A 72,089-nucleotide genomic window follows, 5' to 3' on the forward strand; every position below is an offset into this window, starting at 1 on the left:
GTTGTTAACACTGTTAACAATCAGTCTGAACTAAGTGTCCAGCAGTGATCCCCACATATGCCCTGGGAAAAAAATCCAGGCTCTGGAATTGTAAACAAGGGCCCAGTTTGTGCAGGTGGATTTATGCACTGATTCTGTGTCAGGATCCAGCTATGTAGGATCTGCAACCAGATTGTTTATTCATTATTAAGAATATCATCATGTAATGCCTTTTGACCTCATTATATAGCTTTGGGAGACGTCACTGAGATTATTTGCTCACTCTTGGGGGAAACTGGAGTTTCCTGCTGGTGTCAGTGAGCTGGATATAGGTGTCTCTGACCTTCAAATCAGAGCCAAAAGGAAGCTGGCAGGAAAACAACACTGAGGGTTTTACCACCACTTCTTTTTTTTTTTTTTTTTTTTTTTTTTTTTTTTTTTTTGGTCACTATTGGGCTGTATTTGTTTATTAGTCTTGTGATTCATTCCCATTTCTCTACTATTTCCTTGTACTTTGCTACTTTTTAAGAAGTTACACAACAAATATTTTAGGAACGAGGTCAAGAAAGGAAAACCTGTTCTTCCAGCAAATATGTTAAGAAAACTAAAATATTATTTATCGGGAAACTGAAACAGATCAAGAGTTAGCTCCTATTCCTTAGGTATGTGGCATGGACTTGTACAAGTCCCAGATAACTCAAGCACTAGGAAAAACCACTGCCTATCCTTCAGTGGATAGGCTGAGAGAAACTGAAATGGGAGAAATGAAGGAAGTTAGGTCAGTTAATATAATAAAAGTTGCTTACTGCTAATAATGTGAGACAGGCACAGACCTGCAAACCAGATGTGCAGGACAGGGACAGATGTGTTTGAAAATACTGCTGATGAGCAGGTGGCATTGGAGTCATCTGGCCTTGACACCTGCCACACTTCCAAAAGGAGCCCAGAGGAGAGGCTGGACTGAAAAGGATACATCTGTCCTAAGCTGTGTTAAGGATGATTAATTGCATAAGATCAAGGGGGAACAAGGTGCTCTCCATACCCCAGCTACAGTGGTACCTCCTCCTTACTCCCATTGCAACTCTGAGGCTCAATTTGAGCCTCTCAACATTTCAGTTTGTTCTTCTGAGAGTGAGCAAAGGGAAGTTCAGATAGTTCATGAGAGTCGTGATTTTCAATTAAAACTTAAAAAAACCCCAATGCATTAAAGTCCATTTCTGATAAACCTGATTACACAGGAAAAATGAGCATTGCTTTCTAGAACCTATAATAGGCAGGAAACGACTGCAAAGGTACCTTTTCTAAGGCAGGCTGATGATTTTGGGAAATGACTCATTATTTTGGGAGTGCCAGGGATGGAAAATAGGAATGTCACACATGCTTTTTCCGCCTGGTCAGCTTTTGCTGCTTTCCCAAACAGCAGCCTTGCTCTTTCTGGTGTCTGTAGCAGAACAAGGTGCAGCAGAGGTCCTTGGCTGCCCTGTCACAGACTGGAGAGATGAGCTGCATGCAGAGTATCCCAGCAAACCAGGGTCTCCAACAAAGAACCGAGACTCATACAATCTTTTCACTATTTAAAGGTTTATTCCAGCGCCAATTGACAGTCTGTGCTCCTACAGAACACCCTTATATGGGTATTTATCTTTGCAACTGAAAACCAAGAAAAAACAGATTAAAGGTGTAAAACTTTAATCTTTTCCACAGTTTGACAATCTCTCATAATATTTCATCAAAATCTGGTAATCCAGATCCAAAGAAGATGGTGACATTTGCTCATTTCCCTAAGCAGGTTCACGATCTCCTAGAGACAAGACTTCTGAAGAATTCAATTCTCCTGAATTGGAACATTTAGTTGTATGACGCCCTCTACTGTTCAGAGTGAGAATTACTCTCTATTTATACATAAAAAGTTATTTGTAACACGTCCTATGGAGTATATTCATTCTTATTTTTCAGTTGACACTTGCCTTTAAAAAGTCAGACATAAATAACAAATAAAACTGGTCAAGCCAAAAGACAAAAGCAAAGGTTAAGATTTCAAATATAGTCTCTTAAACTTATAAATACATAAATAGTTGAAAAGTAGGGAAGCAAGATGCAAAAGCATGTGCCTCACCTCATCCCAACAACTTTTCTCAGTCCTGAAAATACACATATGTAGTATGTCATCCTTGTGCAATTTTTTTTTTTTTCTTTTTGAAAATCCCACAATATAAACAGAAGCCTGACCTCTACACCACCCCAAACCTCGGTTTTGGTTTCTCAGCACATGACACACAGTTCTGGCCACATTACTGAAATAAAGCTGTGAATCAACTGGCGACAGGTCACAGGAGAGCACTGAGAAGAATGACAAATGAGTCCTAAAATATGGAAGAGCGACTTAGGGTTGTTTTATTTAGAGGAAAAGAGGAGGGGAAAAAACCAAAACAGAACAAAACAAAACCAAAACCAAACAAAAAAACCCCACAAGAGATTGAGAAGGTTCATGGCAACAGTTTTCAAACACATAATCTGAGAAAATATCCCTGTTCACTTTTGATAGAGTTAATTTGCTGCAGGAAAGATTCAGATGAAACATGAGGGAATACTTTCAACAGTGGCACTGCCAGGCGAACACTCGAACACCTGTGGTCTTTAGGGACAGGTGTGGAAATTACCTAACCACAGGCTGTCCTGTGTGAGGGCAGATGAACAGATCTGATGAACTCTCCCAGTGCATCCTCTGCCTCCCACTTCAGTGTAGTCCCGCCGGAAAAAAACCCCAACAGCCAACAGAGGCCCTCTGGGATGCACCTTGTGTTTTCCAGCTTTCAAGGCAGCAATGCTGCCCATGTCAAGCACTCTCCAAGGGCAACAACTGGGGACTCGTATGAGACTCTTATTTAAACAGGGTGTAAGACTCTAGTACCACCAGATGCCTCCACCTAGGGCTGGGCTTCTCCTCATCACCCTCCCCAGCCCCGGCCCACCGCGGCCCTGGGGGTGCTGGGAGAGCCCTGGGCAGCCAAGGGCACAGGGGCGAGATGCTGAGGGCAGCCCTGATACCGCTGGGGTGTGAGGGGCACAGAGACGCGGAGGGGGGGATCCATGATCCCGGTGTGCTGGATCCGTGATCCCGGAGTGTCGGATCCGTGACCCCGCTGTGAGGGATCCGTGACCCCGCTGTGAGGGATCCGTGACCCCGCTCTGAGGGATCCGTGACCCCGCTCTGAGGGATCCATCCCCTCTCTCCGCTCCCGGCCCCGCAGCCCTCGCGGTGCTCTCTCAAAACCCTCCCCCCCCGGCCATCGCTGCGCCCGGAACCCTTGGGGAGAGGCGCTGTTTCCAGCCGGGCGGGCCGGGTGGTGCCCGGAAGCGGCTCACACTGCCCTTGCCCTCATCCCGGCCGCTTTCCCGCGGCTCCCGGGCCGCTCCCGGCTCTTCCCGGCCCCCAGGATGTGGCGGACGCGGGCAGCGGCGGCTTGGTAAGCGGGACGGGTCAGGGCGGGCGCGGCGGGTTGTCGGGGGCCTGGCCCTCGCGGTCGGGGGTCGCGGAGCGGGCCTGGGGGTGCCCCGGGGCCGGTACCCCGGGCGGGGCATTCCCCACCCTCCAGCTCTCCGAGCACCTGCGGGACACGGTGCCTGTGGGAGGGAGCTGTGTCTCCCACATTCTCGCCCTGGGGAGCTCGGGCCGCTCTTATGTCCGAGCGTTTTTCCGTCCCTGCATCCCGCTTGTTTTCCACCATTCTCCTGCACCTTTCCAGACAGGAACAGGGAAACTCAATGGCCGGCAATAGCACGATTTTCCTTGGTAGGTTTCATAGAATCACAGAATGGGTTGGGTTGGAAGGGGACCTTGGAAAACATCCAGTTCCAGCCCCCATCTGGGAGCAGCAGTAGGAAAATAAACACCTGTCTGGAAGGCTAATATTTGTTGTTGTTAAAAACAGCTTTCCAGAGGCATTAAATTGGAACTCCTTAAGTACTTGATTTAATAGCGTATTATAGCATTGTTTTCAATCTAACTGCACTGTTCAGTGAAAATTTGAAGGTGTTCTCTTTGCTAGTGTTCATGGGGAGTTTTTAGCAATGGGAGGAGAGAAGAAAGAAAGTAGAATTTTGGTATAATGAAAGAGTAGTGGAGGTTTTTAAAATGAATCATAAGATTTCATATTAATTAAAGGAGACTGGGTTTGAAATATGCATAACACTCAAAAGGCAATTGTTGATTGAGTTCTTGCCTTAAGACTATGTAATGGAATTCAATTTTTCCTTCAGTTTAAACATACAGACTGAATGCTGTCAAACAGTGTGTTCTGAAAGAACGGTCGCAGAGAAGAAAGTAACATAATATTACACAAAATGCCTTTAGACCAGGTGAAGACAAGTAACGAGGAGTAGCTTTCACAGAATGTGCTACCATGGGTCTCTGCTGAAAATATTAAATATCTGGGTAGTGGTAATGACTGCAAAACAAAATAAAGAACAGCTCAGTCATTAACTGCTTGGTACTCCCTGATTTAAAAACCTGTCTTCAAAAGTGGGAAATGAAACATTTCCAGTGTGGAGGCATTTTTTTGATTGGTAGTAGCCACTTTTATATTGGCACTATCTGTAGTTTATTTCTGACCTTCTTGTAATTCCATGTCAAAGAAAAGAATTTTGTTACTGATTTAGAGATTGTTCTGCTCCTCCTTATTAACCTCTTTCTAGGTACTAAGTTCCTTCTTGCCAAGGCACAGCCTTCTAGACAGTTTGGTGCAGCAGCAAGAGAGTGCCCTTCACAATCATAGTGACTTAGCACTGAGGACTTACAGAGAAGTCCTTGGAGTTCTTTTTTTAAGCTTTCCATTACATTAAAGGCAATTTCTAAACATAGGTCATTGGCAAAATTGGTCTTTTTTGAGAGAGGAACATAGTTCATATAATTCTGATTTTTAGCCTGTCTTCCGAAAGCTCAATTTCTGGGTCCAAAGCGCTTTTATAACAAAGCCTTACAGTTCTTTGGACGTTAAGAACATGCCTGTCATAGAAAATGTCATCTCTAGTATATTGAAAATCTGAAGGCTAAGAACTGTACAGCATAGAACATGTTATTAGAAGGTTTTGTAATATTTGCCATTTTGTGTGATTCACTTACTCTGTTTAAGATCTGTTAATTTTAAATGTTTCAGGATTGCAGGATGAATAGTTTTCCTTTTCAGTGGTGTAAAGCACTCTTTTATATTTGTCCCATTTGTAAGTAAATGCACTGGATAATATTGGAAACCCTGAAAAAAGCATCAGAGGACAAGCTTTAATTTCAAGACTGTAACTTCACTCATACTTTGCATCCAGTAAATGATTTAATATTAACCATTCTGATATGATGGTGGGACTAAAAATGTTACAGAAGAAATTGTTTTTTCCAGAGCAGTTGTCTTTTCCCTGAACTAACCAAACTACCCCCAGATGTTGAAGTATGCAGATAGTATAGCTGAAAGTACACAAGGAGCTTTACACCAGGCTGAATGTTTAACTTTGGCAGGGCAGGACTGATGCAGGTCCTGTGTTTCAAAATGTGTATTTCATAGCTGAGCTGTTTTCAATCAGATCTTTCAGACTGAAATTTTCCCTTCTGCATAAATCTCAGTTCCTTCATGAAGGCATCAACACACATGGTGCAGCCATCTCCAGAACTAATCTTGTCTATGCGCAATCCAAGACAAAACCGTAGTCCTGTGACCCCAGAACTGCAGTGTGTGTTAGAGTGAAAGGAAATGAAAAATGTCATTGAGTACATGCTTTCAACCCAAAGCAGAATCTACTTTGCCAAAATAAGACAAATATATTCTACAAAGGATTTTTTTCTTTGTATTGTTTCTTTGAAGTTTGAAAACCCTCTACGAACTTAATGTTCTTTAAAAGATCTTTTAGAGAATAAGATAGGCTAAACTGTTTTCTTGTATGTTACAAATCTTCTGTGGGCTTTAATCCTGTTTACCCAAACTGTGTTTTACCATAGACATGTTTCTTGCCTTATTCCAGTGTGGAAGTTAAATTGAATTCGTAGCAGACTGTATAAATGGTTTTTAGGTTTTGTTTCTGTAATCACGAGAAATTCCATACCCATTAACGATGTTTACAGCTTTTTGTTTTCCTAATACATACCAATGAGACTGTACATTTAGAGTGATACAATGAGATTAACTGTAACCAGCTAAAATGTAATGTGAACCACTTCTAAAGAGGCGTTTGAGTTAATGGTGTGTTGAAGAAATCAGTTACTTGGAGCTTTTATTTCTTTCTTTTAGTGTCATCTGCCGGAGTCTGGCAAATAGCAGCTGTGGAATAAAGAGAAAATCGCTGCTTCAGAACCTGCATCTTGTTTCCCGCAGTATACATCATCCCTACTACCCAAGTTCAAAGTTTCAAAGACCTCCTTTAAGGATATCCATTCAGCTGTTCTCTTCTCTTAACCGTCTTCCCCTTCACAAAACAAAACTTTTAAATGTAAAATATGGATACCAGTTCCACAGGAACTTTTGGCTGGCTAGACTGGCGTCAAGGCTTCTCAAAGTTCGCTATCTTATATTAGGCTCTGCTGTGGGAGGTGGTTATACAGCCAAGAAGGTATTTATCTCTGGAAGCTATTTTATGCATTTTTTCTTTCTTATTACATACTTCAAAACAGTAGCTCTTGGTATAGCCACAGAAATACAAAATGTCATTGTTTAGTTTACTAATGACTGTAAAGATGAGTGAATATGGAAAACATTGTTTTGGAGAACTACTGTAGATTTTAAAATATTTAAAGTATTTGAAGTATTAGTCATATCTAAAGATGGTGGGTTAGTATGTTTTATATTTAGGCATAACTTTTCAATGGATTACACATAAACTTCTCTATATACATTTCTTTTTCTATTTCTACCATTATTTTTTTCCTTTTTTGTGTTAGACATATGATCAGTGGAAGGACATGATGCCAGATCTCGATGAATATAAGTGGATTGTTCCTGACTTCATTTGGGAGCTTGATGAACTGATCGACTTAGGTATCACAAAAGCAATGATGTTACTCTGTCTAAAGACTGGCACATGTAAAACTTAAATATAAGATAACAGGTCCTCAGCAGACTCCAAGAGTAACTTTTTAGCTGTAATTTGACCGAACTTGTATGTTTAGACTTTGATGTATGTCTCACCAAGGCATTTGTATGAGTGTGTTTGTAGGAAGAAATTAAGTGTTGTTTAGCATGGATTTTCCATAATTCATCTTTTCTTTTGAGAATGTTCTTGGTCCTTTCACAAGGCCATATAATCCCATTATTGAAAGAAGATTTGCAGCATGATCAAAGGGACTTAGACAGGTTTTGGTAGTATTACGCATGAAGTTCTTTCTTTCTGTATGAATGGCACAAGTGAAGATTTAAATAGATAAGTAAAAAATATGTGTCAGTAAAAGACCAGTTGAAAAGGCAGAATAGTGAACCTTCCTATCTACAAAATTATCTTGAAGATACAGAAGAAAAGAAAATGAAAAATATAGACTCTTGTTTTCCTGAACCTTCAGGTTACAGTTGAGGGTTTTGTGTATTTTCAGATGAAAGAGAAAAGTCTGAAAATCAAGCACTGACTTCTTATATATGCAGGGTAGAAAGGTGGTGGTCTTTTTTTAAAAAATTATTTATGAAGATTTTACTGTATAGAATCATTGTGTTGGAAAGGGACCTTAAAGAATTATCTTATTCCATGCCATGTATGAGCATTGCATAGATAAATGCAGATTGAATAACTGAAACACGTGTTTTCTTGTTCCTATTGCTAGTGGATACTACGATTTTATGGTACTTTAAAGCTAATAACTCCGACTTTTTGAAAGGATTACAAAATTGACTTATTATGAGATTAAAAACTAAACTTTTCTTAAAATGTTCCAGACATGAGCATAGTTAAAGTTCTGTGTAATTTTAAAAGATCCTCTACAAAGTATGTGCGAGAATAATGGGTGAAATGTGGTGAAATGCAGCAAGAATTTTTAGGCAATTATAAAGTACCTGAGGCAACTAACTTATCAGGAAGTTCAAAGTCTAAAAAAGCAATTGGTTTTTCTGATCTGATAATCTTTCCCAACACTAGAGGGGGGAGGTGCATGTGAAAAGAAACTTCTTAGTACTTTTTTTAAAAAAGAAAAACACCACGCTCTGCCACAGTTGCTAGGTTTTACAGCCTAAGCCATTTTTGTTCACGAAAAAAAGTGGGAAAAAAATACCCTACTCACTAGCTGTTGTACTGTTTTCCTAGAAAAATTTATCAAAGCCCTCCCTGATGCAGATGACCTTGCCAAACTTCTGCCTGACTTTGAAAAGATTGGGGAGAGCTTCGCTTCACTGAAAGGATTTCTATCTCCCGGTGAGAACAATTTTTCATCTTAATTTTAATTTTAAAAGCATAACCTGTTCAGGATGAGAGTGCACGTTTGTCCTTAGATAATAAAGAAAGAGGATTCTGAAAATGTATGGTTTCATTGAATATCTCATCTGAAAGTGTTATGGACACAGGTAAGTGTAATGTATTTTTAAAAGCAAGGATTCTAGTAGCAAGTACAGAGAACCAAAATGTGAAATCGAATAAAAAACTAGAATTCTTGTACAACTCTAACAAATTGAAAGCTTGATTCCTTCAGTGAATCAGAAAACCCGGATGTGACCAGCTAGAACTTGGTGGAACTGAGCGTGGCACTGAACAGTAATATTATCACAGCTGTTACAGGAGAAATGGTTTGGATTATTAAGAATGAAGGTTCTTAGTTCTGCAAGCGTGTGAAATAAGAAATTTGTAGTGAAGGTATTTTTTTTGGGTTGAATGATATTCTTAATGATAGTTGTGTTGTTATTGACTGGTATTGTGAGATGTCACCCATTATTTGTTATCTTACTCACACAGGCATAGTGGCCATTTATGATTATGTGATCCTCCAAATGAGACAAAGCTCCCTCATCTTTATTTTGCATTTTGTTTTGTATTTATAATTTTTATTTCCCCTCTTCTGCTGATTTTTCACAGGTTACAATTTGGTTAGTGAAGTCATAGGAGCTTCTGATCTACTTCTGTTGTTAGGTGTGTAAAAGCCCTTTTTCCTGCCCTTAACCTGCCTTTTTAAAGCAAACTTTTAAAGTTTTACTTACTAAGAGGAATGATTATCAACATAGACACAACTATTTACAGCAATTTAATATTGATTTACAAATACTTTCCAGCTAGTTCAAAAATACTTCATAGAATTATAAAATATGCTGAGTTGGAAGGGACCCATCAGGATCACTGAGTCCAACTTGTGGCCCTGCACAGAATACCCCAAGAATCACACCATGTGCATGAAGCATTGTCCAAACACTTCTTGAACCTTGTCAGGTTTGGTGCTCTGACCACTCCCCTGGGGAGCCTGTTCAGTGCCCAACCACTCTCCAGGTGAAAAATCTTTTTCTGATTTAGATCCTCCCCTCTGACAATGAACAGATGAATGATTTATATATCTCTGCCACAGTCCTTAGCAGATGCTTTTTATTTCAGGCTTTTTCCAGAAGCTTCTTTTGAAAACATACGTCATTACAATAGGAAAGTTGCTTTTTTTTTTTTTTTTTTTTTCTCATTACAATAACAGCAGTGGAATTTGTATTATGTTTTGAGAACTTTTAATAGTCTAACTGAAGCTGCCTACTGCATTGTGATGTAACTAGTCTGAGTCACAATCTAGATAAAAAATTTTCGGATTAGTTTTAAACTGATTTTCTTCCTCAGTTTCTTAAGATTAATCTTTTTTTATAGGAACTTCAAAGATTATTGAATTACTCGTTGATAGGGGTTGAAGCATTAATTTTATGATAGGTGTACTTTGAGAATTTTTAAGTACCTTTTGCATCTTATGAGTTTCTGTAATTATGTTTTAGGTGCTCCAGGAGAAACAGCATTCAGGGCTACTGACCAGGGGTATGACAGTGACAAACAGTTCAAGAAGGTAATTACTTATTTGCAAAATTGAACATTTCTTGATAAACGGGTATTTATTTTTGAAACTGCATCAGTAGCTAGTTGCAGATTTTATTTGAAGATGCTTGGAAAGAGTTTATCTTTGAAAATTACTTGAGTATGCATTAGTGCAGTGATAATAAATATTGTGGTGTAAGGAAATTTGAGGCAGTCATAAAAATCTTTTAAGAAAATCAGGGTTTTTTATAAGAATGTGATTTTAGGTATTTTATGTACATTTGTAATTTTTCAGGACATGTTCTCAGTGGCACTTGAGTTTCCAGCTTATTACTGAAGTTGGTTTAGGCTTTTGTAGTTATTTTTAAGCATTTCTACTTGCAACCTCATTTGTATTGACATTTTCTTAGTTGTGATTCGTACTTAATAATTCCTGTCTTAATAAAGAATTTCCATTTCTTAAAGCAGTCTGGTTTTTACTTTCTTTATCTAGATAAAGCATACATGGCATTTTTGTTACTATTCTCTTGAAAAAAAAAGTTACTCTGTTTCGGTAACTTAAAGTTTTAGCATTTAATTTTTTTTTTTTTTTTTTTAGTTTTCATGAACAGTAGGTCTTGCTTCTGTTAAATTCCTAAATTGTCATGTTCCTCATTCTTTAAAAGCTTTTCATTTTTCCTGGTTATTTTTAAAAATTCTTTTAAAATGGAAGGAAACCAACATATATCAGGGAATTTGTAAAAAATCACATAGTTATTTTTGCATCTAAAAGTTTCTGAACTGGGGCTTTTCCATAAATTTTTCTGTATATGCAGGCATGTATACATTTATTCTACATTAATACTGCATGACAGTATATAGTGAAATCTGTACAAAGCTCACATCATACTACCATTTTTTCCCCTGTAGAATAGTGATGGATTTCTACATGAGAATTAACTTTAGCTTTTTGTTTTCCATTTGTCTGCAAACTGTCTATTTATATTGTTTTGTTTTTCCCTAGAGTGATTGCTTAGCACAGGTTTCACTGTATAAAACATAAAATGTAACTTACTATTGATTTGTGAAGAAATGGCCATCTGAGTTTATTGTCTTTAATAACTAAATTAACTGAAATTTTTACTGAATACCAGTGATACCATTAAAACTTGTTTTGTCCTGGCTTTTTTTTTTGATGCAGTGTCATCTGCATTTTAATGTTGCCAACAAAACTTTGGCTGTGGTATGGAAAATACCTGCCCATTTGAAATCAGTATGATTTAGAAAATTTAGTTTGGTCTACTGATTAATTTTTTTTATTCTTTTTTTCCTTTTTTTTTTTTTTTTTTTTTTTTTTTTTTTTTTTTTTTTTTTTTTTTTTTTTTTTTGTTATTCTAATCAAATCTAATATGTTGTGCTTAGAAACTGTTGGTTTGCTAATTAATATGATCAGTTTTGGTCAGAATATTTCAAACAAGGCACATATAAATACCTAACAAAACATTGAGTTTGGTGGGCAGAATTATTATTTTCAAGACAACAGATTAAATGGCCTTTTTACAGCGATGCTTACCACTGTCAACCAAAACTAGTTTAAGACTTGTGATTGTATAGATGTATAAAATGCTGTAGTGTGGTACTAAATGTGTCTGATGAGCTGATTTTTTTTGTTTTGTTGTGATGAGATTAGTAAGTGATAAAGGAATCTAGGAACTGCTCATTAGGAGAAATGTTCTGAAGAATTGTTATTGGGCATGATCCTCAGATGCGTCTCCAAAAACTTTGAGTAGAATGAATGAGAAACCAGTTACTTTGCAAAGTAACTGAGCAATTGAAAGGTGCCCTGAACACCGAATCAGACTGTACTGCTTCCTGTCAGCTAATGTGTTTATCTCATAATCTCTCACTTAATCCAAAAGATACCATATTTTTAGAAGAGAATTAAATTAAAAGTGTGGAGTGTTCAGATGGTAATTTAAATAAATGGAGTTTAAATCTCTTTTTACCTGGATTAAAGAAAAAATTTTGTTCTGGCAGAAAGAAGAGAGAAGACAGTTATAAGAACTGTAGTATAGTAAAAATATCTTACTCTGTTGTAGGTGAGGACTTGTACTTGAAACATCTGTTACCTTCTTAGAGAGTTATCTTGCACTATTGTTTGTCTCCAAGAAAATTTTCCTAAAGAAATAGCTTCCTATTAAAGCAAACAAATTCCAAAGCTTATCCTTCAACATGAAAAAAAGTGTATAGGGGTTATAGCTGTGATAGAGTTGGAGTGAAAAATGTGACTCAGATATCGATTTGAGGCTTAGATAGTCCTTTCTCTGCTTTGGTACTTTGGTAAAATCTCATACCTCAAAGAACCTGCTGCACTCTTGAGGAGCTGACAGCGCGTGGTTGCCTCGCTCAGCCCTCACGGGGTCACCTACATCAGTGTAAGAGGCAGCACGGTATTCCCCAGCCCTTCACTACAGCTACTGCTGGACAGGGGAAAAAGACACTTGAGTAACAAATATCACTTGACTTGGATCTGTTTTATTTTTTTAAAAAACATTCTGTTTGTTTCGTTCTTATTGCAAGTTACACAATAAAGTTTCCCTAATTTTCTCTCTTTTATTAGTAGGGTCATTATATTCCCATCTTAGGTACTCTGGATAAAATTGTGACGTTTATTCAGATTTTTAAAAATTGACCTCTTTACCCTCCTTATCATTTTCATACCTTTACATTGCTTTTAAATTAGAGTCATACTCAGCTGAAGTACATCACATTAACTTTTAATGTCAAATAGTGGAGGGGAATTTAAAGTATATGCAGGAGCAATGTCAGCATTTCTTTTGCCTTTTTTTTTTTTTTTTTATTTATTTTGCACCCAGATTCTCATTGTGACTCTTCAGGGTTTATCCCAATGGATCTGTCAACTACTGTTATTCCCCTTTACATTGTGTCTTTGACAAGGAAAAGAAGTAATATAATGATTGTAAAGAACTTGGTTTTTGAAATCTCATTAATGTATTAAGTGTTGATTTTTCTAGATAAAATTCTTTAAAATAAACCTAGTTTTACACTGGAATCATTGATTTTGGCGAAGGGGACACACAGTGTCCAATAAGAGAGATGTAAATATTTTTGTTTGTGTCTTGATTCTTAGCAGTGTGGGTGTTGTGTGTATGTTTCTGTGCTATTTAAAGTTCTGGGGTTTTAATATTTTTATATTTATTGTATGTTTTTATATTATATATATAATTTTTATTTTTTAATTCAAAGGAAATAATTAAGAAATAGAATATAACGGAAATAATATTAATAAGATTACTGATTGATATATACAAAGAAGAATGTTACAGAGAAGCCTTTTAAATCACTTTATTTTTTATTTGAATATTTTATTAAATGGGGTAACTGTAGTTGAAAAGGGCTTTTCATGCTTTACTATGGAATGAGAGCCACATGTTCCAGATGTCTTAGAAAGTAATTGCTCATTAAATCATTAGATTTGGTGACTTCAAACATTTGTTACATTTCTTGTTCAAATGCTAAAAGACCTTCATGGCAGATTTTGTTCAGTGTTTTTTTCTTGCATTTTTTCACCCATAACAGTGTTTAAACAGAATGTACCAGGTCATATTGAGAGTTTCCCTGTCTGCCAAAATGGCAAATTATTATTGTTCTTCCTCAGATATTAAGTATAGCTCTGAGACTCTCTCTCCTTGCTGCTGTATAGAAATGGCATCTTTTACCTGGTTCCCGGCACTGCTCTGTTGCCTTTGCTAAGCTGGCAATAGAGACATTTGTTAAATCTTAAAATGGTTCCATAAAATACAAATGAGAAAATTTTTCTGTGTTTGAAATGATACAAATCACTATTTAACAAATGTTTATATTTGGTCATTTGGTTGTCCCTCTCCTTTTTCCATTTTCTCCTGTGTTGTTTATCCTTATGTGTACATGCCTGTGTGTGTATTTCATGCAACAAATGTATAACTTGATCATAGATGTTTTGAATTCTTACACCAAAGTTGTTTCAGCGTTTGTTTTCATTCCTGAAGTACATTTTTGAAACATTTTATTTCATTGCATGTTTTCTTAGAAGATGATGTATTATTTTTCAAAGAGCATTATTTAAATAGTTCATTAATCCTTTTGTCTGCATTCTCTGAAATAAATTGTTCATAAAGTTCCAGTAGATACTGACATGACGTTTCTAAAGTAATTTTGAAAGACAGCTTGCCGTTACAGGAATATTTGCTGTGGAGAGAGAAGAGGAAAAAACTAAGCTTTGTGGAAATGCTGAATGAGTAAAGAAATAAGAATCAAGTTTTAGGGATTTTTTGAAGTGATCATGAAGGATTATTACAGCATCAAATTAAGTTGCAGTGTGTTCCAGAAGTAGAGAGGGGGTGCTTTTTGTTTAGGTGGGTTTTTTTGTTTGGTTGGTTGGGTTTTTTTAATACTCTAGAAACTATTCTTCTTCTGCTAGCTTGAGAAAATTAAGTAGCAGGCAAAAATCATCTTTCTATAAACTGTGTTTTGCTGGGTATAAAACCAAAAAAAGAGAACTTTTATGACAAAGCTGAGCCTGTTAGCTGTTGTGCACAGCTGTGTATAGAACATCCAAAACACTGTAGATACATGGATAGTTAGGTTCTGGAAAATTGCTGATACTTAAGAACTTCTGGTATGAATAACTGAAATGAAATTCTGAAAGTTTTGAGAATATCTTAAAGCCAGCATAGTTGAATTTTTAAAATATAAAGTGTAGCTAAATGGTGATTGTTTTGTTCTACCTGGATTTGCAAAATGCATAGTTTTGCTGGCTCTATCCACTCCAGGTAGCAAGAGATCTTGCTAATGAAATTTCACTTTTGTTTGAACTGACCCATTCATACCTGGTTTTCATCTGTCTTTGTTATACCCTTTGGTTTAACTTTGTTCTCCTTACACCCCAAATTTTCCTCTCCTTTTTATTATAAACTCATGGCAGGGCCTGCTTGGGGAACTCATTCTGTTACAACAACAAATCCAGCAGCACGAAGAGGAAGCACGCAGAGCCGCTGGCCAATATAACATGGGCTCATCCCAGCAGAAGCGAAAGGTGATGGCTTAAGGGATGATATGTACTGCATTCACACTAATCAAATACTCCAGCATTTGAGCTAGAAAAATCTAACTAATTAAATCAGGGGCCCAAATTACTACAGCCAACTTCACTACAGTGTAGTGTGTATGTATAGTACTGTTTCAGTTTAACCAAGCTGCATTTAAAGCGTGATGTTAAAAGCAGAACAGGTAATTTGTGTCACATAGAAATTTTTATGTTCTCTGTCTCTATAAAAACTGTTATTTAATGTTCATGCATTAAAAAGGCATTTAAGGAGTATGTGAATCAATGTCAAGTCTGTTTACGGTTGCTTATGGTAGCTTTATCTTGTAACAGTGTAGCTATTTTCAGGCAATACATGTCTGGAAACTTTTTTCCCTGCTTTATACTGTTACCAATCTGTAAATGAGAGGAATTCCTTATAAGCAATTTTGCACAGACAATTAAATACTGCTATTAATAACAGTATCTACTGTATATTAATCAAAGATAGTCCTTTGTTTTCCATCTTAAAACGGAATTTATTCTGATATGTTGTGTTTGGTGAACATCTGCAGTTCACTTTACTGACTCAATTTACCATCAAGTCATTTAATTATTATATGTCTGATATTAATTAAAAATTCTTCATAAATTGGGATAGTTTAATTGTCTGATCTGTTACAACGTGTAATTCTTAACTGCATTGATTTGTTGGCTGCTTCTGTGCCCCCTCAAAAGCTTTCTGCTTATTTGGGCTTTTCAACAGCTTTGGAATTGAGCACTAAATACAGAACTTGATATTCTGTACATCTGAAGATAAATCCCACAGAAAGAGGAATACACTAAATGTGAACTTTTAGGCATAATTGTAGAGCAGTTAATGTAATTGTCATGCTTTTTAGTCAACAGAGGAAAATAATTTTTCTCTGAAAGTATAGCAGCATTTCATACTCAAATGTTTTACTTTCTTGCCATATTATTTTTTATGTTTTAGAGTTACAATCCCTGGCCATTCTAAACTTTTAATGCTCCTTTAATTAAAAAAAAAAATTCCTATTTAATATTCTATTTTTTCGTAATTTAATTTTTCAAATTTATTTAGCTAATATTCTGTCTGGATTTAAAATAATACTGATGTCTTCAGTTATACTGAGTCTAAGCATCATACAATAAAATATAATGTAGATTTAATTATTTGAGATGACTTTATCTGAGTAGGTGTCCTACAGCTGTTCTTGTGTTCATTCCCTTCCAGATATTTTTTTAGTAAGAGTAAAGATATCTTCAGTGGTCTAAATATTCTCTATTCAGTTACTTTTTTTTGAGTAAAGGTAACTTCTTCAGCCTCTATCAGATTGTATACAGTTTACTGAGAGAGCTGGAGTATGGAATAGTAGCCTGAAGTTTATAATAAAATGTATGAATTGTAAAAGTTACTGGAAAGGCAATACAATATTTGATATATAAAAATTTATTAGGCTAATAAACACAATCAAGAAAGAAGATGAGCTTGATATTGCATTTGTTTCTGATTGAAATTCTACTTTGTTACTACTTTGTTGCAACTAATTCCACAATTCCCGAGCTGTGAAGCGATTTCAAGGGTTATCATTTGAAATATTATCCTGCCCTCTGTGGAAGGTACTTTGTGTCTTCTGAGTGTTGAAGGTCAACCTACCTTTGCATATAACAAGTTTTAATTCAGCATTCAGGTGTCCCATTTGGCATACATACCTTATGACAAGGAATGTGTCTTTTTTTTGTCACACTAATCTTTTTGCTTGCATCAAATTAAAAAATATGGTAGACTGTATTTTCTTGAATATCTTAAAATGAACTCAAAGATCCTACTTATTGATCCAGATTCTCCTTTAGAGAAATAAGTTGTTCCTGTCATGGAAATAAATCATTGTAGGTCCTTTTGAAAACTAATAAATAATGTTTATTTTTTAACTGAGTTGGCTTCCTTGCCTCTCTATTAGAGAAGTTTTGTTGCCCAATTTTCTTGCACGTTTTTCCATTTTAGTTTAATTACTCAATATTAAATCTATCACAGTTGTAAATTGAATAATAGTAAGAACCATCTCACAATCAAGAGAGGATACTAAAAACAAAAAGGTGATTTTTCCCTGTTAGGTTTTTTTGTTAACCTTATAGTAAATGTTTAGCAGTATAATTTTTGAGTTTATAGAGCTGCACTGTGCATGGCTGCTTGAATGCATTTGGTCTGAACCTTGATAGTTTCATTTATGTGGAAATCATTGTAGTTTTGTAGATGATCAATTTAAAATTATTTGTAGTATTGTTAGAGAATATACAAGACCAGTAACTGATTTCAAAGGTACTGGATTTTCAGAGGCATGTAGTTATTTTGTACAATATGAGACAAGAGTTGTTGGAAAGCGACATCTCTGCAAAATGTTTGAGGAGCTTTAGGTAATCTTAGTAAACAAGTATCTGCATCTGTATGCAGGAACCCTTGATTAAAAATGGCTCTCCAGTTTTCTTTTCTCATAGCTCTTTATGGCAATGGGGAAAGAAGGAGGAATCTTGATGTACAAACCATGCTGAGCTGGATTAAACAAAAACTGATGTGCCTGTATAGACATATTTTAGTAGTTGACTTTTTATTTTACTTGTTTTTGTGTGTAGAAATCATAGATTAGTCATGTGTGGCTATCGATACTTCATATTGTTAGTTTTAGCTTTTCAATATTTGGCAACATAAACATTTTTCGCACTGTTATGGAGTACGTGTTCAATGCACTGTTTGAACTAACACTGAAATAACACCTACACCAAATGCTGAGGCAAATATGTCATTCTAGAGCTGTTTGTTATTTTTGACAAAACTTACCTAATTGGCCTTGTTAGAATTTATTTATCTAGTGTGAGATAATTCTTCGCTTCCTATCTTGCAGCTTGTAAGCTGTGTGCAGTATTTTGACTCATACAGACACTGCTTAGACTGTGGTCAGAGATGTCTGTAGGGATGGATTTCAGAGGTACATCACAAGTCCTTTGAGAACAGCTTGCTTAAAAGCAGAGGACAGGAAAATACTGACTGTTTTGAAAGTCTGTAGCACATGGAAACACTTTGTTTTCCTTTTCTTTCTTAATTTTCTTGTTTCTTTTGACTCTCCACACCATTCTCTTTGCCCTCCTACTTTTATTTTCCTCTTATGTCTCTGAGGTGTTGAAAGTGTGTGCATATGTAAATATTTGTTTACATATACCACCTTGTGGCTGCACCATCAAGTCCTCTGTGTTAAACTAACCCTGTTTCTGATGTGCTTTTGCTACAGCTGAACTAATTAACAGAAATGAGAAGCTAACTGACAGCACTTCCTCTTTGCTGTTTATGAACCAAGATTGGGCAAAGATGGAAGGGTCAGCTTGGATTTCTTTCTTTAAAGTGCAGACACAATTCTGTACATTACAGGCTTAATAGCCAAATAATATTGATCACTATGAATAATTGTGGATTTTTATCTTGTTTAATCTGTAACAACTTGTGAAATTATAGTACAGAATTAATTTATGTCTAAATGACAGCTGTCCACTGCATAGTAGATAGTATGCTCTTCTACTCTGAAGTAACTTGAGTTGTAAATGTCACATGAGCTTTATTACATGAAGTTTATTTAAATATTAAACCTTCCAGTAATTGTTTAGATTACAGTTTTTTCTAAATTGAATATTTCATCAGTCAGCCATTAGATTTTATGCTGTTTGTAAATATTTACATCATAGCAGTTTGCATTGCACCATGTATACTATTGTCTGTGTGTTATCATAAGGGGATTGTTTTAAACAACTGTTTATTACATCTTGATTAACATATTTTACAAATATTTGTCTAAAAATGGTTCTTAATGCCTGATCCTATTACATTAATGCCTTGAATTTCAAAGTATTTTGTACTATAATATCTTAATTTTTCCAGTTTTTATTGTAATTTAAGTAATTCTGAAATAACCCTTCAAGACTGTCTATCTAACTAACATCTATGAAGTTGTGAGGCATGTTTAGAATTATAATTCTGAAAAACAAGTATGAAATAAAAATCCTCGGGAATAGTCAGAAATAGTGAATACTCACCTGAAAGTAGTTTCTATAGCAATCAGGTGTCTACTGATTGTATCCCATTAAGATCATGCTAATTCAGAGAATTAACATACGAGATCCTGAGGATTTGACCACAAAACTTACATTTAGTTCACTGGCCAGAAAACTCTCTCAACACTGTATAAAGTTCCTTTTCCCTAAGCCCACTTTCCTAGTGTAAAGTCTTGAAGGGTTATTTTTTGCATTTGCATGTACTGAAATTCAGATGATTCTTTGATATGGATTTCCTGTAGCAGGTGAAGTTTTCCATCAGCCTTAAATCTCAAATGCTAATTGAAGAATTTTATTTGCTTTAAAATGCATGTAAAGTCAGTTTTCTTATGTGGAACAAAGCTTTCAGTCTGTGATTTGGTTACTTGCAGTGGTTGAACTAAACAAGTGATAGTAGCCATAATTGTTTTTCTTTGTAGGTTTCTGACAAAGAGAAGATTGATCAACTTCAAGAAGAACTTTTACGCACTCAGGTGATTTTTCTGAGTTACTGATGTCTTAAGTAGTGATTTATGTGCAGCAGTCTCAGATTTATTAGACAAAAGCCCCCATGAAAATATACCAAATATATTTATATTGGGTGAAACTGTGTTGCTTTTTACAATCTCTGAGTTTATCAATACAGAGTTCCTTGTGTTGGCACAGACCAAAAGTTAGTCTAGTCTGTTCTTTCTCTGACAATGACTTACAGAATGCAAGACCTCATTCCAATAAAGTTTTAATCTCCTTGATTAGCAAGGCAGAACTAGTTATTTTGAAGCTAGATTTTTTTCAGGGCTGATGCGTATTAGTCATATTCGTCAATATTTTGCTTTGCTCACTTTTCTTAAGTTAATGTACTTCATCTTTTATCTGTTGGCTTCTGAATTGTTTGGCTTTTTGGCTCAACCACATTGTTTTGATACAAGTTTTCGTAGACTCTTCATATATTGGCTAATTTTGAATGCATTTATTATTTACCTTTTTTTTACTAACAGCTTGAAATTTCTTTTGTTCTTAAAAAATACACTCAGGCCAAATGCATTACTACATCATAGAAAATGGGTTTCAGAGTAGATATCAAATATATATATATATATATGTATCATAGATAATCTTCAGAGTACTATCATAATCTCCTAAACAGGACTGAGCTGGTACAGTTGTGTCTTGAACTGAGGTTGAATGCTAATTCATATTTAAGCTCTGTGACCTTTTTGGTTGAATGGTCAGTTCCCACTGACGCTAATTTCTGTTTGATTCCATATGTGTAGCTTCTTTGAAAATTATGCTTAAGATGCCTAAAGATTGATTTATGTACTCCCATACGTAATCAGTATGGGAACAGTGTTGTCTTATTAAGACTTTGGAAGCAAAGGAGTTGCATTGCAAAAAAAAATTCTAATGGTCTTCTCTTGATGGCCTTGTATTTTTAATAACTGTAATGATCACAAAGGTTTCTATATTTTTGAAGGACTTGCGTGAGGGGTTACACATTTTCCGTAGGTAAAACTTTGCTTATGTGAGTGTACTATTTCCATAATTACACAAGTATGTTTGTGTTACCGTTTTATAGCTCAAATACCAAAGAATGCTTGAGCGACTAGAGAAGGAGAACAAAGAGTTAAGAAAATTGGTACTGCAAAGAGATGACAAGGGAATTCATCAGAGAAAGCTAAAGGTATTTATGTGTTACACAATCACATAGAAATGTAATTATGCCACATTTTCCACTATTTTCACGATGCTGTTGTAAATTATATTTGTTAATTTATATATGAATTTTTAACATTAGCTTTAAAGATACTTCTGCAAATTTTTTTACTTGTCCAGGCTATTATACATACCTTGCTTTTTTTTTTTTTTTAATACATAGCTTTTGGAAGTGGCTTCAGTTGAAGAGCACAAAGGGGTTACCACATCAAACTAAATAACTACTCAAGTGATTGGGAAATGGGAATTGGGTTATTTGATTTAGCTTCACTGTATTTTCTAATAATCTTGCTTCCAAGTCTTACACCTCACCTTCTTACACACACAGTCTGATACCTTTATGCTGTGTCATGGGTCTGACTGAGTTTGGTAGGAATAAGTTATGGGGTCAGGAAACATCATTTAATGGCTCTGTATAAATCCAGGGAGACTGAACTAAGTAGGCTTTTGCCTGCCAACGTCCTGAGGATTCTAAAAATGGATGTTTTCTACCTCCCTCTGCATTACTCACTGGCCAGTATTGGTCTTGCTCTTTTCTCTGAGAAGTGGAAGATAAAGAGTTCTTATTTGTACAGAATGAGATTGATAACTCTATATCTTTGTTAAGGCTTATTGTTCATCAAACTAAAGATGTAAGTTGATGTTTAATGGAAGGAACTCAGTTCAGCTTCTTAACTTGGAAACTGAACTTTGAGCTCTGTTGTTCTTTATGCTGTACGTAAATAACAGCTCTCATTTTCCTCCTTCAGCAAGATGCTGTAGTATTTTCATCTGCAGGAGACAAGGAGTTACTTTACTTGGTATTATACTTCATGAAAAAAAGATCTGAGCTGCAGTGTAGACAGTTGAGATTTCAAACCGTTGTGAGAGAATAAAAACAATTTTACACATGAGTTTACAGATGAAGTAGTCTGAAACACAGTCTTTGTTGTCTTAATTGACTGTGTTTTCTTTCTGTACTTCTTTTTTTTAGAAATCCTTGATTGATATGTATTCTGAAGTACTTGACATACTGTCTGATTATGATGCCAGTTATAACACTCAAGATCACCTACCTAGAGTAAGTACATAACAAATTCAGTGATGTTTTATGAAACACCAGTCTTATAATTGAATAAAGCATTTATTATATTCTCTGTCTAGGTTCAGATACTGCTGTTGTGCTCAGCTTTTAATTTTAAATGGTTTCAATCAGGGCACCCCATCGTCCTCGGCTTCATAAAATGGATGTTGTTTGCCAGTGTGTGTGAGGGGAGCTTAGAGGGTAAGGTGTCCTGGCTGTCTCCCTGCAGCAGTGCTGCTGTTGGAGGGGACTGTGGGAGGGTGTTTCGCTGGCCTGACTGCTGGTGTAGGGGAGAGCCAGGAATGCTTCCTGCTTGCACAACCACCTGTAGCACTGGTAGCTTCTATAGGAAACCACTACAATGGGGAAATGACAGCATCTACTTCAGAATTCAGCTTTCTCCAGGCAGAATAAGCATCTATCACATTTGTAGTGTTTTGCCTGCTGAAAGGATCTTGTACAAGAAGAGAAGAGCTACCTGTCACGATAGCAGCAAGTTCTTTGTCTCTTCATTAGGTGGCTGACAGGATGCTTTGTGGACTGTGCTGTCTTGAGTCAATTTTTTGGCGTAACTACAACTTAGTATTTCTTCAAAGATTCAGTCTTTAAACTAATGCATTTATTGTCAAACAGAATACAGCTCCTCTTGATGCAGATTCATGTATTTCTAGTCAGCCTTGTCTATGCTTCCAAAATGTCCTGCTGAAAGCCAACAGCTGTTTAAACTTTCACCTAAGGTGGTGGTGGTTGGAGATCAAAGCGCAGGAAAAACCAGCGTGTTAGAAATGATCGCCCAAGCCCGCATATTCCCCCGAGGGTCTGGGGAGATGATGACACGCTCCCCTGTTAAGGTAAGAAGCATCATAATCTCTGAATCAGCATTTGCTGTATTGTTCTCTCTCTGATTATGCCATTAATTGAAGTATAAATAAATATATGTTTATAAAATGATGTCTAAGCAAGAGCCAATGATAAAACCTCTACAGGCTAATATATAATCCATATATACTATCTGTGTAGTAGGAATGCCTACCATTAAGTAATTTTGTGCTAAATAAGCATTACATATAGTTGTATTACTACAGTGAGAAGTGCACATACTTCTCGTGTTTCTTTGTGTTAGATTTGCTGTGCTTTCTCATTAGGCTTTTACCATTTAGGTAACCCTTAGTGAAGGCCCACACCATGTGGCTTTATTCAAAGACAGCTCTCGAGAGTTTGATCTGACCAAAGAGGAGGATGTAAGTATAAAGAAGTGACTGAAAGTCAATATGACTTTTATTAACTCTGAAAAAAAATGTGTCTTTGCGGTCTGTAAGCCCCTGTTTAATTAGAGTGAAATTTGATATTTTTCTTTTCTTGTAACAGCTTGCAGCTTTGAGAAATGAAATAGAAATCAGAATGAGAAATAGTGTGAAAGAAGGGTGTACTGTTAGCACTGAGGTAAGACTTCTCAAATATTTAATGGCAAATATCTGTACATATGTATCTTTTTTAAGTATTCTTCAACTAGGATATGGTGGAGAATCCAGTTAGTGTATACTTAATATTTTGCTCATGCAAAGTATATTTGGACTGTTAAAATCAGTTTTATATAACAGTTACTTGCATTTAAAGTTGTACTTCCTATTTGAAATTTAAAGGTTGTTACAGATAAAAGCATATGTGTGTAAATATGCATTTATATGGTTGATATGTACGTGCGTGTGTATGCAACTACATGCAAAGTAGGTGTGTATAAACCTTGAATTTCAATTGTACTTCACAGACCATCTCCTTAAGTGTGAAAGGTCCTGGTTTACAGCGAATGGTATTGGTTGATTTACCTGGAGTCATTAGTGTAAGTATGGGATAAATAAAAAAAATTTAAAAATTAACACATGAAACTGAGGTAATGTTATTGGTGAGAACAGTAGCTGTTGGGGGTTTTTTTAACATCTTTGTTTTCTTTTTTTTTTTCCTTTAAATTTATATTTTCATGTACATATTAAAGACTGTGACATCCGGTATGGCTCCAGATACAAAGGAAACTATCTTTAGCATCAGCAAGGCCTACATGCAGAATCCTAATGCCATCATCCTCTGTATTCAAGGTAATCAGAGTCTAGATAGTTATCCAACTGGCAGGACTTTTTGTTTTAATCATGAATCTTATGTTACTCTGGGGTATGCCCTGATTGTATTAAATTTCCTTTTGTGATAATCTGTATGGTGTACAAAACAGTAAGCAACTCTTTGTTGAGTTTTTAATCATCAAGGAAAAATGGCGGTGATAATATTCAAGATTTCTTCAAAAGTGTTTTTTGAGGGAGCATACATTAACAGAGTTGAATATTTTGAGCAAGCTAGTATTGTTCTAAACTTAAACAAATAGAACAAACTAGCTTTTTATGATGCTGGGAACAAAGCAAATTTTCACTCTGTGTACCCAAAAATGGGTCTAATCTTACTGGGTTTAAGTTGTAACATGAAACTTACTTGACACCAATCTGTCTTCAGTGTGTTAGATTACATAGTCCCTGAAATACAACTTTGTATGTATTTTAGATGGGTCAGTGGATGCAGAACGCAGTATTGTCACAGATTTAGTCAGCCAAATGGATCCCCAAGGAAAAAGGACAATTTTTGTGTTGACAAAGGTTGATCTTGCAGAGAAAAACGTGACTAGCCCAAACAGGGTGAGTAGAAACTTTTTTTCACATTGTGATGGCTAAAGGCACACAAAGATGCTGTTGTAAACAGTGGACCTCAGCTACCTGTTCTAGATGATTTGGAGTGCTTATTTCTGTATTCAGTGTGGTTTGTTTTTTCATGGTTGTTGTTTTAATCTCTCAGACCTTGCTTTTAGTGGTGTAACTTCAGTCTCAGCTTGCTACAATACTGATTTGTTTCATGAAGGTAACCTGAACAAGTTCCATTTCCCAAAAAGGGTGTTTAGGGATAGGCATTTTTACTGTATTTTGTGTTTTGCTGTGTTATGCCTTATTTGTTTTATGCCTTTATATTTTTGTGTGTATTAAATATCAGTAGAACTCATAGTCCCATGACAAACTGCATCCTGCAGTACTCTATTCAGAGATATGACTGGATCTGGCTTTAAAATTGTGCTGAAGAAAATGAAGGAAGGAATGTCTCTGTGCGAAGTTAACCATGTTTTTTTTAATCCTTTATTTTCATAGATCCAACAAATCATTGAAGGCAAACTCTTCCCAATGAAAGCTTTGGGTTATTTTGCAGTTGTTACTGGAAAAGGTAAAGGAAGCTCTAGGTCTGCTTATTTATTCTTGGTAGGAGAGAAAACTGTCTAAATGAAACTGTTGCTGCACTCTTTTCTTTCTCCAGGAAACAGCAGTGAAAGCATTGAATCTATTAAAGAATATGAAGAGGAATTTTTTCAAAATTCAAAGCTATTAAAGTATGTTGTTATTTTATTCTTTTTACTAAAATGAGCCTGTGTTGGTAAATCCTAGCATCAGTTTTTCTTGTTGAACTTAAAAGGATTGCAATGTGGAAACGCTATTTGAGATTTAATCTGCTTAAATTAAGTACAGTGTTGAGGTGACCGAGTTGTGCTGATTTCCTAATGCTTGCTCTAAGACAGTGGAGGCAGACAGGCAGCACTTAATTCTACTGTTCTGAGCCTCTCTTACGAGGTTTTTCTGTGTCTCTGTGTTGACTCTGCAAAAACTAAGTTCCAGTCTATGTCCAGGCACTAAATAAAGCAGGGAGGAGGGAACCCAGCCCAAGTATGAGTTGTGGTGCCTCTAAATATCAATTGTTTTGGTGTGACAATGTTGTATTCAAAGGGTAACCTGGTGGGAAGTTCATATTGCAGAGTTTTGATTTCACAGGCTGGTATTTGTCAGGAAGATACCCTGCGTGGTCTTTGCAACTGCAGTAACTGCACTGCAGCCTCTAGAATAAGAAATTATTTGTGGGGAGGGGTTTTTGTTTGCTTTGTTTTGGGGCTTTTCCCCCCTTGCTTTGGTAATTATCTACATTGCATATTTTGGAGGAAGATACTGGAATTTGGGTTAGGTGCACATTGACATGTTATTTTCTGCTATAAAAAGCAAAGCTTTATTCTTGGGAGGAGAAAATGTGTGCCAGAAAGCATGGGTAAGCATCGAATCTCCTCTAGCTGTCTTTCTTTACAGGACATGTATGCTGAAAGCACATCAAGTAACAACAAAGAACTTAAGTCTTGCTGTGTCAGATTGCTTTTGGAAAATGGTGAGAGAGTCTGTGGAGCAGCAAGCAGATGCTTTTAAAGGTAAGCATCTTTTCAAAAAAACAAGTGAAATAGCAACTTGCTGTTAAACAGGTAGTTCTTCCACATATAAGGACTGTACTGTATAAGGACTGACTTCTGCTAGCATGCTTGGGCAAGTATGTTTTATGTGTTTTATATGGTCAGTATTTCTTGTTAATTGATTATCACCCTGTTAATCTTTATAAAAAGACCCAAAAAAGTAATTCGTGATATGAAGTACCCACTTGCTCTAGAAACCAAAGGAGCAAATAAGCCTAAAGAGAAAACTCAAGGGGGTTTTGGTGGGTTTTTTTTTGTGACCAAAACACAGTTCTTCCACTGGATTCAGATGTTGTTAAAAATGGCTTTCTACATAAAGGTCTGGGCAGGACTGACTTGGACAGAGCAGGAAGTTGAATGGCTCTTTCCACTATGTTTTTTTAATGCATGGATTCTGTAAGTTACAGGCAGAATATTTGGGCATAGACAGCCAAAAATTCTACTCATATGCAGACACACTTAAAAGTGTGTCTTTTGTTATAATTTTGTTATAATCAAAATTTGTTGCAATTTTAGGAGCTGCTGAACTTTTAAGGTAATGATGAAGTTCATATAGACAATTAAAAAAGTTAAGGCCTTGTTTCTGATTTTTGCAGCCACACGTTTCAATCTTGAGACTGAATGGAAGAACAATTACCCCCGATTGCGAGAGCTTGACAGGGTAAATTACACTACTGCTTTAACTGTGTGCTGCAAAGGGTTGAAGATTATAAATTAAAATTTATGCCATTTAATCTCATTTGTAAAGGTTTCTTAAAGTTAATATAAAGTACTGACATTTTAAAATGTGAGGACAGTGTATATTATTCTAGGGGAAGGAAATACTGAGCTCTGTTTTATGAAATACTGTTCTTCAAAATCGTGATACTTCAATATTTAAGTCTTTCATTCTTCTAGTATACAGTTATGTGACCTAACTTGCCCCCAGGAATAGGTCATTGTTTCTCTGTGATCACAACAGAACATGACCAAGAGGTATCATTTGAGGTTTAAAGGCTGTAAGAAAAAGGTTTAGGTTTGTTTGTTTGTTTAATTTTTTGCATAGAAACATGATCAAACTGTACTTACTGTAATTGTTCCCTTCTGCACAGAATGAACTGTTTGAAAAAGCAAAGAATGAGATTCTTGATGAAGTCATAAGTTTGACTCAGGTCACACCAAAGCACTGGTATGGTAATTTTTTTCTTTTTTTCCTTTTAAATTTATTTTGTTAACTATCAGAAGCTTACCTTTAACATATAAAGAGTTCAAGTAAACAAAATTCTCAAATACAAGTAAGAAACTGGTTTTCTTGGAGAGTGTCCCTGTGACAGTTGTCTATGTTTGTTTGTTATTCTAAATCAGGAAGTATTTGTATAACCCCTCCACAAAAATTATATGATGTCAGTTTTACTTCTGTTTTTATACAGAGTAATGAACAACAGATACTCCTCAAAAATTAAAAGGAACAGTCATAATAAATAAGTTTTGAGATGTTCATTTGAAGTATGAATGAGTAATTTGTCTTGACGTTTGAGGATTGTCATTGTGTGTATCAAAATAATGTATATAACATTGGAAATCAGGGAATCAGAGATTAGGAAAATTGAAAGAATATGTAATTTCTGGCTGTAAAAATTCCTGATCTGGATGTCTGAGAGTTCCATCCTACACATAGATCTCATTGGTAGCCTCAGTCACTCGCACTGTACTACTCTGACCTACTTCTCTGTAAGGCAACCATAGATGTGAGAGAGAATATGTCTGACTCTTAATAACATTAGAATAATGCTGGGTATATGGCTGTGTTCAGACTTGTATACAATATATTAGTCTGAAATATTGTTCTAGTCCAAGTGTAATGCAGGTTTGTCACTCTGGTGTTTGCTGTTGTTGGCTTTGTAATTGATGCTGAAGAACCCTGGCCCACATCTTCATTTCATGTTGTGAATTGGATGGATGCATAACATGAATGCTTCTGTGCATTTCCTTTGAAAGTTAGTGTAGCGGTGACTCTAGATTTATTACACTTAATGAGCTATAAATTACAACTGGAAAGCTAAGTCTGGAAAAAAAACCGCTTTTATGAAAATGTCATTATATCCAGACTAAAAACAGCAATGCAGTTGATGAATGCAAGTGTTTCTATCCTGTTAAAATTTCCATTCCTTCCAATTAAGTTTGATTAGATTAGGCAAAGCAAAAATGTGTTCTTATTGATAATCGGTAAAGAAGGAATGAGATTGCATTTGTTCTTAATCAGAGAACTACATTTCTCCTGCAGTGCATTGTAAGTGGTAAAATACATAACAGATGGGTTCCAGTGCACCCTGTAAGCGAATGCAAGTGAAACTAATTTGCCACATCCCTGATTCTTTTAATGGTGATCAAGAATGATCAATAATTGATCTCTACTTGAACACTATTAAATCATCCTACTGTAAACAAAGCTCTTTAAAAGATTTTTTATCTTTTTTTTTTGCTCGTGGCAATATTTATTTAAAGGTAATTTTTTCAACATTTAAATCCTTGAATTCCTTTCAGTTTTGTATAAATACTTTTACTACCCTGAATACGTTGAACAGCTTTTTCAACAGTAGAAAAATCAGTGACTTTGATCCTCATTCATACTGGTATGAAAGATGGACAGCTTCAAACTATTTCATTCTCAAGGAAGGATGCTTTAAACACAAAATAGAAATCTTCAATTATGCTACTGTTGATATGGGGGGGTGGAAGGTGATATTTATGGGAAGTGATTCAGTCTTTGTTGATAGATGGCCCAGTTAGAGTAGGGACATTATCAGGAAGGAGGCTTGTGTCCTGAACCTCAGCCCATTTGGAAGAAAAGTGCCTTAGTCTTGTACCTCCAAAAAAGGGCAGTTTTTTCTTCGTCTCTTAGCTCTCACCATTCTGCCAAATCTGGCATTCATGTGATCTAAGCTGATTTGGCATTCTGAGCAAGCATAAAATTAGCCTGCAGGAAACCTACAACCCGTACTAGAGACTGTGGCAGGAGCAGAAGGAGCATGACTGTGGGTACTGGGTACATGTTACACTGGCTCAACTGAGTTGTCTCACTGCAACTATAAGGTTTGTTGCAATTTAGAAAGGTTAAAGTTGGATTGTTTTCATTGTTCCTTCATGAAAGGCACCATAAATGGGAAAGTAGTGCTTCGTTTGATAGTGACATGAAGCTCATCTGTTAATGAACGTCAATATAAATTTTGGTAAAAGGTGGGACTTGTCAACTTGCTTCATTGTTTGTCAAATCTGGGAGCAATCAATGAAAATCCCAAATGGAAAACTATAGCATGTTCCAACAATCAAATCAGAGTTCTGTAGAAACAAACCCCACATGTTCTTTTGGAAGCTTGGACTGTAGTCAGATCATGTCAATGCTTTGCAATCTGCCCCCGTGATGCTCCCCCACCTCCCATACATAAACACACACAGAGCTCTGCGTGGTTATACTGGTATAATGAAAGGCTGCGAGGAGCTGTTGTGCAGTGCAGTGGCAACTGTGAGAGTCTTAGAGGCCAACTTCTGAAGCTGTCTTTGCTGCTGAAAACAGCGTGTGTCTTTAGTTCTGTGCAGATTTTGGTTGAAGTTTTTGTGATGTTAGGGAGTATTTCCTGCGTTCTATAGTCTTGTTTTCTCAGTGTTTCTAATAAATTAAATGCATACCTCTTAGTTGCTTGATTGGAAAACATCACATGTGTTACAACTTTCATTTTAGGGAGGAGATTCTTGAGAAAACTTTATGGGAAAGGGTATCTACTCATGTGATTGAGAATATATACCTTCCAGCAGCACAGACTACAAACTCAGGGACATTTAACACCACTGTGGACATCAAGCTGAAGCAGTGGACTGACAAGCAACTGCCTAATAAAGCAGTAGAGGTAAGAATTTAGTTATTTAAATAAAAAAATAAAAAACTACAATCTGTGCAAAACCTTTTAAAATGACAACATAACTCCGGAAGACTAAACTGATGTTTGGAGGACTGATTGCAGTTCTTTTAACCAACTTAGATGTCAGAAAAGACTGGCAAGATCTTGAAGCATATAGAGCAGGAACTTTGCTCTTCTGGTGAATTTTGTTTACTACAGAGCAAAAAACCCTGTTTTTACAAGGTTAAACCCCATCCACTTGCTACAATATTGTGAAGCCAAGTTTAGTGTTGCCTTTACTAGTAATGGAAAAAGGAAAAGTCAGTGACTTACTCTTACGCTTGCACATTTTTTTCAGGAAGTCTCCAGATTTTCGTACTTGCAAGAATTGTCATAAATGTTCACTTAGCAGCTGGAGCACAGTGTAATGGTCCATTTCAGGCTGAATTGTTTGCTAACTTTCTAGGTGGCATGGGAGACTTTGCAAGAAGAATTTTCCCGTTTCATGACGGAAAAAAAAGGAAAGGAGCATGATGATATCTTTGATAAACTGAAACAAGCTGTCAAAGAAGAAACTATTAAACGGCATAAATGGAACGAGAGAGCAGAGGATAGCCTGGTATAATGAAGTGGGGTTTCTTGCCTCGTTGACTAAGTGCTGTTGAAATTTCTTTACTGAAGTTATATATTCAGTATTTTTGCATTTTTTGTTGTAATCCTGAAATGGCAGGGAGTAGTGTCCATCTCACATTTTCTACATAATGTTTTAATACATTTTCTCAATTCATTTCATTATTACATTTTATTAGTTTCCCCCTAAATAGCATCTGATAAAACTGTTTTGGTTGGTTCAGAAAAGTCATCCGTAATCCACTGGCTGCAGAGATTCACTGGTGAAAATTGTTTAGCATCAGCTCATTTGTTCTGTTTGATGTAGTCACATAAAATAACATAATTTCATTACCATCTTTATAGATTCTGTAATCCAGAGGGGTTTATATCTTCTCCTGTATTTTTTATATTATCTATGCTAGGCTCTAGAATAGAGTCAAACTAAAGACACACAAAAATATTTTTGGCAGTCCTTTGAATAGTGTCTCTTGAATAAATCACACGTGCCCAATACAAGCTGCTTTATCAGACATTAAAAAATGAAGAGAATGCTAGAAACATTATTGTTACTAAATCTTGAGTAAATTATTTATTGCACGCTAATATTCCATTCTGTACTGCAGCGAGTGATCCAGCACAATGCCTTGGAAGATCGGTCAATATCTGATAAACAGCAGTGGGATGCAGCCATTCATTTTATGGAAGAGACGCTCCAAAGTCGTCTCAAAGACAGTGAGTTGTGTGATGTATTCCACTCTTCTGTGCTTTTTAGTCTGGCCCAGTCTCTGGATCTAGTTCACTGCAGTGCAAGCTTTGGTATCAGCACAACTCACACAGTGGTAACTGTTTGAAATGGTACTAATACTGATAGAAATATTTAGCAAAGTACAGCCTCAAGTGCTTGTGCTCCTGCTCTTGCAATGAGGCAACTGTAAGATAAGCTGTAGAGATCTGTAGACTCAAAAAATGGTACAAATGCACACGTAAGAGAACAGAATAGATTCAGATAAAGTAGGTAGTCCGTTTATGGTTTCTAGGATAATTAATTTTGATGCAAGTTGCAGCAAGGTAAGATTTTTTTTTTTTAAAAGCCTGACTTGGAACCAGGAGGGCTGTCTCACTGGAGGGTTGTTGTGTTTTAATATGCTTCTTTGAAGCATCTTCTGGTTGGCAGTCATTTTTAAATTTTAATAAAATAAGTCAACTGTTGCTTCAAGTAAAATACACATGACTTTACCCAGTACGGCATATCTTATGTTCTTCATCATAAAATGTCCATTCTTCTTCATGTACCCAAGTTTAGAACTGTACATTTGGCTGGTTGCATATATTTTGTGTGATAATTAATATCATGCTTCCTTTTTTAGCTGAATCTGTTATTGAAGATATGGTGGGTCCAGACTGGAAAAAAAGATGGTTACACTGGGTAGGCCGCACCAAAGAACAGGTAAAAGCAAATAAATTATAAAGAATTTGTAGTTCACTACCTTAAGAAAACTTTGATTATTACTTCGAGTAAGACTTTTAATGAATCTCAAAAAATACCAACCCTCTTCACACATTTTAGATGACTGCAAAAAAAAAAAAATTACTTCTCCTTGTTTTGAATACCACAAAGAATTTCTTTTTTTTTTCCATTCTGATCAGGGTCACATGTGGTATGTGAATGTGAACCCTGCTAGTGGATATTCATGGAGGGGAAAGGGGGCTAACACCTATGATTTTTTTTTTTCCACTGTTCTATTCTTGTTATGAATTTTGGTGCATAATGAAAAAAAAATTAAAAATTGACAATGAATTATCCCTTAAAAATATTATATTTGAAGTGTCTTTGCACAACTACCCTTTGGAGTCACTTAAACATAATAGTTAATAGCATCAGAGGTATTTTCTGTTCTGGCTTATTAAGTAAATGGAGTGTTTATTGAGGAGGTGCTGATGATCTCTGAGTCTATAATAATTAATTCTAACTAATCGTTCCTATCCTAGAATATTCGTAATGAAACAAAAAATGAACTTGAGAAATTAATCAAGTGCAATGAAGATCATGCAGCTTATCTGGCAAATGATGAAGTGACGACTGTCAGAAAGAATCTGGAAGCAAGAGGAGTAACAGTGGACCCATGTCTGGTAAGATGCAGAATTGTAACAAGACATATGGAAGCCCCCTGTGAACACTTGACTGTTCTTTCTAGGTAGCATACAAGGGACTCCCTCTGAATACTGAATTTGTAATCCAGATGTTTCCAAATGAAATACTAAATGAATTCTTGCATGCAATTCACACACGGCTGTTGCCCATCAGGCAAATGCAGTACACCACTTTGGAATCTGTCAGTTTAGATTGAAATCGGAATCTGCTGAGCAGATTTTCTTACGTTCAAAGCTTGTTTGAAATTATTGTTCAGATGTAATGTAGAATAATCAAGGCCTTTATGAGCAAGATACAGTAAAAACATAATGTGCATCCTTAAGCTTTCAGTATGCTTGTATGTGAAGTTTGAAGTTCATTGGTACACTGAAGAGAGAATTTTTTTAAAAATGCTTGTAGAAAGGCAGTATTTTTTAAGTGTGTCCCAAGGGATTGTATTGTATGTTTGAAATGTTCTGGAAGAAGACATATCTCATTGCAGTGTAAGGCACTTAGGGGTAATTAAAAGTAAGATTTTAAATAAATGACAATGCATACATTAATAAGTAATAGATGTAGATTTCCTTTAACGGTGATTTGTTTTCTGGCATAACTTTGGCTACCTTTTCAACATTAATTTCTGTACTTATTCTAGATAGAAGAGTCATTTAAATACCTGCTGCTCCTTTCCTGTACAGTATTTACCATTTTTTGTAAAGGTCATATTAGTGATCCACATCCTCTACATGAGGAAGCTAAGTGCAAATTGAGTTTTCCTCCTAGCTAAGCAATTTATTTTCTTAATTATGTTTCATGGGTTCTTCCAAGAGGCATATCGATACACATATTTAATTTTGAAGAACTGAGATATAAATAAGCCTAATCAAGAAAAGTTACAAATGTTTGTTTACATAAGACCCATGAAATATTTTTCTATGCTTTAATCTGATTTAATTGGTAAATTAATGGGTACAATTGAAAAATGTATTTTCAGTGTTAAAGATTATGTTGTAGTATATAATTAAATGTATTTTGGCTGCAGACGGTATTTTTAAGCACTCAGTTATGTTACGTGCATGAAAGAGTGGATTTTTAAATTGACAGTCATCTGTAATGTTTGCCAAATGTAAATAACACATTAATCATAGCCCAGTTGCAGACAAATTGCTGAGAAATATTTAACATATGTTACGTGATATTGATAGTGGAATTTGGAGTTACATTTAAAAATTAAATGCAATCATTGATCTATGCACGATAGCAAGTATAAGTGTTTATTATTTAGTCAAATTAAATACTATTTTCCTAGATTAAAGACACATGGCACCAAATTTATAGAAGATTCTTCCTGAAGTCTGCCTTGAACCACTGCAATCTATGCCGAAGAGGTTTCTATTATTATCAGAGGCATTTTGTGGACTCAGAGGTAAGCTGAAGAACAGATGTTCTTCATCTACACTGGTGTTTTGCCTTACTATTTCTATCTTAATTGAAAAAAAAAAATCTAAAAATACTTTAAAGAAACCTGACCAGATAGCTGGTGATCCCAGATACATGAGGCTTACAATGGATAAAATGCCATCCTGGTGGTAATTATATAAAATAACCCCTAGGTATCAGCCATGACCTAAACATGCGGTACTAATCAATGTGTATTGAAAATACCCAACTAAAAGCAGTATTATACTTCTGTTGGTATCTTGTTGTAATCCATTCCTCCCATTTTCTCATTGATAGTTATTAACTTCAGTGATACAAAAAAAATTCAGGAAATATCTTTATGGGTTTATAGGAAAAGTATGATCAGTAAGGGTTTAGAGCAAGTAGTTGGTACTACATATGATCAATAGGGAAAAATAACTGTGGAGTTTTCAAACAGACCTTATTTATAAATGACTTTCCAGTTTTGTAAATCCAACCTTGTGCAACAAATGACAGTATGCATGAATTCACACAAAGAATATATAGTTTACTTACCATTATATTTTAAATCAAAAAAACTACTGGAAAAGGTAGAGCTCCTCACTTCCTGTGGAGGTTTGTTTTTCTTTTAATAAGCAACAGTGATTCTCACAGAGCCAGAAATCTTTGCTACTTTAGAAATATTTTTGCCTGTGAGGGATGAGGCAATGAGATAACAACATGGAGAGCTGCCTCTTCATGACACTTAAACTCCTATTCATGTTACTGTCTTTTTTAAGGTGTCCTAATGTGAAGTTAATGCTCCCTCCTGCCATCCTTGCAAGTGTAGAAACTGTATCTTCTGTTGCTAACAAATGTAGCCCTTTGTCCAGCGCTGTCTTCAGAAGTATTTGTCAGACAGGGAGGCACAACCTGAAGTTCAGCTGTTGTCTCTCAGAGCATTTGCTATGAACAGAGTAGTGTTTCAGTGAGCATTAGGTTACACTCACCAGCCTGCATACAGTGTATGCAAATTGTTTCTCCGTGGTTTCCTGTGATACGGCTCTTTCTGTTGGAAATAGCAGGTATGAAGGTGATGTAGTGCATTAAATAAGGCTGATGTGGTTCTTGTGAAGTATTTTTGATGTGTTTGCTTGTTACTTACAGCAGTTATTCTGTGTGATTTTTTTATGAGGTCAGTATATGTATCCATGAGGTTACAGTTGCTGCTAAGAAAGTCAAGAGATTCTTGTACCTGTAGGATGTTCACTGGACATCAGAGGTCTGACACCACAACTGCTCTCGTTCCAGCTCGAGTGTAATGACATTGTCCTCTTCTGGCGAATCCAGCGAATGCTGGCGATTACAGCAAATACGCTGAGGCAACAGCTTACTAACACTGAAGGTAAGGCTGACAGTCAGTTGAGGGATTTGAAACAAAAAATTATCTCCTCCTAAGAAAGTAATGCAATTTTGCTGAGAGAGAAAATACCCTTTGAAGTTTAGGAATCTTTCTCAAAGAATTTCCTGTCTTAATGGCCCAAAGAAGGGGCTTCTGTGTTCAGAAATTTGCCTTTTCTCCAACCAGATTAGTTAGTATTTTAACATATACTGCATCTCCAAGAGACCTTCTCAAATTTTGTCCTTAGGTCATTATAGATGCAAAAGTATTACCACTTTTTTTGTTGTTGTTGTTGCTTTGTTGTTTTGATTTTTTACAGTAAGGCGCTTGGAGAAGAATGTAAAGGAAGTGCTTGAAGATTTTGCTGAGGACAATGAAAAAAAGGTGATGCTCCTAACTGGCAAGAGAGTCCAGCTTGCAGAGGATCTCAGTAAGTACCTACCCTATAGTGTTTTGGAATGAGCTTGAAGTGAAGCAAATTCTGACCACTGTCCTTGAGAACATTCAGTGTGATATGGGTTGTTGATGTGCTGGCATTTATTTAATATCACATGGATTTCTTTTCTTAATTATGGGCAGACCTTACTTATTCAAAGGTGGGCATGGGTAGTATAGTGTGATAAAAAAATAGAATTTCACTGATATATTGCATCAGTGAAAAATGTAGTTACAAAATGTAGAAAAAACCTGTCAGACAGGAAGGTCTTGATGTTGTGCTTATTAAGATGGGACGGCCATTATATAAAGAGATTTAACAAGGAAAAAAATCTATCAGATTTAACCTTCCAGAGGATTACAGTAGTTTAATGATTTGAGTCACTCAAAAAGTATTAAGGAGTTTTGTGGTTAATATGGTAAGGCTTTAAACAGTGGAAGTTTTTCAGGTGACAGTCCAGGTTGAGATGATAGCCCTGTTGTCTGCCTCCACATCCAATAGGGTTTAGACTGACTTTTATCTGATGGGGCTTGTCTTGCACATATGCGGTTGATTTTTTTGGCAGCATTATTCTGTTGTTCTGTGAGAATTCCACTTAAACCCCAACTATGCACCTGGACTGGTGGGGTAAAAAACAATGCTGTACAAAAGGGAAAAGGAAAAAAAAGCTTGTGATGAAGTTCATGTAGTTATATAAATATCTGCATGTTGACATCACAGGTGACCTTTCTTCTTAGACCTGTATTTTGTGTTCAATTTAGAAACTTATTTTTGACTTAGAATATGGTTTGGATATTTACTTCAGAATAAATTAATTTTATGGTCAATGTTTCTTCTTTTAATTAGCAAAGTTCTGATATCAAGGGTTCAGTGGGACAGAAAAGCCTTCAATTGCTGTTAGTTTCCTGAGTATGAATCATGTCTTCTATTTTTTACATCCAAAATGTAGTATAAAAGAAATGTTTTGCTTATAGTAAACTCAAAATCTAAGGATTTACTTTTGATATGCTTACTTTGCTTACGGAAAGAAATCCTGACTCCCATGGCACATGTTCATGAAGTATTGGTATTTTAATTAGGAAGGGAAGTGATCTCCTAAATCACGAAGTCAGTCTCTCTATCCCAGGCAGCTGTGTTTATATAACCTAACTGATTGGAATATCTTGAGCTTTGTCTTTAAATCAGTTAACTTGCTGGGGCTCACTACTCACACTGAGAGCATGTTCCCGGATGTCATTTCTCTGGTGGTTACAAATAGTCTTTTAGTTTCCAGTCTAAATATGTAAATATGAGGCTAGAATTCACTTCCTGATTGGAAACTGTACTTGCAAATGTAAATTATTTGTATACTTGAGGTTGGGATGCTTCCTGTTGATGATGATATGGCAACATTTTCTCACTGCTGTTACATCAGTCTTTTAATGCTGAAACATTGGAAGTGCTTTATTGTTTGTTCATGATACTGGTTAATGGCAAACTATTACTAGCATGGGTGACCCAGAATCTCAGTGAGAGCTCATATAAGACTCAAAACTTATTTCAGCAAATTTTGTTATGTGTTATACAACCTTGAATGTTATTTTAATCCCACATAAGGATATTACTTGATGATGTTTATGCCCTGAATGTTGCTGCTTCTCAGTGTTGATGTCTTAAGTTTTATTCTAGTTATTTTAAAGAATATAAACAGAACTTTTGAACAGTTTCTAACAAATTACTAGTTTTATAATCTACTGAAGATTGTTTTTTCTTTAAAAAAAGGCTTTAAGTGTAATGTAAATGTACTCCTTACCATAAGTATATTGTCATGACACTTATACCAGTGAAGTGAGCAATTACTAAGTTTATAGAAATAAATAAACTATTTGGAGGAAAGGATCATAAGGTGCAAAAAGGGGCAGAGGAGAATATGAATGGCTGAATTGGAAAAAATTAGTTTAAAAGTGTCCTAAAATGCAATCAATCCATAAGAATACCTGTATTGAAAGATACACCAGCAGCTGATGTATCCCAGTGTCGTGTTCCTGGCAATGAGCAGATGTGGGAACAGCATAAGAACAGGTTAAGCATGCAGCAGTGCATACCTGTTGTGCTCTAACAGCATCCAACAATCTGTGGTTCCAAGATTTCCTAATCCTGAGGTAATACCTTTGTGATTAATAGCCATTCAAGGATTTTTTTTTTCGTCCTGTGAATTTCTCTAATTGCTTTTTGAACTCAAGTAAACTTCGGCATTTGCAACATCCTGTGGCAATTAGTTCTAGAGTTCAACTACACATTGTATGAAAAAGTACTTCCTTTTGTTTTTTTGTGAACCACCTGCCGGTTTCATTTGGCTCTCCTTAGTTCTTACTCTGTAAAAAGCATTCAGTAATCTTTTTCTATTCATTTTTTTGTGCCATTCATTACTTCATAGATGTATATGCTACCTGCACTTGATCTTTTTCCTGGCTTGAAAAATTCTCTTGGTGTAGTTGTTCTTTGCATAGACATTGTTTCCTAGCTTCAGTCAGCCCTGCCACTCTTTTCCCCTTTCTTAGTTCTATAAAACCTTTTTTGAGGTAAAAGAACAGAACCTCCACAAAATTCTTGAAATGTATCTGCATTATGGATTTATACAGTTGCATTGTTATGCTTTCTGGGTTTTATTCTGGTCTTTATGCAGTAATTCCTTGTAACCTATTTCGTCTTTTGACTCCTGCTGAGCAGTGAGCTGATGGCTACAATGGACTATCTGCTACAACTCCCAAGCTCTGTTGTGAGAAGCAAAAGTTGTGACATTTCCCTTGTCATGTTTTTAAACTGTAGGTGGTGTTGAGATGTGTTTATTGTTTTGCTTAGGATGCAGAAACAAGGAATTTGCTGTCTGTGTCTTACATGTCTAACTGGACACTTTGGGCTTATTCAGCAGTGGGCAGGAATCTGTTTTAATGCAATTTAAAACCTCCCTCACAACTCTGGTGCATTATTTATATTGAAGTTCTTCTCCCAAGTTGTCTGCCAGTTAAACAACATAGCCAGGTCTTTCACCCTGACTTGGATAGCCTCATCAATAACAGGAAGAATTATATTGACTTTCTAGTTGCACCTGTATCTTGATTGTGCTCATTGCTGAAGGACAAAACATTTTGATTTGAAAATTATATTCCACATAACTTACATTTTACTTAGTTAAATCAGTACCTTAAATATGCTGTATTCCACAAAAAGTAAAATGGGATAGAAGGAGATAAAATACAATAGTAAACAATAATGTTTTAAAAGGAGAATTTCCACTCATAGAAATGCCTCTTGTCAGGCCGAAAAAGCCCTGTTTGTATTGCAGGCTATAAGGCACTGCTTTGGGCTGGAGGGAAAATCTGTCTGATGATGGCAAGTCAGTCCCTTCAAATTCCTTCAGCCTTGTTATGCACAAGTGTGTGCAGCTGGACACAAAGCTTTTCCACTTGCTCTTTTTTTAAAATATTGATTAACCTTTATTTCTACAATACCTTTGTAGATGAATCAGTCAGTATATACCCTTTAGTTTTATCAGTGATCATTGACAGTACTTACTAGTTCATATTGCTTTCTCTTGTATTTATGTTTAACTTTCCGAAGTGACTGACATTGAACATTCATGCAAGCTGCCTCTGAAGTTACTGAAGTTTTTAAATTTTAAGTGTATTTCAAAACAGAGGCCTTTCTAAAATTTGTTAAAACAGTAAAGCTACTGGCATTTGCTGGGTTTCAGAATCTTTTTGATGGCTATGCCAAAGAGGGTTGGTTATTTATAAAAGACAATTATTTGAAGTCTCATCTTCCTTAGAAGTGTATCTTTTTAGCTATGTTTTCCAGTACTGGGCAATACGATTTTTTTTCTGGAAAAGAAATGAATACATAGGTGCAAAAATGTGATTTCAAGATGAATAATGTATTTTATGCTGGTTTATTTTTAACACAAATGCTAAAGTAGTCATGTCAGCAGAAACACTCTGTAGTTCTTTGCAAAACTGATAGCTTGTGTATAAATCTTACCTTTCTGTAGACTACTTTTTAACGTGATAATTTTTGAAAATGTCAAGGTCCCAGTAAAAGGCTTCACAGAACTACCTAATTGTTTCCAGAATTCCACTCTTCTGGACTTGCTTGTTTTGTATAAATGGCCAAAGCAAACTTCCTCAGTAGTGTGAACTCTGCACAATAAGTTGCTGTACAGGTTCCCAACACGAGATGGCAATGAGTGGCCTGTAGAGGAGGCGCAGGATGCTGAGCCGGTCAGGTGCTAGGCTTCCCACGTCTGCTGCTTCCCATGAGCGCAGCTTAGGCAGTGGGCACTGGTGTCCTGGATGCTAAACATTTTCCTTTGGAAGGAAGATGCATTTACCTATCCTCCTTCCTCATGTTTTCCACTCTCTCTGGGTCTTGTTTGTCTTTGTGATATGTAATTTATGAAGATTATAAAGGATAGTCGTTTTTTTCTCAGCTACATGTTTCTTGTTAGCAACTGCATGGAAAGTATTAGTTTGTAAGCTTTGTTACTAAAAAGCTGTTAGGAAATGAATGCTTCAATCATTTTGGAAAGGAAATGTATCTTCCAGTGTCTTTTATCCTAAAACTAAGCTACATCTGTCCATATTGCAGTAGCATTTAAAATGTGCTAGATGGTGCACATGGATGTTGTATATTTCAGGCAGTCAGCAGGAGCTTTGCCATTGACTTTACTAGAGTTGAAATCTCACAGACCCCAAAGAAATACATGTCCTATCTTCATTTATTTCTTCTCCTTTATTCCTTTTAAACAGAAAAATTACAAATGTTGCAAAGGCATCCTTTTAAGTACACAGGATAAACATAGCATAGTACATACAAAGCAGCTTTCCTAAGTCAGCGTACTATTCATCCAATATCCTGTGTCCTCACAAGTTGGAAAAGAAAGCCCAGAACTTCACCAAATTATAAGTAAAACCATGTGCATGGGATAGTCATTGGCAGGAGGTGGGAATGCCTGTGGAAACTTGATCCTGAAATTGTTAGGTACAAGTGTGAATGGATCAGCCTCCAAGTTCATTTGTCAGTAATGTTGACACCTGTACAGGTGTCATGGGCTAGCTGAGACTTTGTTCTGCGCAAAAACTTTTTGAAACATTTGAGGAGAAAGCCCTCACAAGAAGAAAAGACAGCTTAGGGCCATTTGTTTAGATTCTGTCATACTTTTGTAAGCTATGACAAATAACAGTTTGAAGGCCTTAATTATTTTCCTGTAAAGACTAAAACGTATAAAAGCTAAACAAGCTAGAGTCACAATAAGTTTTGTATCTAAAGTCATTGAAGTCACAGCATTAAATTTTTAATTTACTTTTTCTCATGTTGAATGTAAACCATTTGCCAACTTTACATGAATGATTTAATATCATATAGGCATATAATAAACTTGCCATTTTAATAGAGTTAAAAGGCCAATGTTAGCTAAGGCTGGTACTTCCATATGCAAGTTGCTGACTCAGGGTCTGGAATTCCTGTGATATATTTGGCTAAGCTGAATGGGTTCTGTTGTATGTAACAAACTGATTTGGATTCAAGCAAGTTTCCTTTTTTTGTTATGCATTTATGCAAGTTGGGGATAAAGTCTGTGAAGAGTACTTTGCATATAATTACTTCTTCCGTGGTTACATTTTTTTTCTTTCATTACTCTTAGCTGCAGAACAAAAATGTTGTGTGAAAATAATCTTACATTGTGGTCATTATTGTAGACTAATTAAATTTCAGTTCCTTGAGATGACTGTTAAAAGTATTTTGATTTGACCTCTGTCCTGCATGACATTGTTAATTACATGTGCTCCTTAAAATTATGCTTTGACTTGGCTCTCTAAAGTCTTTACTTTCACTTGCTCTTCTATTATGAGCTTTAGCTTTTTTCAAAAGGTCACAGCATTTCATAGGGGCAAAGCTCAGCTGTAATGGGAAAGACCTCTCAAATAAGCACATCTTAGGTAATTTTCCCCTAGAAACCAGAGGCAGAAAAAACAGCTCAAAAGGCAATGGGTGGTAGTCCTTAAATCAGTCCTTAAGGTGCTTGTTTAGAACCGTTGTGGGTTTTGGTGTTTTCAAAATAGAGAGAAAAAAGGTATCGTTTTCAAGACATTTGATCGTAGTGCCCAGATGTTGCTTGTACTGCTCCAAGACAGACATGGGAAAGAGGAAAGCATCCTAGGAAATGCAAATGGAAGAGTGATCTTACTATAATCTGAAGAATTAGGGCTATTTTGTGCTCTCATTTCTTCCATAATGCCTGAATATTGGAGTTTCAGAAGGTATGCAAGTAAAAATATAGTTACTTCATAGTTGTGAGACAATTCCAGAGGTGGCAGCAGTCTTGTTTTGCTCCTTTCTTCTGGTTGTAGCAATGAGAAGCCTTCAGTTCTCATTTTATCCTGAGCTGGCAAAACATTACACCAGGAGATATGGTGACCTTCTAACGAGACAAAAGCAGAGCAGCCATTTCCCTCTGGGAATCACTGAACAGATAGATCTCCAACTTCTCCTAAGCATATGCAGAGTAGCTGCACAGTCCCCTACCAGCAGGTTCCCAGGAGACATTAACATGGCCCTGTATCTTATCAGAGGCCGGGTGTTGTTTAGAGCACATTCATTTCTGCCTAAATCTCAATCAGTCACATCATGTGGGTTGTCTGTGTCTAACTAGTTCAGACTCGTGCTGGTGTCACCAGTGCCTGGTGGCAGCAGGGCTCCTGTGCTCCCTCTGGGTTCTGTAGAGGTCCTGGTGCTCCATGACGCAGGAAGTTGAGGGACAGTGTGCTTGAAATGAGTCTGTGTGGTCATGTCTTCAATTTCCTATACCTTTGAACATATGGAAGTCACAATATATCATAGTAGATTTGCTAACTTTCTGGTGGAATGCAAAATAATTTGGTTTGCATGATTATCATGTTTTTTAATTCCATGTAGATAATTTTAGAAATTAACCCCAAAAAGTGTGCTTTGATGTGAAAGACACCAGTTAAATGTTCAAGTCCATTTTTTTTGTTTTGTTTTGTTTTCTCTTGAGTTTTAGGGCAGCTGCATGAAACTAATGAATTAAAACCAGAAGAATGTGTAGGACACCCTGTGTCAAAGTGCAGATAAGGTGGTTTCTGCTTTGTGTCATGGCAGAAAGTACTTTAGAAAGCTGCATCTTCTCAGAGAGGGAAGTAATCCTCAAGGGAGAGCATACATCATTTGTAAATATCCTGTGATGGAGTGATGGTTTACTTAACTTAAGAATCCCAGATGACCAAAGCCTGTCTGCTATGATTTCTTAGTTATTGATGAAGAGCTAGGCACTGATGTCCAGATCCTAAAACGGATCCTTATAAAGTTCAGTACATTTGTCACTGACTAAAGGAAACCTATCACTTAAAGTTGACATTGAAAAATAGTGATAAACTGCTACATGAATAATGACATATTTAATGCCTGTTAATCTTAGCCTAGACCCATGTCTCTTGTACTTGAGGGTCATTCTGGTGTCTGCCAAATATATGTTTTTCCCTAAAATTTCCTTAATGATGCAAGTGTCAAAACATCTAATTGGATGCTATTTTCTCTTTAGTACTAGTTGCTTATGAGGGTACTTATTAGTCAAAATTTAGGTAAGTACTTACCATGGAGAGATTTACTGTTTATATAAATACAGGCTTTTAAATGGGCCAGTATAACATTCACATTTCTGAAAGCTGGAGAAGTCAGTGTAGTATATACCTGTTGCACATTGTTAATTGTTACTGTAGTGGACTCCACTTTTAATTTTGAAGTCTCTATGAAAAGAGAAGGAAATTTCAGCTAGAAATGGTACCAAACTCAAAAAAAAAAAAAATCTATATGTTTTTCTTCAGCGTATGATGACTTAAGTTTCTGACTGTCAAAAATTAAGTTATTATTATGATCTAAAAATTAATCTCATCACCATTTTATTCTCTGCCATATTTTATAATTCATATAAATAGTCCTGATGGCATATTAATTTATTATCTATCTAATTACTGAGTGTACTTCCTTTTGGTGGAGAAACAGCATATATTAGTTATTTATTATGTTAAAGTGTATTTACAGTTTTTTATCCTTAAGGTTACAGTAGCCTTTACATAAGTAGTTTATCTTTGTAGTATAGCTATAGTAGTTTACCTTTGTAGCTCCTTTTTGCATAAGAAAAAATTTATCTTTTTTAATATCACTGAATGAATCATTGGGTAATATTTCTGGTTTGCCTTCATGCTTTTCACTGTTTCTGCCTGAAATAATGAATATTATCATGTTCTGATTCATTCTAGCTTAACAGTTTTGATTTTGAAATTCAGTCTTTCTTTATCTCTAAGTCTGATTCCAGATATGAGTCTGCTTTATAAGGTTGCCTTGTCATTCTGCTACTAAGCGCCTTCTAGCTGTCCGGTAAGCAGCACAGCTATATTCTGTTGAAAGATTGAGTTATTAGAAGAGTTTTAATTAAAAAAATCTAAGGTAGAGACAGAGGACTGAAAGGTTCCCAACTCCTACCTTGCTATTGCAGACATTGTGACTCCCATAAACTTGCAACTTAATACAGAGTAATGATCATTGGTACCTTAGGCTGACCTTAATGACAGTGTAGAAATGTATATTGTTCATGATCTCACATCATGGTTTGGTAATATTTGGTTTCATCTTCGTAGACAAGTGGGACTGATGTGTAATAACCCATAGAAACATGTCTGGTATAAAGTCAGTAGTCTACATAGTTATCAGTTTTGTTTCAGTCCTGTATCTCAGTTCTCAAAGGCTCTGTCAGAGACAGAAGGATTTTGTGTTTGCCAGCCTGAGGAGCCCTGGGGACTGCTCCAAGAAACACAGTCAGCTTCTGTTCTGTTCCACCGGGGGAGGTGGGAAACTTGGGGCCAAAAACATTTTGTTAATCTGCAGAGCTCTCACTTGTGAATCTGGAGCAGCTATAGATCAAGACATTGATTAGTAATCTACAATTTCATCAGCACAATATACAAGTCCCATTTCTGGAACTAAAAATCATTATTAGTAATGCTAAAATAACATTCCAATGCTTTTAGACAAGGTTTTTTCTGCTGCTGCCTTGTTCTCTTTAGTCTAAAATAAAGGTAATACTGTTTTTGTGCAGGCAGCTTTGCTCAGGTATGCTGTGCAGGGATTAATAATTGATATGAGTTTTGGTATTAATTTTTTGATATTAATATTTGCAACAAAAGTGACTTCAGTAATAGCAGTTGTGACTCGGGATGTTTTTCTGTCTAAACTGACTTCTTAATTTTATTACATTTCTACAGCAGGCTAAATATACAATCTGGAGGCAATCTTTTCCTGTTTTGAAGGTGGATTTACCTACAACAGGGAAAAGGAAAATATATCTTTGTAGGAAACAGGCTCCTTGAGGTTTTTTCCTTTTAAGGCCATGCAAAAGGAAATGTTCAACCAGGTCACCAGCAGGCAGTTGTTGATGAACTCATATCCGTGAAATTGATATGTTGGCTGACCCTTGGAGATTTTAATAGTGATACTGAAATAATTTGTTTAGCACCTTGTCTTGTTCTATGGTTTAAAATAAAGATTTCTGAGAGGACACTGAAATATTATCTTTGTCTGTGTAATAATGAAAACTTCGCACCTGTTGCACCTGGATAGTTAGAGCATCTTTGTCCTTCTTGTTGTCTTTCTGCAGCTGATGCCTGGAATAGAGGTATTGTAGATGTTGCCCAAATTAAAATACCTTTTATCTCAGGATGGCAAAGGGATTTAAGGCAAGTAAAAAAGCTGTCAGTGAGTCTGGTGAATATAATGGTGGCATGGCTTTCTATGTCTGAGAGAGGAGGCCTGATTTATAAATATATTTACAACAGGTTTATATCATAATTATCCCATTCCAGTGAGTGTTCTTTGAAGTTAAAATTTATAGAAAGAACACAGTTAAACTGAAGTCAGAATCTTTAAAAGGAACTCAAACTGGATGCATATTCAAATCTGGATTGCAACACATAAGAAACATTTTGGAACGATACTGCGATGTAGCTACTACAATACTGCAATGTAGCATCAGTTAACATCTTCCTTCACTATAACTAGTGGTAACTAAAGAGCATGCTGGCTATTTTCTGCAAGCTTGCATTTTAGAGGCTATATATTCTTAATGATTCATGGATTTACTTCATGAACTATTATAAATTCCATTTAAACTTTTCAAGGTTCTGCAGTGCTTTTATTACACTAATGAGCTAATTGTTTAAGAATCATTCACATGATTCATTCTCCTGTCCAGCCTTTTTTAAAAAAACTTTCAGCTGCTGAAACTCTCTTGATGAACAATATTTATAGCGGTTTGACAACAGGATGAGGAACAGCGTTTGTCTTTGTAACAGCTTAAAGAAAAGGCCTTTCCAGCACCCAGCTATGCAGTTACAATCTTGACCTCTTTCTTATGCTGGGAACATACATACGGCAGACAAGCAGCACCTCCCATGTGTTTTCTTGACCCTTTGGCTGTCCATTCACTTCCCATCTGTTATGCAGCCTTAAAGGAACAGAGGAGGCCCTCTACTTATAAATCTGTCTTTGCAGATGACAGATGATGTTCTGTCCCTTTAAGGGCAGCCTGGGTGGTTTTGCCTTTTTTTTATCCCCCCTTAAAATTTTAGCTTTCCCCTTGGTCTTACCCAGATGGAAATATGGTATGTGAACAAGAGAAAACTGGCAAAAAATGTGATGGATTTCAAAGGATTTTCTAAAATTGAGCAGGACATGACCTCGCAATGATCAGTGAATTATGGTAGTGTTTGCATGAGACACAAGTAAGCATGTTGATACAGGTCTTGTAACTGTGGTTGGAAAGTCTGCTTTCTGGGGCATTATTTGGAGTGGCTGTGAGAATGCTGCCTCATACTATTTCCACAAGAAGTAAAGCTTTCTCACTGCCCTTGGAAAATCGAGGAATAAGAGATGTTTCCTCCATCTCTTCTCCATCTGACTGTTCATAGGGATTGTACAGAACTATGGGGTTTGTGTTTTAGGTAGCCCTAGGCAAAAAATCAGCTTTCAGTAGAAAACTATGGATCGACATCCCTAGTTCTTAATGGTGTGCTCCTGGGCATTCTGATGAATTGTGACTGACTGGACTTTCCTTTTTATTAGAGGAAAGATGATGCATTCAGAGTGGTAAATTCAACATTTCTGCCTCTACAGTTAATTAACCATAACATAGAAGTGGCACAGCAAGCAGTGAGAATGTTTATAGGCAAGGAAGGGATTAAGAAAGGAAGGAAGATTTAAAAAAAAAAAAAAAAAAAAAGGGGGGAGAACTGAAATCTAAACACAATCCAGAGCCAAAGGAGTAACAAGCATGAGGCCAAAGGAGTAACAAGCATGAGCTTTCAAATATCAAAGCCATGTAAACATTTGTTGGATAGACATCACTTCAGTGTAGAACAGGAGGAGTTATAATAAGGTGTTAACACATTTTTTTTTGTGGTGGTTTGATGCTGTAGGTTTCATCCAAGTACAAAATGAAGATTAATCTGTGTCCAGAAAGATGTTAACAATTTTTTTTTTTTTAATGCTGCAACTGAAATTTGATGTCATATGGGCAAATTTGTAAGTGGGAATGGAAAGCCTTTTAATTTGCCCAAAGTACTTGTGCAACCTGTTCTGGTGTAGACAGACATGAATATCTTTAAAATTCTGTAATGAAACTACTGGCTTTATACAGGTAAATATGTATTTGAATGTCTCAAACTTCATTTATCTTGAGAACCATAAGCAACAGGTTTTGTGGGCGAAATAATGTATTATTTTGGTCAGAATTAACATATTTGTTCACCACACCTGGACAGATGGGGCTTTGAGCAACCTGGTCTAGTGAAAGGTGTGTTTATTAAAATTGATGTTGTGTAAATGCATAACTCTGCCATTAGCCTATCTAAAAAGTAAACCAATTCATCAGACTGCTGCTCTGTGCTGCAGAATGGATTTGTGGGAAAGTGTAAAAGGTTGGCAGGAGTCTGCTGCTGCAGAGGGCTTTACTGCAGCTAAAAATACAGGGCATAGGATGTATAATTGCAGTTATTTGGCAGTCATTGTAACTGTTCTTTTTAAGAATAGCCAGCATGTTATTTCAAAGTATTAAATTACCTCAAGACCTCGTAATTATTACAGTTAAGTAATCATTTCAATTCAGTCCAAGTATAAAAACTAATAAAGTGCTCATAATATGAAGTCAATTTTAGCGTGTCTGTTCTCTGAGCAAACACAGCTGATTCAGTATATTCTGGTGGAATATGTATTTGCTATCCTGTTATTTTAGTACGCCATAATCAGAAAATTAAAATAGATTAGTTGGCACAAATCTTTTTTTAAGGGTGAAATAATAATTACAGGTTTTTGCTGATGCTATTAATTTTCAGGACTGGAATATTTCATTAACAAGAGGTTGAGGAAGGAAAATATTTGCATTTAATACTGCAAAATGTGCCTGCTTTCACTGGGTCTAATGGCTTGATCAATACAAAGGTCACACTTGGGAAAGCATGTAGCAATTGGGCGGAAAAAAGTATCATAGAAAGCTCCTGAAAGCTCCTCATGAAGACATCTCCTTAGTTGTGAGATCTAATCTCCTGTTTTGTCACTGGCATCTGCAGTTCTTTTTGGAGACCAAGGTTCAGGATTAGTAATTTCTAAAACCAGAATCATTATAGAATGGTTTGGGTTGGAAGGGACCATAAATATCATCTTGTTTCAACCCCCCTGCCATGCACAAACACACCTTTCACTAGACCAGGTTGCTCAAAGCCCCATCTGTCCAGGTGTGGTGAACAGATATGTTAATTCTGTCCAAAATAATACATTATTTTGAAGGCTAACTTTATAAACATTCGTAGAGCAGCAATATTGGAAGCCAGTTATTTGCCTAAATAAATGCCATAGAAATAACTTTTTCATTACATGAGAGTTTTATATACTGAGATGAAAACAAGGCATATTCTTTTTTTCATTTAAAAAGGTAGTAATTGGAACAGTTTGAATGTGCTTAGTGAGGAAAAGTGATCACGGGTCTACCTTTTTTTTTTTTTTTTTTTGACAGCTTTCAAAGAGTCTGCTGAACCGAATCAGATTTTTTTTTTTTAACCTGGTAAAAATCAGCTACTGCTGTTTCTTAACTTCCAAGGTACAGCTTTTGCCTTTACAATGACTGTAATCTTCATTTAATATCAAAGTATTTTTTAAAAGAAAATCAGCTGAAATTCAAGAAGGTTCTTAGGTGTTTTATTTAGGGCCTAGAGTGTGATTCAGCTTCATTGTACTTCTGTGTTTGTAGATGAGCACAACTGAGGAAGGGCACACTGAAGTGTTGAAAGTCTCAGTGACTTGCCCTTCATCACCTAAGAATTACAAGATACAGATAGAACTTTGAGGTTTCTTCGTCCTCAGTCGGTCTGTTTTCCTTATTTTCAAATGCTAACTAAAATTCTTTATTTTTATTAGAAAAGGACTGCAGGTGTTTGTTGAGTTATTATTATTATTATTGTTACCATTTTTATTATTACTCTAAAATGCTTTTTATGTCTGTTTATGGGGTTGTCATTTTGTTCGATTAAACTTTTGGTACCGTAGCTACATTAAAATGTTCTCTTTGGAGATAACTTTTTTCCCACTCATTCTTATGTATCCCATTTGAAGCAGATTGTTTTTTTCTTCCTGTTTTGCTGTTACTTCAGCTCAGCAAAGCAAGTTTATAACATATGGAAATGCTAAAGAGAAGAAAACATTATTAAAAGTTTTATAAAAAAGCTCAAACCCTGTATCTCATGCAAGGGAACATACGGCTTTAATCCAATAGTATTTTTAGCTTGGAAAAAAATATTTGTCTGGGTTTATGCTCATCTAACTTATTCTTGTCTGTCCTGCTGCTCTCCTTCTGTCCCTTCATATTTCTGAAGTGTGTGTTTTTCATGGCTATAATCACACACAGAAGGAGCTTCAAATGAGGATGTGGTGAGAGAGAAGCAGGAAATCTCACAGGCTTTGGATTCCAGCTATGTTCTAAATCTTGCTTCATAAGCAATTTAATAAATCAAAAAGGTTATATGATGACAGGAGTTGTATGGAATCGAGAAAAGAGTGGAAAAATGCTTAAGCCCCTGGATTTTTCCCTATCAATGTTGCCTTTTCATTCTTAGTAACTGTTTGTAGTTGTGGTCAAGTCATGTTTTTAAAGAGAAATAAGCTCCCAGCTTTAGTTTTTATATAAAATGAGATTCTGCCCCTATCATCTGGTTACTACTGAAATGCAGGGAAATAAATTGCAGGTTTTAAACATTCTTAACATTGTGCATTCCCTTTTGAGGAGGTGTCTTGAATACTGATGTGTGGTTCCCTGAAATTCTCCGTGGTGAAAGGGCACTAGCTTTCAACTTATTTAGAATGATTAGCAGTGTTTGTTATGCTTGCTGTGGAGAGTAAGGGTATTTGGTTGAAGAAAAAAGGGGTTAGTGGGCACCCTGTAACAGGTGTACAGTAGTTCTTCTGTGCGTGATCTGATGGAAATTTCAGGTTTTTGAAATACAATGTTTCTAGTACTGGATTCATTCAGTAAATTTTTGAATTATTAAATTAGCATTATAATTATAAAATATGTTTGTAGGAGTTCTTCAAATGGGACAGAGTTTCATTTTTTCTGATGTAGAAAAATGTTGTAAATCTTCATAATTAAGAAAATGCATAGAGTAATATTGATGACAGCATTAGTTCTTGCTCATGTTTGCAGGTTTGGTTTTTGTGTGTTTGGAGTTTGGTTGTTTTTTTTTTTCTTTTTGTACCTGTCCCCAGGTACTTAATAGTAATAGGTATTTGAATGGTCATCTTTTTAATTCCTCCAGAAAAAGTTCGGGAAATCCAGGAGAAACTTGAAGCCTTCATAGAAGCCCTCCATCAAGAAAAATAGGTTGTTCAAGCAGGTAATTATGTTTAGATCATAAAAAGATTGCTACAGTTATCTCATTCTTCTGTATAAAATTATTATCCATCTCTTTTAAATGCACATACAGACTTTGTGAAAATTCCTATGTGTTTTATTCCATTGCCTGGCTGCTGCTGCTTCTTGCTTCTAAACTGCAGAACTATACTTTCAGCTTTTATGCTACAAGCAGATATGAAACTTAGGAGAAATACAATTACTGGCTAGTTATTTAGATAGGCTATTTGATTACTCTCAGTTCATTATTTTTATCTGTTTTAAGGGAACGCTTTCCATGAAGGCATTTTGGTTCTTTTGTTTTGCTAAAGAACTGTATATTATTGGCAAAACTATGTGCATGCAGGTAATTTCCAAAAATTATTCTCAAAGCCATAAGCCCAAGTGCTGTCAAGCATTTGTACGTACCTTAAAATAATTACCTTTCTGTTTCAACAGAACTTGACGTGAGAATGCAGCCTTCTCCAGGATACCTTGCACAAAGACTGAATTGAAATGGCTTTTGTGCCCCATTCTCTTTCCGGTCTTTTGGGGAGCATCCTGAAACATTGGAGGAGAAAGAAAATAATGTCTTATGGGATTGAGAAGTTCAGTTAAAATCCATCTGCGCATTTAATTTTTGAAGCTACATGCACAGAAGAATCTGACTTATGTATCAATGAGATAGCTTGAGAGCTTACTGAAGTTGTACATTTAAGGGTTTTTTTTTCCTGAACGGGAAAAAAGCTTTTATTTTTGGTATCTGTCATGTATGGTAGAGCTGGATCAGATTCATAAAATGATTTTATCTGTTGTCATTTTCTTGCCTGCAAATGATCCTGGGAGTTTGACATAACATTTTAGTATTTGTATGTACATTAAAACACTCTTCTGAGTACTGCCATTTGTATTTGTTATGCTCTGTGTTGAAGCATTTGCTGATCACTGCGGTACAGGTTTAAAAGCATGGTTTTGAGATCTTGAGAGGAAGTTGTGGATTTTGTTAAACTCCAAAACTATTGAGAGATGTCATCCAAATAATTCTTGTAATGCTTTCAAGTGGAAGTACAGACTGCTATTCAGTGACATCTTAAAAGGTTTAGGCTCAGGAAATAATGTCAACAACTGCTCCTTTTACCTGTTCTTTCCTAATATATGTTGTTACTCTTGAATCACAGCCAATTACATTTCATATCTGGGACTGCACAGACTCAGATGTCCTTGTTAACTCCTCCCTTAACCATAGGTACAGAGTAACCTGACCGAGTATGTGTGAAATGTAGAAGGATAGAATGTATGATTTCCAACTTTTCTGACTTCCTAACTTAAAAAAAAGGAAAAGTGTCAATAATTTCATTTTTTTTAATAGCTACTCTAAGACCAAAATCACTTCTATAAGAATGTTGTGCACAAGGTCCTTCCGCACCCACTTGATGTTTATCATTCAGCATTAGTAAGGAATCTTTCTTCCACTGCCTTTAAGTTTTGCCATGAAAATGTCACTTCTGGCAAATTTAAGCATGATATAAGCTCTCTAACGTAGGTGCCTGGTGGTTAATCACTACCATATTTTTCTGCCCACACTTTGCCACAGAAGATCTGGATATGCCTCTGAATACTTGTGTGGAAGAAGGTGTTAGTCCTGAAACAGTTTCTTTTGCAGTTGTCTGATAATGTACTGAAAAACTGACCTAGATTTATCTTTCCCTTTTGAAAAGGCAGTTGATTTTGATGTGTGGAAATGAAAAGAAGGGAATCTGAATGTTTTCCAACAGATATTGCTTTGGTTTACTCCCAGAGAAAATACAGAGTTTGGTAAGGTGTTCCCCAAATATTTGGACACCCATGTGGACAAAAAGCTAACATAGAGCTATTCGTAAAATGATGTTGAAAGGTTAAACATTTCAGGGTGATCTAACTGAATGTTTTGCAATTTTTTTTTAATTAATTCCTGAAAATGAGTGTTTGAGAACAGAAAAATGGAAAAAATTGGCATGTCCTCTTCATTCTCTGAAGATAACTTCAGAAATGTAAGTTTGCACAATTTTGAAGGCAGACACCTTAGTGTATATCAAATAAGTCTGTTCTTTGTAAAAAAATCAAACAAAACAAAGAAAAAAACTCTTGCATTTACCTAGAGATCACTGTTTAAAACTTCTGTGTAATATAAATGTTGCAAAATGTTGCATCCAGTGGCCCAGTGTTCTTCTCTTCTAGTGTGTTTCTAAGGTTTTAGTTCTGACTTCTCTGTGCTGCTCATCTAAGACTTAGCATGATGTATTCCATGGAAACTAGATATTTATTGAATAAAAATGTAACTGAAGGAATAATAAAATGTGGGGTTTGAACATGGTGCTGTTGCACCTAATTGAGAAGTCACTTTGACCTTATTTTTCTCATTTATTAAATTGTGAACAAGTACACTGCTAATGACAGCAAAATGTCTGATTCAGAGGTGCTGTGCCGGCACCAAATTAGGGGTAGCTGTACCAAGTGTTCTCTTTTACTGTATAAATTAATGTACCATCTATGTAATACATTTAGACAAAGATGTCATATGAAAAATCATTGCATTAAAAGCTTTTCTCTCTGGAAGTTTAGATAATGAATTGATACCCAGCATATAACTGAAGACTGTTAGACTGTTACAGAATGCTAGTTTCAGGTGCGTTTACTGGGGCAATGGGTTTGAGAGTTAAAGAGCAGACATCTTACCAACCTCTGACTTCAGGAATATATGTTTTTCTTTTTTTTCTTCTTTCTTTTAGATGAAGAAAAATTTTCCCAAATCAAAAAAAACCCCAAACTATTTACTGGTAACTGTGATATTGAAGGTGCTGCAAGTTTGCTCCACAAAGCTTGAATTGCAGACATGGACATGTTAGTCTCAGTGAAGGATTGTAGCTCTACATATGCTTGCTTTCAGGGTTAAACTATACAAAAATTATCTTGACAAATAAACAACAGGTGATTTATGCTGGTTTTATAGAATTTTGTGTTAAGGTTAGAGAAAGTCCTTACGGCAAGTTGTGCATATCTTAATAATAAGTTAGTAAAAATGGGCATAAATGCTATTAGTTGGCCACTTAAAAATTGCTCTTGCAAGGAATATCTTACTAAATGATTAGCTGGAGTTATGTAAGCAGCATAAGAAGGATGTGCTGAATATTAACAATTTTGAGATAGAAAACACAATTATTTGAACTGTGTCTAAAATTCACTTGGTACTGAAAAGTATGTCATTCCAAACTGTTTTGCACGAGTTCAAGATACTTTTCCCTACGTTCGGATTCTGCTTAAACCAATTTATTGTAAGGCGCAACAACTAATCTGTAATTTTTTTATCTTTTTGAGTTTGAGTAGGGGAATCAGCAAATACAAATATTGTTATTCTATAAGTGGATATTTTATTTCTAGAGCATGTTCATCACTGTCCTGTAGATACGCTAAGATATTTGTTTTTCATGAGATGAACCATTTATGAGCCAAAGTTTAAATACTAATGGCCAAGGGGGTTTCTGACACCTCTTCATGAAAAAGGTACAGATTTCAAGAATTATTCCATCTGAAGGTTAATTAGTAACCTCTTCCTAAGTTATCAGAACATGAGAGAGATGAAAATCTTAGAAATGTTTAAAAGTGTAAAAAGCAAGCATAGAGTCAAAGGGTGAAAACATCAAGTGAAGTTCTTAGCTATTTCAAATGTATTGGTATGCTCTATTTCACCATCAAGGATACATTAATCTGTGTTTTTTTACTGAGTGTATTTTGAACCTAAACTGAGTTATGATGTAGTTTCAAAGCAAAAGTTTAGAGAATTTAATTTTCATATATCTTAAAGGTAACTTTTTTAACAATTGTGTTAAAAAAAGATGCAAGAGATTTGATCACTTCAGTTGTGAAATGTTGAAATATGATATCTCTAAATCTGACCCAGGACCCCTTCAAGTCAGCTAGAACTCTTTGTTCTTGGTGGGATTTGGTACTGGAAATGTCTGTGGGATGTTTTCATGTCAGGGAAGGTGTTGCCATATGAATTGGATGTGGTAATACCTCTATGTTCTTGCAGAGTTGCAGCGTGACAGGTTTTTTGACTGTTTAGAGTGTTTTTCTAGGTCTTGAGGTGCTTTAAGGAAATGTTCCAGCAATGCTTCCTCACACAGATGTGATGTACAGTGGTGAAAAACTTAGCATGTATGGCTATCTGAAAAAAAAACATCTTAATGACTTCCCATCTCCAAAGAACTTTCTGGTTTTGGTGTTTTTTTTTTTAATGTGAGTTTAGAGCTCTTGGATCTGTTTTGTAATTTGTTCATTAATCCATCTTCCCTTGCAGTAGCCTTTACAGACCATGATCAATCACTTACTAGTTTTTATTCGGTAAGATAAATAAAATGCATTGTAAAAACCTTACAAGTCCTACGTAGTCAGATAACTCCTAAAGCTGTAGTTTGTCACTAGTGCTGTGAGTTCTTCACAGCTTTACTTGCAGACCTTTCCCAGAATATGGCAGTTGTCAAGAATTCTTCAGTATAGAATACTACACAGAAAGGAAGAGAAGAAGCTGAAAGGATACAGAGATTGTAATTGGTTATGCTATGGTTCTGGAATGGAAAACCCATGCATATTTTAGTGTACCCAAGTCTTGCTTGCATCTGCCATCACCTCAGTGCTTCAGCACATCAGAAAATGAAATTGTCCAGGCTGTTGTTCTGTAAGAAGTGCTAAAAATCAGAGACATGATTTTAGTTTTGACTAATTGTGATTCAGGAAATAGTTCTGAAAGTACTTATGAAATGGCTTATGAAAGAGTTCTAGAGCCGACCTCATAAACTGTTCTAGAAACAATTCTGAAATTGACTTTGAAGTGTCTTGGGATTGGCTTTAGGTGCTGGTTTAGAGCCAGTTCCAGAAATATTTCTAGCCATTTCTGCTGAAAGACTGTTTTCTGGGCATAGCTACAAATGCTTGTGTGTTTTGTGTTGCAGAACACTGATAGAAGACTGTTTATTTGCTAGTCTTGGGAGGCTATAGGCTCCAGGAGGACTTCCAGAGCAGTGGTGATTTTGCATTAGGACTTTGAAATGTCTTTCTGAACTATTCTTGGTAGTGACAACCAGCAAGATGAGCTTTTTTAAAGGTTTTCACCCAAAGGACAACAACGAACTTTTTGAAGGTTAATCAGAGTGGTGCATTTATACCTTATACCATTCTTAATATAGGGAAAGATGTGAAGTTTGAATTAAAGGGGTATTTTATAAAAAGTTTTAGAACAGAAGTAGCTTAAATTTATATCCTTTTTAACATTTTAGAGACCTTCTCAGGAAAGAGCTGGGTGAGCACCACTGAACAGGACTGACAGCTGCCACATCCTTAGAACTGCAAAGGGCAAGTGTACTTGTGCTCTATTAATATGAACCTTACCATCTGGAGATGACATAAACTCTACCTTTGACTGAATCTGCTTCATGTTTCATAAAAGATCATCTTTTCCAGACTGCTGGAAAATAGTAGATTGCACAACAAAAGCCTCTTTCGATCTAGATATTATTTTAATATAGAAATCATAACTGGACACCATTTTCACTTCCATTTCAAGCAACTGCCTTCTTTTTGCCAGCCTCATGAAATAAGTGTTACCATAACAGTATGCCCCCTATATTTAGGAACATTTGGAGCAGTATTTTGCCTCATGTCCACAAGCCAATTGCCTATGGCTTTTGATGTGTAGAGATGGAACATTCATTGCACCCTTCCTTACAATGCATCTGTTCTGGTTCATGTGAAAATCAACATCCTTTTCTGTGTTGCTGCCTGACAGGATGCTACAATACTATTAGCATTTGCAAAGGGTTTGCTCCATCTAATAGTGCAACCCCCAGATCACAGGCTGCTCAGTTTGTGATTCTCTATTATGTGAAAGACACAAAGAAGCTGAAGGCTGGCAAAGACCTGTCAAATCTTGCAACGTAGCAAGCGACCCCAGAGCTTCATTCTGCTTTATATCATCCCTTGTTCCCCATCCCACCCCTTTCCTTGAATGGGCTCTGAGGTAGGTAAATGAATTCAGTGGTATGGTAGGCGGATGATTCCTTTCTGACCTTGTTCCTGTACCATTTGTTTCCAGGCTTGTTGGAGGGAAAAGGACATATCTGAACCTTTTGTTTCAAATAATTTTCTAGCAGGTTGGGGAGTTAATGCAGACCTTGTCTGAGCTCACCCAAGCGGAAAGTGTTCTGGGTACAAGTCGTGACACGCTTGGTCCCTTGGAATTGCTAGATTAAAGGAGAAAGCAGTGAATTGGAATTCTTTCATATTTGGCATTGCTTAAAACACCTGGACACCTTTTTTTCCCCTCAGTGTGCACGTGTTTATATCCTCTGTCATGCCTTGAAACATCTGTCTTAAGAGCAGACAAGAGGCAAACAAAGAATGACCTTTGAACAGCCCAGTGTTACGTGTTTTAGTTGGGAAGAAGTTGAGGCTGAGGCAAGAGCTGAGTACAGCATACACTAAACAACAAGGGGTTGCAAAGATTTCTGACCAATCTGAAATTGGCACAGCACTGCTTGAAAAGAGTCATGTTTGTTTGTTTAGGGATTGATCTTGGATGATAAGGAAGGCAATGATTTCCTGCATGCCAGGACTGAATCTTATGATCAATAAGACCTTTCACACTAGAGTTGCCTGAGCTCTACCTCCTTGAAGATTCTTTTGTAGAAGGAAGGCTAGAGGAATGAGATGGGTAGCAAAACAGGAGGTGGAAATACCACTCTAGTTGTCCTGTATAGTCATAAATTTGCCCTCTGCACTGTCAATGCCATGATGTTTGGAGGGTCTTTCATATCTCCCAAGGAATGGATTCCCAAGGTCTCAAATCAGAATCATAGAATATCCTGAGTTGGAAGGGATCCTCCAGAATCATCAAAGTTCAACTTCTGGCCCAGCAAAAATACTGCTCTCTCCAAGTCTTAACTTGTACAGAGTTTACCATATTTGCAGTAGCTGAAGTGTTCCGTGCCATTGAACGGTCTCCACCTGCTTAGCCCAGTAGAAACTTACTGAGAATGTCATTTGAGCCCATCCCTTTGTGTTGCATGGATCCTTTACTGAAGACCTCCACAAGCCAACACAGGCACTGGGACAAATCTGCAAGAACATCAGGCCTCAGAATTGCTATGGAAGACACCAGCGTAAAGGGGATGAATGAGGATGGTCATACACCTGTTTACCTTAAAAAATGTAGATATTAATTATTTTGTGATGGTAGACTGTACCTTGAATGTGCAAACATAAGGGGATATTATCTATCGCATCGATGCCTATGAGTATTAACATATTTTCTTCATGCGCTTACAGAACTACATAATAATGACATGTTATGGAATAAGTAGAATTAAGCTTGAAAAGCAGACTTCCACATCCTGCACAGATTCAGGGCATCCCAAAGCAAACTCTGCTCATGCTTCATTTGCAATTCCTCTGTAGAATATGTTTGTATATCTCAGGTGGGCAATTAGTTTATCTAACAGTTGTAATATCAAACCCACCTAACCTGAAAGCTGTTTGCATGTGCGAACCATTTTGTAATTCAGGACTAATTACAGACTAAATGTTTCATCCACATGGAGTATCTTCCCTGTCCCATCACAGTTAGATTGTGAGCTCTTTTTTTTGATAAATATACCAGTATGTCATCATATATGTTATGTATGCATACCTATGCAAGAAAAAAACCATACTGCCTGCCTCAGAAATTGTGACTTGCTGACTGATCTCTGCATAGTCCAAAACAGAATTTATCTAATCTAGTCTGAAAGACAAATGCCATTACTAGATGAGTAACAGAGAAGAAACATCGGAGAGTGGTTCTTGGCTGTTTTCATGTGGAAACAAGGGAATATTATACCACTTGCTGAAGCTTAGATCAACTCCCAGATCTTCAGTGAAATCAAGCTCTGTGATGAAAAGGCCTGCAGCCTGTTGGGCCAAGAGTTGGGGATTATGAGAATATTCATGACCCCTGAGAATCAGCAGGTGAGACGTAATGCACACATTTGCCCCCCACCCCTTTCCCCAGCTCATCCTTTTAGTAAACAGTACATAAAGGCTGGGTTCCCAGAGTGTGTGAACTCAGATCCTGATCCTCTTTTTCCCCTTCCATTCTTTATAAAAAAAGATTGTAGTGATTTTGCCACTTGTCCCAAGCAGAAGCACAGAATCTCCTTTTCATTTCTAAAAAGCAACTGTGTGGCCAAACCAGAAGTCTTGTGACATTACTTAAGAAAGCAGAATGGTATGTTAGCATCCAAGGCCTCTTTTAGAACTTAATGAAAAGCCTTTCTGAGAGCTTAGATAAGCTGGAGAGGAATCTCTGTGACATATGTGCATTGTCTTAGAAAAGCATGGGTTGAAGCCAACTGTGGGCCTCTGCCTTAATATACTGGGTATTTGTCATGCCAGTTTTGGTGCGCTTGCTAGTCAGTAAACACCAAGTGTGTACAGTCCATGCAGTTGGAAGCAGTTTCAGTGTGTGATTGATGCAGGACACTGTTAAAGACCTTTTAGTAGCAGGGGATGTTCTGTGAAAGGGAGATTCCTTGGGCAAGGTGGTCAAAAGTATTGTGCCAGCTTTTCCTCAGTGCAGCACAAAGGCGCAGTCTATAGCAGATTTCACCAATCAAGCTTTTGCAAAATTGTCTCATTGTGGTGTGGCAAAGAGGGATTCTTATGAATGCTGATCCTGTCCTGATTCTGACAGATTTTACCTGCAGGAATGAAGTGCATATTCAGCCTGGTGGGGTAGGAGTGATAGTCAGCTCTTTAGCTGAAGCCTTAGTGTTGTCATTCCTGAAACAGTGCCTGCAGTAAACAGAGGAGACCATGCTTGATCTTTTCTATAACTTAGTGTTGCTGCATGCTTTTCTCTGCAGAAATGTATCAGTTTTGTTTGCTCTGTCCTCTGATGTAGCACAAACCCATTCTACCGGCTTGTGACTTTCCTGTAAACAGATTGCAGCTGTAGATCAGTGACACAGTGATCTGGCAGTCAGAGGTGTCACACTGAATGAAAGGGAAATAAGCTGCTGTCAGGCTTGGGTTTGTGCCGCTTACCCAGGACTGGGTGCAACTGGAGTACTAATCCTCCCTATATCTGCCCAGGTGTGTGCCAAGAGCAGGAATTTTCCCAGCTTCATCAGCCTTCCCAGGAGGAATTTCCAGCTCAAACCTTCCTGGATGTGCTGAGGCAGAATTACAGTTTGGTACAAATGTACCATCCTGCCAACATTTGCTATAACCTAATCCTTTCAGAACATCTGTCAATGAAGCCACAGTGAACATTCTGTATTAAGGCAAAGGTAACTTCTTTTTCAGGTTTTCAGCCTTTCCAGGAAGGATGTTTACAGCATTTTAAATCCCCTATGGAATTTCAGTCTGCAAGAGTCGTAGTGCCTGGCTCTGACAAAACTGTTAATATACTTTATTTCAAAGTGTCCCAGCATAAGAATGCTTGTTTGTTGTACCCCAGTGACAGCATCAGAACAAGACTCCAACAGTTTTCTTGTTAATCTGATGTAAATTAATAGCACTTAGTTCTGTGGCTGGAATTTGGTCCCCAACAATTGAAACAGAAATCCTGTCTGCACAATATAGTTTTTCTGGTAACTGATGCATCTAGGTCGACAAACTGACAGGCGTTGCTCATTTTACTGCTTGGCAAATATTGAACTAAAGTCTTCAGCACTGTAACACTGTTGACAATCGCAGGATAAAGGCATTGTCCTCTTTTGTTACCATGAAGTGCATCTTCACGTCTGATTCTGGCATAACACACACAAGGGATGTTGTGCTCTGAAGTCCCAAGTGTTTGCTTTGACAATATAAACTTACTGCCTGCTCTCGGAAACTAAACATCTGTCTCTGCCATGGTTACTTCAAACTGATATTGAAACAAGCCATTTTCTTCCTGAAAACATTTGAGGGCAACAGCATGGCTGCTGTTGAAGGAGCACTTTTCTCTTTTTGAAAACTATCTGTATCACCCTCCTTTATTTTGTTGCAGGTCTGTATTGAGGAGCCCAGATTAGGCTTCAAGAGTCTGAAAATGTAGAATAATACTTGACAGAAAAAAATCACCATGGGTTAGTACAGTTAACACTAGTGCCACTGGAGAGGAAATGCTATATTACAAGTTCAGTACTTGTAAGAAGAACTGTCAGTTCTTTCTTTTCCATGACACCGTGTTGGAAGAGACAAAACAGTAATGATCCAAAATGCTACTGAAAAAATTCCATCCCATGCACTCTGTTATCTGAGCAGAGCACTGCCATTTGCCTCTTCCTTGTCCTCTCCAAAAATAAACCTCCCCATGACTACTGTGAAGGTCCAGGGTCATTTGTGTTCCAGCAGCCATAGCTTCAATCCCTTCTACTTTACTGGCATCTCTGGCTCACTTGTTTGCCAACGTGAGTCATCCCTCTGGATCTGACTGGAGTGATTCAGTTGTGTGCAATTCAGTGGGGACATGCCCCAGAAGAATGGGTGTCATTCGCAATGATTTCATTCCCTGCTACCTTTGGTCTTTGTTAACTACAGCTTTGTTATTTACTTCATATTTAGGTCAAGGATGAAGATTAAAGCAGACCTGCCCTTGTTTTGCTTCACATCTTCACTTGTACCTACAGTTTGTTTTGCGTATGAAGTGCCTGGAATCTTTATTTAGGACAGTTTGCAAGCTATAATGGTAAAGAACCTAAATCACAGTTAATCTGTTTGAAAAATGTCTAACTGCACATCTGCAGTTACAGTATTACATATGAAACACTATCCCAAACACTGACCAGAGGTGAATCTGGTCAGTGAAAGAGAGCATTCGCAGATAGTTGGACCCTGCTGCTCTAGACTGGTGCCCACCAGCTTGCAGAGTTGGTCCCCTCCACAGAAATATTAAAAATTAATCCACAGCTTTTTATATCCTTGGTGGACACACAAATAGGTACAGCTCATGCTGATTATTGCCTTTTCGGGTTGAACTACTGGTGCTTCCTTTTCCTTTGTGTCTCAGAAAAAAAGAACAGCTTTGCCTTTGAGGTTAGTGCAGTCACACACTAAAAAGAAGTCTAAGGTCACAGAAAAAGAAAGAGGCCAGCATGGATTTCCCTGCCAGGTGCTGAGATGGGACAAGTCCTATGATCTACTGTTCCCATTTTGCCGTGTCGCAGACTTGTCTTGGGTAACTCAGAGAAGAAAAGGTTGGGAGATGGGGTTGTAATTTTGTTCCCAGCAAAAAGGGAGAGGCAAAGCTACACGCTTCAGGAAAATGCCATCGTAATTCTTCCTATATTAGTTCAGAGGGGCTCGTTGATCATGAGGCTGAAAGCTTTTGTGGCTGATGTCAAGTGACTGCTCTTGGGGATGATTCACCTATTGTCTATAAGGTTCTTTTTACAAAAAAGCAGTTGGTGAAGCCTCTATTTCCCCTAAACAAAACTGTCTTGAACTTCCAGGGGAGAACAAGGCTTTCACTGTGCTGGCCTTGACTGAAATCCCAACTGGGAGGGAGAAGTCAGACCCGTTTCTTGCTTTTGCAAAAACAAACACTTCTCTTTTTTTCTTTTTCAGCCATAACTGTGAAGTGGACAAAGAAAGTTAGCAACCATCAGCCCTGTGAGAGACACGAGCCTGTCCATCCTATAAAGTTGCAGTATTTTTTGGTCCACCTGCAAACGTGGATGGCAGAAGTGGCTCCTGTTCTGGCCAAGCCAGCCAAAGCTGTGTACAGTAGAAGCTGCTTTCCCAACCTCTACCCAGTTCTAGTGTCTGGGTTTTTCACATGTTCGAAGTTAATTTTTATACAATAAACTCAGCTCATATGATTTTTTGCCTTTAGATGACATACATTCATATGCCTTCTATGCTAGGAATGGGACTTGCAACTAACTTGCAGATCCTGACTTTCCTTCTGAAGGAAGCAGCTCCCAGAAAGACTCAGCCAGAGCCTGCAGGCTATTCAGGTGAAAGACTCAAAGGGAGAAAGGACAGCCCGGTGCTTCAGTAAAGACAGTAGTGAGTTCTTGTGGGCAGGGGAATGGCAGCCTTCTGATGAACAAGTTAGGCTCTGTGTGAGGCAGCATCTTCCAGTTTCCTTCCAGCAGGAGCTCACCAGGCCAAATAAGGCTGCGAGGAGCCATCCACCCTGCTAAAGCTTTGGAGTAGGACTTGACTGGATGGTAACAAAATGCCATTCCTGTACAGATGGACAGCTGGGTTCTGTATTAAACAAAGATCAAGAACATTTTATATTGCTATTTGAAGTTTTGGTGTGTGGACTCCCTGGAAAACTGCCTATTTGTGTATGACAGCCTGGGAGTACCCACAGGGACTAGTATCAGTTCATTAGCTCTAATCCTTCAGAAACTGTTGTCTTCAAATGTATTCTTCAAAATAATACAAAACTATATCTTAACCCTAAAAAGGCTAATTTGTATTCAAGAAAATATTTGAGAACTAGACTTCTAATAAATCTGAAGTGCAGTTCCCAAGTAAAGAAGCTCCAGAGATTCTCAGCACTTTCATTCTGTATTCAACTGCAACAAAAAAATCATCTGGAATCAGCCAACAAGCAGAGGAAATTTTATCATGAGCAGTTATATGTTGGTAATTGTTCTTTCAGCCACTGATAACCAGAAATGTATAATGGAGAAGAACTAAGCAGTCTTTAAGTAGCCTACATCAACTCCACCTCAGATAAGGTGGAAATGGGCATTAAGCCATATTCAGAATGTATAATAAGCATTCAACTTGGAACTGTTGGCTGCACTAGTTTTTACCTGCACAGTTGATTTTAGGATGAAAAGAATCCCTCAGTAAGACTTAGAAATCCCTGAATAATACCTTTTCTCTATCAAAAATGTTAATTCATGGACCTCCAAAATGTATAGTTTTCCCAGAATTTGTCAGGTTCATTGGACCTGATAATTTTAAAATAAATGCTATTGTGAGAATTGTTTTCTTCTTTAAGGAAATACTCACCAAACAAAGGCTTCAGTGTGATCTGAACCAAGTATTTCCTGCATTCTACCAACACCTGATCCTAGACATTATCAGAAACACTGCTCAAACTCAGCAAAGTAAAACCACAACTCCTTTCCAACAGCCAGGGAGAAGCAGATTTGCATGGAGCAGAGGAGCTGCCTTGGGCAGACAGACCTGCAGAGAGAAGAGAATGGGCATGGCATGCCACACTGCACACTCACACAGGGCTATTCCGGACTCGACAAAGCCCTGCAAGAAATTATTGTGTTTTAATTGTGCAAACCCACGTGGCTGACAAGAAGTACAAGGGTGGCTTTTTTGCTTGTTAGAATTCTAAAACTAGTGCTTTCGTACATCCTTTTCTCTGAAAATGCCTCATGGTTGAAATATGCTGTCTGAAATCCCCTGTTTCCAGGCCCTTCTGGAAATAGCTTTGTTGTATATAAAGCTTGATTTACAATTAAGAGACAAAAGGATCCCCTTGAAATCACATCATGTTAGAAAATAGAGGACTGATGGGGTGTGCAAAGTCTAAGTCAAAAACCTTTTGGGAGAACTATGGCATAAATTCCCAAGTGTTTGTGTATTTCCTTTTCAGTCATTTTGCCAGTATTCCTGTTTTCAGGTCCCCCAGAATGTCATTCCTGTTACTTATGTTTTGCTCAACCAAGAGAGGGACAGTGCTGTGAAGTTTGCTTGCAATTACTCTAATGAGAAACAAGGGCAGAATTAACTCAGAAAAGATTGTCCCAGTTAAAGACCCACATGCAAAACCAAGGGCTTTAAGGGGTAATGAAGACAACAGGGTTAATCAACTGGCAGTATAACTTTTCAAGTAAACATTTTCAAGATAACATACATTGATTTCATTTATAATAAGATGAAAACAGACCTGTTAGGTCTAAGATACACCCAAGGTGAGGTGTTTACTTGGTCAAAAGGAGAGAGATTCTGAGGTATAATGCACACCAATCTGGTATCTTTCTGTCAACATTAATCTGGGATTTTCAAGGTTGCTTGATACTGCTTGGGTGGGGGTCCTCTGACTTAGATAAAACTTTTCTTGCTATTTGTTTCCACTGAAAATGGAAATCAAAGGAGTTCAGCGATCCTTGGCATGAAATATTCGAGCCAGACCCAGCTTTTTCGCTTTTTCTTGTTTGATTTCTTCTTATTACAAGGCCATTTTCCAGTGCAAGATAAATATTTCATAAACAAAATTATCTCTACAGCTGAGATTTCTTCATTTTTGTCTTGTAACAAATTGTCTCAGGGAATTTAAGAGACACAAGGGAGCAAATAAAAATCCATTACCTGCTTGTAATCACTTTGTTACATGTTTCAATTCCTACTGCTTGGTATTTCTAGGTGGTAAAACCAGAGTGCCTCACTGTGATCATCTGCACCAAACTTCTTAAGTTCTGCTGGGCTAAAGAGACTTGCAATAAAGAAATATCAAGGCCTAATGTAACAATGCTCTGTAATGGATCTAGTAACCAGGTAAGTTTTCTAAGTTTGTTACAGTCACTGATAACCATTACCACCTTACTTCGACTCAGTTTGTGCTGTAGTTTCCACCTCTGAGATCTCATTCTGATCTTTATTTCCTGAATAAGGTGTTGTCTTGAAGTGTATTTATTTTGTGTTAATTATGACTGGATGTTGAACTTAAAGCTTAGTTATTCTGTTCCCTACTACCCTAAGCACGGGTATTGCAGCTGGGTTTCTAAGCAGACTCTCCCAGCTTCAGCCAGGATACTTTGTGCTGTTGCATTTCAATGCTCAGAGTGTTCAATGCCTGCAGAGATGGTGTGCTGCTGATGGAAACTGAGAGTGTCTGAATGAGCCAAACAAATCAGCTCAGCAATCCTGGATGCTGCTCTGTTACTACCTGACTCCTGGCCCAAGGTGTTAGTCAGAAAGTGGATCATGGTTTTACATCTCTGTGGCCGTATCCAGCTGGTTGCCATCCCTTGTGGGATAGGCCTTGCAGGTGAGCATTCCCAGAGGCTGATGAGGTCTTTGGTGCAGTCAAAAAATCTTTGCTTAGAGCTAATGATTCCCCAGAGTCCCATACTGATCATCTGAGGATGACTGGCAGGTGCACCCCTTTCATCTTTGACTTCTTCAACACAACTTGCAGGGTCTGGAAGAACTTTAAATCACTTTGCTTTCATTTGGCATTACCATACTTGAAGTAGGAAAGTTTATGCCTGGAAACAGTTGGTTGAGGTCTGAAAGTAGAATATATTAAATCCAGGCATGGAGAACTTTTAAAAGAGCAGGAATTTCATGGAAATAAAACACTCTACTCCATTAAGTTCCTCTCATGGACTTTTATGAGGACAATTATTAATACTGTTGAAAATTATACTCATGAAATGTGTGTTAATGGGAGCTGTGCTGGCTGCTGCCAGAAAAACTGCAACCTTTGCAGCTTATTTGGAGACAGAAATATTCGGCAAAGTAACCTACAGAGTGCAAAGGTTTGCGTGGTGCTGGCTTAAACTAACTTAACATATGCCCTCTATAGCCATGGTATTGTCCAAAACCTAATGCCCATAATAAAAGAGAGAAAAATTGGACCCCAAGCGGCGAGGATTGTAAGCCTTTGGAATTCTCCTAATCAGAGATATTCAGCTATTTTTAGTTTATAATGTTTAGTCAAATAGCAACAATGATTTTTCTTCTTTTTTCCAACTCAGCTGCACGGTGTGTTGAAGGGGGTCTCGATGGCCTGTGACCTTGCCTTTATCTGTCAGTCTGTCACCACTGGTCTTCAAAGTGCAGCTTAAAGGATCTGAGGCTTCTGTGTGGCCTTGATGTGATCTGCTTTCCTGGTAAAGTTTTTTCATTAGCGGGTGCTTTTTTAAGCTGGTTGGAACTTGCTTTGCTTACTCTGTGGGATGTTACTGGCTCAGGGGCTCTCCTGACCCCCACAACCAGGTTTAATAACCCTGCATGGCCTGTGTTTGCAAGCTTTGTGGATGCTGTTTCTGTACAGTGGATGCTGCCTCCTGCCCCATTGAGTAGGCTCTTTCTTTTCTCCTCCTGCCTCCAAAATCTCCATCAAAGGCTCTCAAAACAGGAAATATTTTTTGAAGTACAGTGGGTTAGATACAGTGACTGAGCAACAAGCCCATCCATCTGCACAGTGCTTACCCACCTACTAAGGGTACTCCCCTTCACTCCAGCCTGGATCCTTATTGCTGCCATGCCAACCATATGTCTCTTTTCCCCTGGATCTTAGAGGAGAGGACATATATAATAAAAGAGCAGTCATGCTGCACCAGACCACTGGTCTGGGTAGCTCAGTATCCTGTCTCCAACTTTTGCCAGCAGCACATGCCTAGGGTAGAGTGAAAAACAGGACGTGTGCATGATACTCCAGTGTGGTCTGCCAGCAACCCGTGGCTAGGAGCTTTTTGAGCCAGGGCTGTTGTCTATGTATTCAGTATAACTTAATGGAGATTTTCTCCTATGTTCATAGGCTTTTTATGAGCAGAATTTTAGCCACTCTCCTGTCCTTTGTACTTAACAAAGGACAAAAAATATTCTGGGGACATGTGGTTTGCTTATGTGATCCCTTCATTCGAGTGACCTTTTTGTGGACACCTGGAAGCAATTACTGGTAATGCTAAAAGACCTGTCTGTCACCAAATGAAAACTGTTTATACATCCATGGCTAGAGCAAAGGAGTTAGGTGTCCCTGTGCAAAATGATTGGAAGGGCTGAGTGTGAAAAAAATTCATCGTAGCTGTGACTGGGTCTGGGAGACACTGACCTTCCACTGATGTGGCAGGTGGGACTGGCTGGTTCCTCTCAGAGGAACCACGCTGTCCCTATAGCATGTTCTTGCAAAGATACTTTCTCAGTGCAGCACAGAGACAGACAGACAGCCCTATGTATTTTGTCCATCAGTATCCAGGTGGGACAGCAAGGATTGATCAACTGGTGTCCCTTCTCAGCAGGTTTCCCAGGCATTAGGCTTCAGTTTCTTTGCCTAAATTGCATTTGGTCTCAGCCGGTCAGGGACCCTGTGGAGCTCTTCTGGAGAAATCCAGACTGGTTACTGTGCACTGGTGTGGGGACATGCAGCCCCCACCTGTAAGAGATTAGGCTGGGACCCCCTTTATTGCAGAGATGGCCATCAACACACAGCAGCTCTTTTTCCCCAATTCCAGCAGGAGGATCTGACAAACACTAACTCTAAATCAAAAAGATGGAAAGAAGGACTCCACCAAAATGTTTGGTTTGCTTTAGCATGGTCTGTGTAAGGGGCAGGCCAGAGCAATTACCAGCATACACAAGATGCCTGCTATGCTGCTTGGAGTGTGTTTCTTTCCTACGTGACAATACAAACCTAGAGCCATTTTTCAGAGTTTGCCAATGGCTATAATTGAAAAGGCATGAATTGCCCTCAAGAGATTCCCCACTGCTCTGCATTATTATCTCCTGGATGGCAGCTCTATAGGCCATGTATCATTTTTTTCAAATACCCAGTTAATTACTAAATAAAACAACCTAGCTTTCAAGCTGATTAGCCTAGATTAATGACCAGCAGCATGTTTCACTCTCCTCAACAATTTATCATGGAAAAGAACTATGTCTTTAATGATTTAGGTACCTGGTCTATTGAGGCTTGCTCCAATCTGTACAGCCTCCAATTTGATTTAATTGCTCTTCTTAGTTTGTGACCTGGAAAAAAACCAAGTGACAGCTCCCATTAGTGAAGCCCAGCTTGCAACTTGCTTGCAGTGTTACAAAGGCTCACTGGGTGTCTTTCTCTACTGACTTCATTAAGAACATATATAGAGGTCAAGTGTCACTTTGGCACAGAACAAGTACCATGCAGTTTATCAGCTGAAACAGGTTGAATCAACCTGTGTATTTTATTTAGGTTTATATTCATTCTTGTTTCCCCTTATTGTTTTTAAAATATGCTTTTAGAAGCTCCTTATTTTGTTTAAGCTAAGATTGAATTTACAGACTGGCCTAAAGGCATTAATTGCAGTTCATTTATTGTCACTTTGGCATGAAAACTTTGGCATTGCACTCCTCTACAGTTATTCAATAAAAGATCTTTTGTTATAAGGGCTTATTTAGGGCTCTTGAATTTGCTTCCTAATTAATATTAGACTTCCTCACAGTTGTGGTCTGGAGTACAAATGCTCACTTCCCAAGGATGTTGCTGCAAAGGCACACTGAATGTGTCTTTAAGTGCATCCTGAATTACTGACTTATTATTGGGCAAATCCCAGAAGTCTTCACTTAGCCAACACTCCCACTTAAGACAATGGGCCCATGGGAGTTGTCTCATCATTAACCAAGCTCCAGCAGTTGTCTGGCACTGAGTGAACTGAGTCATGGTCACTGCCCCTGAGAGTTTACCATCTACATCAGAGACAAAGACTAAACAAGGCTGAGAAGATAATGAGGCAGCATGAGCTGGAACTGGGCTCCAGGACCTGGCATTGCACTTTGCTCTCAAGGTGTTTATGAAGAGGAAGAGTGACCACTGCTAATGCCACTGGTCACTGCAGTGCTATGAAAGGCAGATTTTGGTGTGAGCTGTTGCTAATGTGCTCTTTCATTGTGCTTTCCAGAAAAGAGGCCAAAACAGATTAAATCCTTTCTACATCCTCTATTTCTAGGGAGATTTATGGCCCTCTTGGACTGGGGTCTGCTGTCTGCTGAAGAGGTCTGCTTTGCACTGTCCTGTTCTGGGATTTTCCAATCTGAGAACAAGTTACTGTCTGACTGACATTCTCTAAAGTTTTAAATCCCTGAGGTTAAATTGCCTGGTGGCAAGGTCTGAATGAGCCCATCACAGTCACTTGGATAAATGTTTGTGTGGTACCAGACAGTCCCTCACTGTAGCTCCCTGATACTGGCCATGCAAGTCACCAGGAGGCAACCTGGGAAAAGCTCTCCTACAAGGAACAGACATGACCACTGTGTCAGTAACACTGGGTCAGGAACACATCCTGCTCATACCAGGACTGACTCTGTGGTGCTGGTCACCCTTGAGGGCCAAGAGGAGAAAACTGGAGGAAGAAGAGGCACTGATGTACTAGTGAGGTGGAGAAGGGTTTGGAGAGAGCAAGAGCCTAAAGAAAGGCAAAACAAGGAAGTGTTGAAGTCTTTTCACAGATAAATTGTTATCTTAGTGGGAGGGATAAGCAGGCTTACAAAGAAGCCACAAAACCCAAGTCCCCCCCTTTTTTTTTTATGAGGAGCAAAGCAGGCCTGGGAAAGGAAGGCTGTGGCTTCCTGACATAGTTGCAGGAAGCTCAGACAAATCCATGACATTTTTTTCTTCCTTTCCAGAGACAACTGGTGTTGGTAATCCTTTTTGTGAGAAAGCAGCATCTCAGGGAAAGGCAGATGGGATTGACTGGTATCAGTGGGAGCACCATTATCAGTGTCCCAGACCTGTGATAAGTGTGCTGTAAAAATTCCTGCCAAGCCTCCTAGAAAGCTCTAAAGATCCAGAGATCCTTTGATCTACCCTCAGTATAGGCCTTATTACGGCTACAGGCCCTCAATGCTGTCCTGCGTGAACACTGAGCTCTCATATTACCATTGCTGAAGAGGGGACTCCTGCCTCTACAAAAAAATCCCTTGCAAAATCATTTAATTTCATATAGTCCTTGCCACTACACTTGAGGAATTATAGGATTCTGAGTACTAAGGACAGCAAGGGAAACCAGGGTCTGTGTTGCAGAACAATTGCCTACAGGCAGTCTTGGAGCTGCTTTTGTAGCATGGGTAGTAACAGACATGTATCTCCCTATCCTGTGGCTGAATGACCCTAGGTAAGGAATTTAATATAATTGAGCAACTGAGGGTTGCTTGTTTATTTGCCAAGGATGTCCAGGAAATATCAGCAAAATGTGATCAAGTTTCCAAGTTTTTCATCATTCTTCATTCCTGCAAATAGAAACCCATGTATTCCTATGGTGTGACCCAGTGCAGAAAGGCATACATGTCTTCCCACAGACAATCCCTGTGGGTGTAGGAATCTCTAAAGCACTTCTCATTCCCCAGGGCTGTGCAGCAGGACAGAGGACCTGGACAAGAGATGCTGGTGTTGTTCACAAAGTGCAACCACTCGTGGCTGTGTCTGACATGGGTCTGTCCTAATCACTTTACAACGGTCACGAAGCTCCATCCCCCTGACCCTTTCCATCACCCAATCCCTCCTGCTGCTTGAGCGGTTTGATCAGAGTATGAACCCAGCTGGGAGTGAATGTGGGCAGGTGTAAAGCTCTTTCATAATCCCCTGGCCATGCACCTGGGTTCCTATGGTACACTTTGAACATGTGCCTCAGATCTTCCTTTCAGGACGTTAAGAGCTGCTTCTCAGCTGAGCAAGCTGCTGTTTTATGCATGCTTTTGGGGTTTCCCTAAAGCAGCCTAAAACTCTTCTAATCCTCCCTTTCTGCCTCATATTTTCTGCTGGCTGCACTTTTGAGCCCTTGTGCACATTTTTGTCACAAGAAAAAGTGGGTGTTAGTTTTTGCAGTGAACGTAGCTGCCGCCAGCTGACAGAAGAGATGTGTGACAAAGCCAGTGCTGGTCCCAGCTGCTGGAGTTTGCACCATTAGGGTGTTTGAACTGACATAAGGGATGCATGAGGGCAACAAGTCAACCAGAGTCACCTCTGTTGCCTGCAAGCATCTATCAGTGCTGAGCGGTACAGACCTCTCAAGGGAGAAAGAGGAGAAGGGGAGGTCTCTCCCGTTTCAGACCCCCCCATGTTACTAATGGGGACAGGTCACAGCCATGGGAATAAGGCACGAGGCATTGATTCATTGAGCTTTTTCTTGTAATGCTGTAGATCTTCATTAATGTTCCCAGTTGTGCTTTCTGCTGTTCCCAGTGGGGCCACTTAATGACATAAAGAGCTTAACAAGGAGAAGCTGTGGTCACAGCTGAGGAGAAGGGTCTGGTTTACTGCTGCCAAGGTTGTGCTGTTTATCACATGCAGCATCAGCCTCTAAATATTTCTTACCATTGGGACTGAGAGAATCACT

The 72,089-nt window shown here is 37.4% G+C and overlaps 1 protein-coding gene across 4 annotated transcripts; it reads left to right on the forward strand.

Annotated features, from left to right (window-relative positions):
* The first annotated feature begins 3,354 nt into the window (after positions 1-3,354).
* Positions 3,355-53,394, forward strand: OPA1 (OPA1, mitochondrial dynamin like GTPase). Of its 4 annotated transcripts, XM_027883974.1 has the most exons (31): positions 3,355-3,446; positions 6,255-6,573; positions 6,902-6,998; positions 8,248-8,355; positions 9,010-9,063; positions 9,894-9,961; positions 14,894-15,004; positions 19,531-19,584; positions 20,667-20,771; positions 21,777-21,863; positions 22,604-22,717; positions 23,027-23,107; positions 23,235-23,309; positions 23,635-23,706; positions 23,860-23,959; positions 24,414-24,544; positions 25,046-25,118; positions 25,209-25,281; positions 26,024-26,139; positions 26,775-26,839; positions 27,270-27,346; positions 29,897-30,062; positions 30,520-30,672; positions 31,289-31,397; positions 32,033-32,112; positions 32,655-32,795; positions 34,106-34,222; positions 35,509-35,602; positions 35,919-36,029; positions 50,942-51,019; positions 51,475-53,394. In XM_027883974.1, exons 1-30 carry the CDS (start codon positions 3,418-3,420, stop codon positions 51,004-51,006), a joined length of 3,045 nt encoding a protein of 1,014 aa, XP_027739775.1. In that variant the 5' UTR covers positions 3,355-3,417; the 3' UTR covers positions 51,007-51,019; positions 51,475-53,394. The 4 variants fall into 4 exon arrangements, with proteins under 4 accessions (XP_027739775.1, XP_027739777.1, XP_027739776.1 ...); XM_027883976.1 differs by lacking the exon at positions 14,894-15,004; XM_027883975.1 differs by lacking the exon at positions 9,010-9,063.
* Positions 53,395-72,089: the final 18,695 nt, after the last annotated feature.

Source organism: Empidonax traillii, unplaced genomic scaffold (genome assembly GCF_003031625.1).
Source record: "Empidonax traillii isolate 1590-97213 ecotype Southwest subspecies unplaced genomic scaffold, ASM303162v1 scaffold138:size3245559, whole genome shotgun sequence".
In the NCBI taxonomy this organism is placed as follows: domain Eukaryota; kingdom Metazoa; phylum Chordata; class Aves; order Passeriformes; family Tyrannidae; genus Empidonax; species Empidonax traillii.

What these genes read in the sequence shown, in the direction of transcription:
- OPA1 (XM_027883974.1), top strand. Translation starts at nt 3,418, where the DNA reads ATGTGGCGGACGCGGGCAGCGGCGGCTTG. An exon ending in TGATGAACTGATCGACTTAG is followed by an intron (nt 6,999 to 8,247) that starts GTATCACAAAAG and finishes CTGTTTTCCTAG; the next exon opens with AAAAATTTATCAAAGCCCTC. An exon ending in GGTGTACTGTTAGCACTGAG is followed by an intron (nt 23,310 to 23,634) that starts GTAAGACTTCTC and finishes TGTACTTCACAG; the next exon opens with ACCATCTCCTTAAGTGTGAA.